General features: G+C 43.2%; 2 protein-coding genes and 1 gene segment (V, D, J or C); 1 reads left to right on the forward strand and 2 right to left on the reverse strand.

The window, feature by feature from the left end:
• The first annotated feature begins 11,621 nt into the window (after positions 1–11,621).
• Positions 11,622–12,597, forward strand: LOC148120354 (immunoglobulin heavy variable 3-72-like). The segment is given in 2 exon segments: positions 11,622–11,731; positions 11,849–12,597. Coding segments are annotated over 2 exon segments (480 nt in total).
• A 31,460-nt stretch (positions 12,598–44,057) lies between these two features.
• On the reverse strand, positions 44,058–52,711 carry LOC148120355 (uncharacterized). Of its 2 annotated transcripts, XR_015739174.1 has the most exons (5): positions 52,602–52,711; positions 48,598–49,748; positions 48,019–48,211; positions 45,610–45,998; positions 44,058–44,263 (listed from the first exon to the last, which is right to left on the reverse strand). XR_015739174.1 is itself a non-coding variant. In XM_087911469.1 (3 exons), the coding sequence occupies exons 2-3, from the start codon at positions 49,704–49,706 to the stop codon at positions 48,178–48,180; spliced, it is 1,143 nt and encodes a 380-aa protein (XP_087767595.1). In that variant the 5' UTR covers positions 49,707–49,748; positions 52,602–52,711; the 3' UTR covers positions 44,280–48,177. The 2 variants fall into 2 exon arrangements, 1 of the variants encoding a protein (XP_087767595.1); XM_087911469.1 differs by lacking the exon at positions 44,058–44,263 and having other exon boundaries at positions 44,280–48,211.
• A 15,730-nt stretch (positions 52,712–68,441) lies between these two features.
• The window catches only part of LOC148120356 (GRB2-associated-binding protein 1-like), a 25,406-nt gene continuing 21,758 nt past the window's right edge, over positions 68,442–72,089 (reverse strand). The window contains 1 exon segment of the mRNA XM_087911840.1: positions 68,442–70,107. Coding sequence (XP_087767966.1) covers positions 69,949–70,107 — 159 coding nt within the window. The 3' untranslated portion in view covers positions 68,442–69,948.

Here is a 72,089-nt window from a genome sequence, read left to right on the forward strand (position 1 = left end):
GCTTTCTTTCCTAGAAATCTGTGTTGACCCCCTGGTTTTATGTACCCCTGAATAAGGACAAGTGAGCATGGAAAAACTTTCATAGCGGGATTTGAGGCAGGGTATAAGTTTGTCAGAGTCATGGAAGTATGTATGAGTGTAGAAACATTCATAGATAAAAGAGGTGTGTGGATCATAGATTATCATGTATATGTAAAGGAGGAAAGTAGTTCATAAATTAGCATGCATAGTAAAGGAGGTGCTTGTACCAGTAGCTCAGCCAGCATAGGTAAATGGTCAGAAAGGTGTATAGGAAGAGCATGTCTTTGAAACTGTCATATTAAATTTTGTTTAGGTGCAAATGAGACACAAACTATCTAAAGCTAATTTCTGTTCAATTATTTTGGATGCTTGAGTTCATCAAAAACTTATTTTAAGTGAGGAGCCAGGTTAGTTTTTCCCCTTGTGCCCTCTCAATCTTCCTTTATAATCTATCTGCATTCCTTTGGATAGGTATATAATACCCAGAAACACGTTCTACCATGGACTCTTGGTGCTACCTTGGCCAGGGAGTGAGGTGGGTAATTTTGATTCTCCTTCCCACTCACCTTTAGGATCTCTCCAGTCTCATCCTGAATCTCATAGCATCCTGCTTGTAGAAGCCTCTTCTCTCATCACCTGAGGCATCTGCTTTTTGGTTCTGTCCAAGTTCTTCATCATATTCACTGGGTTGTTTGAAGAGAGGCTACTTGTATTGAAGTTAGGATCAGCTATGATAATCAAAAATATGAAGAACATAGTTTACTGCTTTTGACAATAATTTAAATGGATTCAAATTGTAGATATGTATGTGAGCGCGCTTAAAGTTTGATTTGCTAGATTTTATGTGAACATGTTCTCCAGTCTGGCTCATAAATAAAATAGGAATCTAAAACTTGTAGTTAAAGTGTGTATAGGTTTTCATTAATTTTCTATAGCTGCCCTAGAGAAGGAAAAGTCACTTTAGATGATCACATTTTCATGTGTAGGACAGTCTACAGGAAAAGTAAAGATACACGAGGAAATTCCACTTAAATTTAGAAGTGCTCTAGCCAGAGTCAGATTCTAGAGTGACAGAAGTGTCCCAACATATTACCACTGTTGCAATGGGAGTCCTGACCACCAGGTGGAGCTCACACCTCACCTAGGAAAAGGACTCCAGATATTAAATGCTGAGAGGACAGGAATTCATTCATTTAAAAGAAACCCTCAAGGGGAAAACCCTATAATGTGGTGTAATGTTTTTTGTTTCCTTGTTTTATTTTGTTGTTGCATGACTTATGGAGCCTGCTTTAATGACTCCCAGGACCCCCAACCCATCAATGGCATGACCTGATGAAATGGGCACACCTACACTAACCATCAACAGGAAAACTCTCAAAAGAACTGGAAATGAACAGGCATAGGATCAAACTATTCCCTCTAAATGTGGTTGACAGTTGAAGCAGACTGAAGGCCACTGACAGAGGCACTGAGATTCGTCTTTACTGCATGTATTGGATTTTTGGGATCCTATCCTTTTTGAAGTATACCTTGCTCAGCCCAGATGTAGTGGTGAGGGCCTTGGACGTTCCACAAGGCAAAGGTACTTACTCTCTCTTAAGATCAGAGAGGAGTGGGAGAGCATGGAAGAAGGGGAGGGAGTGGGATTGACATTTTTTAAAGTAATAAAAAATAATAACACACAAACAAGAATTGCCCACAGGTAGTATGGTTAGACTATTTTCTCAGTTGAGTTTTACTCTTTCAAAATGATGCTATCCTGCTTCAAGTTGACAGTAAATTTAGCCAGCACATTGGACAACTTTTCTTCAGTGTTTTGATGTAATTCTTGGTGGACATCTTTGAGTTACATGTCATTTGCCAACAGTAACAACATTGGTAATAATCTATGCTTTTAGAATTAATAATATGTCTTTTTAAAAAAAATATTGCACATTTTGCTGCACATATATTTAAATTATATTTTTCTATTGTTGAATACTTTCTTTAATGTGTATGAAGAAATTTTTATCTCTTCTAACTAGCTTGGTTTAGCATTATTTATATCACATACTAAAATAGCTAGTTTGGTTACTTCTTAGTTCCTTTTTCTTGGAAGTTCTGTTTACAACTTTAACCTAAGGTGATATGGCATTATCTTGCAGCCTGTTTCTCAGAGTCAGCAACAAGAATGGTTCTGCTTTCTAATCCAATCTGTTGTACAAATCAATTTATTGTGACACTGAGACCATGAATACTAAGAGTAATTACTGAAAGGAGTAAATCCCCCCTGTCATTTGTTGTTTGTGGTAATTTTTGGAACTCAGGATTAAGAATTCTGTATTAATTTACTTATTCCCTATACCTGTGAGTGTGTTGAATCTCTTCAAACTAAATATTTCATTAATCTCTGAGGAACTTAATTAGTAATTATAACTTTTTATTAAAACCAATTTATTTTGGAATGTTTTTTGTTTTTCCTTTAATTTTGGTATATTCTTTTATTATAGAGAAATGTGTGGACTGAGAATAGTGCTTTCAAAACATGGTGTACATAGTTTTATGCTACATCCACGGCTGTCTCACCAGTGTAGCAGAAATGCTGACTAGGCAGGCAAATATTGCCAGAGGATCAGGATCCTCGCTCCATGGAGATGTGTCCTAGGCTGCCCTGTGGCAATCAGTTGTGGTGTAATGCCACCTGAATCGCCATTTGTACTGACTCGACCTGACTGTACTTGGTGCTATATGTCTGTCTTTTCCCTTGTCTGTGTGTTCTTTGTGATCCTTGCATATTACTAACAGATCAGACTATTCCAGGCAGTTGCGGATACAAACAAGACTGCTGAGGACATTTTTGAGTTTTGCGCCCCTATTCATTAAAGCCTTTAAAAAAATAGCCAGTTCTGGAAATAGGGAAGTAATCATTAAAATAATTCCTTAATAATGTGGAGCAAAAGGAGTAGCTCTTATCAGGAGAAACCTTAGAAGCCTTCTGTAGGAAAACACCTGCAGCAACACTAGATGTTTGCCTGAGAATTACGTGCAGGAGGCCTATGCAGCCTTCATTATGGCCAGAATAAACCTAGGCTAATTACAACATCTGACCCTGAGAGTCGAGGAGGGAAGAAAGTTGAGATTTATGGTATGAAACCAGATTCAGACAAGTTTGAGATCATGTCTAAAATTTCCTAGCAGAAAGTTTTCCCAGGAAGATAGTGGCCTTCTCCTCTCACATCCCAAGATATTCTGAGCACAAGGTCACTTAGCCCGGCCAGCCACCTGGTACAGACTGGGCGAAAGTCCTTGTGCCCAAGTCAAAGCATTTTCAAAGATTCTTTTTGTAAACTGTTCTATGCCTTTTTTATGAACTGATGATGTATGCCTTTGCCAAGTTCTTTGTTTGTAATAATATAAAAACCTCACACTGAATAAGTAAAACGCAGCAGAATTTTCAAAAATACATTGAGAGTGACTGTCAATTCCTCCACCGTATCCCGATCTTCCGTTCTTCACCCTGATTCCCCCACGGACTGAGTGGCTCCCCTGAGCCGGTCCGTGGCAGTTTTAAGCCTTCATTGTTTGAGTGTTTTATTCAAATATTTAGATATTATTCTGACAAATCTGCCTTTAAAGTGAGTTGACCTCTCCTGTAACTTTCAATACTCTTTCCTTATTTTGTGGTTTTAATATTTTAGCTGTAATATATCATAGGGAGGTCTTTCCTGTTCCAGTTTGGTGTTTTACCTGTAGTCCACTTTAGCCTAGATAGGCATCTTTTCTATATGATTAGGACATTTTCTCTGTTTGTATTAAAATATTGTTTATGCCTTTGCTATCATACTTTTTGCCTTGTCTAACTCCTTTAATCCAACGAATACTTACACCTCTTCATGCTTTCCCAATGAATTCCTATAATCTACTCATATACACCTTAATATTTTCTATTTGGCCTTTACAGAGTGACTCAATAGCATGACATCACACTCCAGTCTTGATCTTAATTGTTTTTTGACATGATCCATTCTACTTTTTGTCCTTCATAGGTTTTTTGAATTATTAATATTTTAATTTTCATAATTATTTTAGTTTTATTCAGTAATTCTTAACCTTATTTTAATCTTCTTATAACTTGGATTTCTTCTTAATTTCATTTAACTCCTTCTCATTTTGTTGTTATTGATGAAAATGGTGAAATGATATTCTAGTCTTGGTGTGTACATAACCTCTTTTTGTTGCTAGAGCATATTCATAATAATATTTTGAATTTTTGCTAGAAAATGGCCCATGTAATCTTCATTGTTTATTACTATGAGATGACTACCTTTAGACTGGGAAGGGCTTCTTGTCTTGGCAATTTATGTTTCTTTTCTTTAAGGTGACGCTTAAGACCATAAGAAACCTAAGTGACAATGGGTCTGGTTACATTGCTTGTTCCTTCAGAGCTTAATTTGATAATAATGTGAATTCAGAAGTTCTATGTGCTCTGTTTGAACCAGTTTTTCAGGGTATACATTTTCAAAGCAGTTGCCAATAATGTCTTGGAATTCAGTGGAATCAGTTGTAATTACATCTTTTGATTTGAGACTTACCAATGTTTGAGCCATTTTTTCCTATTGAAATTATTTTTATTTTTAACTGTAAGTGAGTTTAATGTTCAGGACAGGGATAAGACATGAGAGGTTTGAATCTTGCTTTACTTTGAGGAATTGACATCTAGGACTACTGTTTACATGAAAAGACATTATCCAAGGACCAGAAGACCAACTGATTGTCCTCTTCTCCCTTGCCAACTTGTGGTTTCTTCATGTGTGATTGCCCTACTGCTTGGTGTGTCATGGTGAGTGACAGGAGGCACAGGGCCTGTGAGATGCTGAGGGGAGACAAGTCAGCTTAATGAATGGGAAGTTTCAAATACTAATATAAGCAAGAGGATGAACAATTCTAGAGAAGTCAGCAAGTTTTTTTATCAGTTAGAGGTAAGAACTTGGAGAAGTCAGAAAGGTATTGAGTGAGTAAAAGCAATGTCTACTTAGCAGTTCAGAAAAACAGTGGCGTGAAAAAGACTACTGAAGATATTGGGAAGACCAATGACAACATGATAGGAAAGGGAGGAGTCACAGAAAGACAATGGCTTGTGAGAAAGGAATGAGCTGGACTACCTGGTGGTGCAGAGAATGCAGGTATTTAAGGGCCAGGTGAATAGTTTCTGTGAACAAAAATAAAATTTAGCTGGTGGTGAGACAAAAGTATTTGAGGATCTCCATGGAAGGAGGATATGGCATGGAAAGAAATAGGTCTATTGTTCTCTTAAGGGGGTAACAAAAGAGTTGATGGAGCCTTTACGGGGAGCATACCTGCATTGATTCATAGGGTGACCAGCTCTGAAGAGCTGAACTTTAAGGATGGCTCTTGAAATTTTTTTGTTTAAAGAATAATCTCAGTATTTATGTTCACTTAATGAAGATATTTTATATTTGGAATATTACTTTGAACACTATGCATGGTATATTGTACTGTTCTGCTATGGCCTGAACCACACTTGATTAATTCAATTTAATATATCCATTAATTATTCACTGAAACTTAAAAAAAGCTCTCTTAAAATTAACATATTTTAGTTTTTTAATGTGCAATTTCTTATGAATTTATTTAATAACTTCTGCCAAGACCACAGATGAGATTACATGTACAAAGCATGATTGAGTAAATCTAGCTGGACTGGGACTGAATGAACATGGGATCAAACTGGACCCTCTGAATGTGGCTGACAATTGGGGCAGACTGAGAATCCAATGATAATGGCACTAGTCTTGTCTGTACTGCATGTATTGACTTTTTGGGATCCTCTTCTTTTTGGAGGCATACCTTCCTAAGCCTGAATGGAGCAGGGAGGGCCTTGGACTTCACATAGGGCATGGTATCCTGCCCTCTCTTAGGATTGCAGGGGGAGAGAGGGAGGAGGAGTGGGGAAGTAGGAGGGAAGTGGGAGGATTGGAGGAAGTGGAAATTTTGATTGATATTATTTATAAAGTAGTTAAAAAGTCATCAAAAAAGAATTAAACAAATTTTAATGCTTGCTATATAGAAAAAATACAAATTTCAGATAAAAAATTATAGTCCTTTGCAATGATTTATTTTCTGATTCTGATTTAGATTTTAGTTTAAGGCAATAATTATGCCTGTGGTTAGATGGGTAAATAATAGAACTTGTAACTTATATATAATTATTTGGAAGCCTACAACAAAAATTATTATAAGATATCAAAGTTTGTATTCTGTGACCACACATACCACTTATCAGAATCTTAATGTATAAAATTAAGTTAGAAGAACTTTGATCTCACAGGAACTAAATGCAGAAAAGCACCTATAACTACTGAGATGATACTGCTGAATTCAAATGCTTATGAAGATCCATGATATTTGTTAGGATTTTTCCTCATGACATTCAGCGCAAAGCCTCAGTGCTTTGTGTCACTATTAAGACAGTATTTGGGATTGGAAGAACCATAGAGAGATGATACCTTAATCAGCTAAATAACTTTAATAGATCCCTAATATTTCTGCTTTCACTTAGAAAAAGGAATAGAATTGACCTATTTGTATTTGTGTTTTTACATGACTGCAATTATGTTTATTATCGTATTGGTTATTTTATTTTTTAATGTAGAAAAACTTCTGACCTCTGTTCTAAATATAGACATAAGCCTCTTACCTTAGACCTAGCTGATCCCAGGTTGTAGTTTTTGAGGAAACGGGAGGAATGTGATTTCTATTTATTTTCATATAATTTTAATAAATATGAAAGAATCTGGGTAATTTGGGAGTCTTTCTGCTAAATCAAAATATCCTGTAGATGAAGTTCTCACCATATTCTGTTCTACCACAACATGACACTTTGGTGAGAATGGCAGGGGTGTCTCATGCTGAGCAAGTGGATCTATGGCTCTGTACTCACTTCTCTTTGTGAGCAATGCTGTTTTTTTACTTGATACTTAGTTGCCTGAAACTGAACCACGCTTCAGAAAATAATTGACTCAGATGGCTCTCTATTCAAGAGGTCCCACATTAGCTCTTTCATTACAGCAAATGAGAAAATACTTACTTGTTTCCCTTCTTCACCACATGATCAATATAAAGCTGTCATTTTAATTGAATAATGATTTGTGTGAGAACATCTTTAGCACATAAAATTTTTGATTAAATTGTACATACTTCCATGCATGAATATTGTGAACAAGGAGAAAAACTATTAAGATAATTTTTTCCATCCTTTATTAACTCCATGCTCAATATTAATAGTTAGACGTTTCCTCATTGATAATATTATGACTAGACAAGTGAGAATCTTTTCTCTACTTGATGCGGCCTGGAGAAATTTTTGCTTCAGGCATACAGGAGGTAAAGACATGCTGTGTTTAATGACTTGTGGGGTGTCAGAGAATCCCCCTACAATAGAACAGACACTTAACCCTAGTTTTCTTATTTATAGATATTTCTATTAAAATATCTTCAGATGAAAGTAGAGCTGCTGACTGGTCATGTTGAGTAAGCTTTTTTTATGCAACCCATACCCAACTGCCTAGGAATGGTGCTCAATGTCTCTTGATGTTCATGGTTGTGATGGCCTTGTCACATCAAAAGACAGCATTTCATGGCACTGCTCTCTTTATTCTAGCTTTTAACATCTATCCATCTTATTTTCATGAAGTAACTTAATCCTTGAAATAGGAGTTATCAATATTTCATTTCGTGCTTAGCATTCCACAGTTGTCTATTTCTCAGTCCTAAATGGGGTGTCTTCATCAAATCACTTCATCTGGATGCAAGGATCAGTGCAGAAGTTGTTGAGAAAGACTTTAAGAGTATCTGGGGGAATGAAATCACCACAAAAATTGTACTATTTTCCAGACACAACAGGACTGACATAAATTTGAACTTACAGATAGTGTGACAGAATGAACAAAGCTGGCACAGGAGCAAGCTATGTGAGGACCCAGTCCTAAGAGAAAAAATTAACACAAGACCCCACATTTAATAAGGAAGCTGTGTCCATATGACAACTACTAAAGAAAACGTTAACTTTTCCAATAGAGCCTCTGTGGTACACACATCACACCTAAGGACAGGCCTCATGCCAAGCAATAAAATGTCAACATAAAATACACAGTTTTTCTTCCAATGAATGTTGTTACTATATCAGTTACAATATAGTTACGATATTAACTCATAACTTGTGCACATGATGAGAATACGTCATTCTGAGAACCCAGCAGTGATGCTGGAGAAACCTGAAACAGTAAAATAGTAAAATTGATGCTATGAAAGATTTACTATCAACCTACTTAAAATAAGACATTTAAAGTAGAATTTAGCTAAAGAAAGACTGCCACTAATCTTTTGACTGTAAGGTAAGTAATGTAAAGGCCTGGGTTGTCAGAAAAGATTGTACCATAATTGGTGTTCATAGTTGTTGGGCAACTACTTCTGTAAATGTTTTTCATGAGGACTGACTTCCAATGTGACTCCATTCCCACAACAAATAAAGACAATATTGATTTATTACCGTCCATTGGGTTCTTTCCTAAATTAAAGATTATGCCTCTGTAGGGCATATCTGGGGGCCAGATGATACCTATATTAGGTTCCTTTCTGTATAGTTCCAGGTGGTCAATATGACCTCAGGTAATGATTGTGAGAAAAAGCCTCACAATATTCTTGGGTATACTTAAGAAGTTATTATTGAAATATCTCTGCTGTATACCAGTTTTTGCAGTCTTTTGTCTCTGTTGAAATCAATCAAAGTGTAACCTGGAACCTGAGAGACACTTGATGATGGTAGCATGCGTGGACTGTAAAGCCTAAAGTCTATGTACACTGTTAAATGTTCCTCTCTTAGAGGCTGGTTCTTTTGTGTGCTTTAGCCAGAATGAGTCATGTACTACTATTAAAACATTTATCTTCATCCACCACTAAGTATGGAGAGTTACTGCTCACTATGATGGTATATCATTTCCATAGCATCAGTAAATACATAAGTCAGCTTTATTAACTTTCCATCCAAAGACTGAAGGGATATTATAGAAGAGTGAATGGAGAATTTAAGATCTGTAGGATGGGAAGGAATGCTAACATTCCTGATATTGACATGACCATTTAACTTTTGATTTCAGAGGAACCGTGGTTTTTTGCACATAACTTACAGATAATGCAGGTAGTCAAAATTCCAGCATGGGTTGCAGAAATGACCCTACTCTGAGACCCTAACCCTAGCTGGAACCTACTGGTAGATGATTGCTACTGAAGGAGAGTCACTCTTCTTTGTGGATATGCAATCTGAAAATTTGTTCATTTCTCTCGAGGATAAGCCTACACACAGGTGCACATTGTAGCATTAGTTGGACTGTGTAATGGGTTATTAGTTAATTGAGAAGAGGGAATGAACTAGTGAGGGACAATTATTTATGGTTTGGGGAAATGTCTGATGGCATTGTGGAAGTTGTGTATCATTAAAATTTATTACATATATGTATGTAATTTTCCAAAATAGTTAATAAAAGTATTTAATAAAACTTCAATATATGTGATGGGCACAACTGTTGGTTTTTGATTTATATAGGTATATATAATCATACTAATTTAAACCCATGCATTAGAAAATTTAAAACTAATATCCTCATATGAGTGAAAACATGTCTTTTTTAGCCTGAAATACTTGAGTTAAAATGTATTTCAGTTCTACCAAGTATCCTAAAAATTGATTTCACCTGCAAAAACAATTGAACTGTATATAGTTACAAGATGTCTATTTTTTGTTCATCATTTCAGGAACATTTAGGCTGATTTATTCCATAATTATTGTGAATACATTTCTAATTTCCTATTTAAATTTATGTTCTTTGAGAAGTCCACACTCATTTCCACTGTATCTGCTTAAGTTTTCCACTTCATACATATTGGTGGAAGTTGATGTCATTTATTTTCTAAATCTTATTCATTCTTACTTGGTTGAGAGGAAATATCAAATATTAGTTAATTTGGCATTACTTGATGACTAATGTTATTGGATATTTTAAATGCTTGATAGAAAACACAAAAAATATTTGTCATGTCTATGTTTGATGGATATTAGTGACTAGAATGTATAATAATCCAAAGCATTTACTCATAAAAACAAATAAAAATCAACATATAGAACAATTAACCACAGATGATTCTCTGATTAAGAAATATGAATGGCCAATATATATATAATAAACAATGTTCAATATCTTTAGACATCAGAAGCAAAAAATACCAATTGTGTCTTTAATTTATTTTATTCAAAGTGGAATATTTTCCATCAAGTAAATGTAAAATAATGGTAAAGTTACAAAGAAATTAACATTTACAGTTTCTGATAGAAAGGTACATTGGCTCAGAAATTGTAGAATTCAGTAGAGAAGTTCTTAAATATTGGAAATAAAACAATATATTCAATTATTCCAATACCAGTAATCCTGTTGAAGGGCTATGAAAGTTACGACATTGTATTCACACCTCACTAATTACAGAAATCCAAGGAGCAGGTACAGTAATTGGACAGACAACAAGAACATATTTTTTTCTTTGTTTGTTTTTCTCTCCTTAACATGCTTTGCGTTTAAATGCGGGAAACAAGCCAGGCATACTATGAACTTGTCATGTTTTATTGCGAGAGTTTCCAAAGAAAAAATAGATACAGACATGTAGTTATTTCTTTGGACATTATCTACATTCCTGGGAAAACAACAGAAAAAGTAGTGCCACAATCCAAAGGATCCAAAAGGCACATGAAGTTGGTTTCTTTCAAAGAGAATAAGTTCAACAAGTGAAAAATTATAATTCAAACATGCTCTGCTCATGTAGTATGTCATGATTTCAAGATTCCTCATTTTGTGACGTATTGACGAAACACCATAGAATGTCATATATTCAAGGAGTGAAGATAAATGGAAGGTCATCTGTGTGTGGCTAAGAGTCCAGGTAGGAGACTTGTTGATTGTCCCAGATGTGGAAACAGTCCCTCTTAAAGAATCTTAAAATTAAAGGTGAATTAATTCCTAAGTATGATGAATACATAACACCAAAATGTTAAAATAGTCAAACAAGGGTAAAATGGGATTTCGGTTCGCTTTGTCATGTGTCAAAGGCTAATTCTGGAGAGCAGGCATATTTCTTCAATGTATGTTTGACAGAAAAGATGATCAAGCCTAGGAATTTGTGCATTCTACAGTACTGAGCTAAGATTTTAACAAAGGTTCTAGATTTTAATTATTCTATTCAACATTAATTCAGCTTTATATCAACTTTTTAAACCATTCAAAATAATAATTTATTATATGTGTTAATCAAACAGAGTTTTAGACATGGTTAAATCATAAAATTAAAAGAGTTAACACAACTACAAAAGATAAAATACAACATTGTAACACTGTTCTGATACCTAATTCATCTAGTTATTTTTGTGTTACGAACTAAAACTGCACCCTCTATTATTTCAACCCTAGAGCTGATTATATAGCAGGAAGGAAGAAATGCAAATTGTGCTTCCCTCTCCTCATGAAAACCAGCCCAGTCCTTACTCTGTCATTCTTGCAGGGGAGCCCAGTCCTGAGTTCCCCTTTCATACCATTCAGAGATCAACACTGAAGACATCTCACCATGAAGTTGTGGCTAAACTGTGTATTCCTTGTAAATCTTTTAAAAGGTAATTTATGGGAAGAAGATATGCTGAGTGTGTGTGAACATGAGGAAGTGATGAACATGAGTAAGAAGGATGGTGTGCGTGTAACATTTTCCTCACTTGAATTCTCTATTATTGAAGGTATCCAGTGTGAGGTGCGGCTGGTGGAGTCTGGAGGAGGCTTGGTGAAGGCTGGTGGTTCTCTGAAACTCTCCTGTGCAGCTTCTGGATTCACCTTCAGTAATTATTATATGCACTGGGTTCGCCAGTTTCCAGGGAAGGGACTGGAATGGGTTGCCGTTTCTAGAAATAAAGCTAATGGTTACACAACAGAGTACAGTGCATCTGTGAAGGGCCGGTTCACCATCTCCAGAGATAATTCTAAAATCACCCTCTACCTTCAAATGAACAGTCTGAGAGCTGAGGACACTGCTACTTACTACTGTACAAGTAACACAGTGAGGGGTCTTCAGTGTGAGCCTAGAAACAAACCTTCATGCAAGATTGCTCGGGGCAAAGAGTGGGTGTACAAGGCCAGAGAAACTGACAAGATATATTATTGCTCCATACACTAATTTCTCAGGAAAGTTGTCTAGGATTTATAATGCTGAATCAACCACAGAAGTCATTGAAAAGTGACAACTGTACAGAATGGCTGAGCTATGAGAAACTATAAAGTGGGTATAAATTTCTATTTGCCAACAGCGAATTCAAGGAGACAAGAACAGAAGATATTAAAAATAGACATATTTTCTTTACATGTGTGTATTGCATTTAGATATATTTCTTTACAACTTGTTGAGCAACATTTTAAGTTTATAAACTTCTAGAATAGATGACATTTTTGGGTTTCTTTGAAAAATACATTACAGTTTTAACCTAAACTAAGACTTTGAGACTTAAAAAAATATTATTACAGAAATGTACTTCTCATATTTGGAATTTGTTTGAATAATATAAAGCTATTACTTTAAACAAAATGTAAGAATGTGTTTTTTTGTAAAATTTGGGCCATTTTACAAAAGAATTTCCTAATTTTTGATAAAAGTCCATTTGTGTTATATAAGTGCTACAAAGAAGACTAAAATAATTTTATAGTTACATTCATAATGAATAATTTTACAATTACATTAAAACAGAATTCTTCCACAGTTTTCTCATAATTCAAAAACTTACTGTTCATTATGAAAATTATTTATTTCGCACTACTTTTAAATTGTGTCATTAGCTTATGGTCCTCACCTTAGTAATTAAATAAAATTAATGACTCCTTCCCAATTTGTTTATTCCAAGGAGAATACGTTTAGTGACCAGTGAGAGATATTTTTAGGATTAGGCAAGTAAAACCAAGGATAATTTTATGTTTTCAAATGGCTTGTGCTTAGTTTGGCAGTTTAAGGCAACTGTTGAATTTGTGTTTTGTAAAATTTATTACAATTGGTCTGGAATGGCTCTAAATAAAATAAAGCAAACCATTGTAACTATTTTTTTTTTTAAATGTAGAGTGTTCTGCCTGCAAGCCAAAAGAGAGTATCAGATCTGATTCTAGATGGTTGAGAGCCACCATGTGGTTGCTGGAAATTGAACTAAAGGCCTCTGGAAAAGCAACCAGTGCTCTTAGCTCCTAAGACATCTCTCTATCCGGATGGTATACTTTGTATGTTATCTTCCAACATCCATATCTTTTTATTATTGTTTCTATTGAGCTATACATTTTTCTCCACTCCCTTCTTTCCCCTTCTTATCTACCCTTTCCAATGACACACACACTCCCAACCACTCATTTCCCAGAGTATAATTAATATTTTCAATATTCTTCAGAGATGAGAAGTATTCCCATATTTTATATCAATATACATACACATAATGTATATGTATAAATAAATATCACATAGACATTATTGACTGATTTGTTGATGAACAAATATCCTGTTTGTAATTTCTTGTTGTAGTATAAAAAAGCAGTAATAAACATGGGGACAAATATTTCTAGGCATGGTATGGGAGTCTCTGGATACATACCCATAAAAAAGATATCCAGTTCATATGGTAAATCCAGTTTTAATTTTATGAGAAATTCCCAAAATGATTTCTACAATAGATGAATTAGATCACATCTATACCAACTGTGAATAATGGCTGTGTCCTATCAATGTTGTATTCAAAATTTGTTGTCAGATATGTTTATCATTACCAGTATTAATGGGGCAAGATGGCATTTCAGAATAGTTTTAATTTGAACTACCATGATTCCTATGGCTATTTCCCACTTTGAAAAATATTTATTGGACATTTGTAATTTCTTTCTATCTTGCAAAGGTATTTATCCAAGACATATTTTTATGTGTGGAATGGAACTTCATAGTTAGTTTCTGTAATTTCTTGTAACTTCTGGATCTTAGCTCTACTCTAACATGTAGCTGGTAAAAAAAATGAAGATTTCAACTTCTCCATAGTAAACTTCCATATAACAAAACAGGTATCAAGGAAGAATTACAGCTACAACATTTATATCTAATTTATTTTTTATCATAAATAAGGAAAACTGGTGTAGGAGTTCCTTCTGTTTGTGTGTTGCTTTCATTGGTTAATGAATAAAGAAACTGACTTGGCCTAGTTGATAGGGCAGCACTTAGGTAGGCAGAGAAAACAGAACTGAATGCTGGGTGGAAGAGAGCATAGTCAGAGAGATACCATGGATCTTCTGCCTGAGATGGACTCCGGTTAGAATCTTGCCAGAAAGCCACAGTCACGTGACAATACACAGACTAATAGAAATGGACAAAATTATGATGTAAGAATTAGCCAATAAGTAACTAGAACTAATGGTCCAAGCAGTGTTTTAATGAATATAATCTCAGGTGTAAGCTAGCTGAGTAGCTGGGACAAACAAAGGACCCTCTCTTTACAACAGAAAACTATAACTGTCTGTTCTTCAACTCTATCAAAGACTCATTACCTAAGTAAACAGGAAGTGCATTGTAAGCAACTTCCAAAAATCTGGAATTAACAGAGACATCTCACTGCCTGGACAGTCACCCAAAGTTCTTCTGTAATTTTGCGGGCACCCATCTTACTGGTCCATAGTATCCAGCAGACTTTACCATGAAGCAAGAACACCAAAGATTTTCGACAAGGGAGCTAAAGGTATACAATGGAAGAAGGAAAGCATCTTTAACAAATGGTGCTGGCATAACTGGATTTCATCCTGTAGAAGAATGAAAGTAGATCCATATATATCACCATGCACAAAACTCAAGTCCAAATGGATTAAAGACCTCAATATTCATCTGACCACATTGAACCTGATAGAAGAGAATGTGGGAAGTAGTCTACAAGATATGGGCACAGGAGACCACTTCCTAGGTAGAACCCCAGTAGCACAGACAATAGGAGAAACAATGAATAAATGGGACGTCCTGAAACTGAGAAGCTTCTGTAAAGCAAAGGACACTGTCAGTAAGACAAAAAGGCTACCTTCTGACTTGGAGAAGATCTTCACCAATGCCTCATCAGACAAAGGTCTGACCTCCAAAATATATAAACAACTCAAGAAACTAGGCACTAAAACTCTAATTAACCCAATTAAAAAATGGGGTACTGAACTGAACAGCGAATTCTCAACAGAAGAACTGCGAATGGCCAAAAGACTCTTAAGGCCATGCTCAACCTCCTTAGCGATTAGGGAGATGTAAATCAAAACAACATTGAGATACCATCTTACACCTGTCAGAATAGCTAAACTCAAAAATACCAATGATAGCCTGTGCTGGAGAGGATGTGAAGTGAGCGGAACACTCATCCATTGTTGGTGGGAATGCAAACTTGTGCAGCCACTATGGAAATCAGTGTGGCGTTTTCTCAGGAAACTGGGAGTCAACCTACCTCAGGACCCAGCAATTCCACTCTTGGGAATATACCCAAAAGATGCCCTATCATACCACAAAAGCATTTTTTTCAACTATGTTCATAGCAGCACTATTTGTAATAGCCAGAACCTGTAAACAACCTAGGTGCCCCTCAGTAGAAGAGCCTCCCACAATGGGAAGCAGAACTCAGGCTGAAAGACCCAGGCCTAGTTGACATGCCCCAGCTCCCTCTAATAGGAGCCTCCTGCAGAGCATGACTGTTCTGTCACTACTCCTCAGGCTCATGACTTTTCCAAAATAAGTGTTTCAAGGTTTCAGGAGAGGAACCCAAGCATGTCATCTTTGGGATTAATGACTGATAGAGACCTGGCTTGTCCTCAGGTGCTCCATCTTTGGTGAAATTGAAGGAGTCAAGATCTGGTCTGGTATAGCCATCCTAGACCTTGTCTCTCATCTGCCTTGTCCCAGGGCTCTCATTAACCCTCTTTGGCATAACGTGAGTCTGCCATTCTCCAGGAAACAATCTGAAGTGAATAGGAAAATCATGGTTTTGTAGAGCACAAATTATAATTCATCTCTCAAACCCCAATTCAGCATCAGCAGGGACACTTCCTGTTGCATGAATTTTAATTGTTCTTAATCATAAAAGCCCAGAGTCGTATATAAGAGGCAAAAGCTGAAGAATCAGAGAAACAGAACAGTCAGTCACTAGAGAGTTCTTACCTCTACCAATATTCAGACCAAATTGGGGAGATCTTGTCTCTACAAATCCTTTGTTTCAATTCTGTCTCCCTGAAACCTCATACGGCCTCCCAAACTAAATTCTAAGACAGCATCAGATTTCCTGTCTCCTCCCACTTTATATTCCTTTCTCTGTCTATTCATATCTCCTCTGTCTATACCTCCCCAGTGCTTGGATTAAAGTCATGTGATCCCAAGTGCTATATTCTCTTTAAGACAGATTCAATCTCATGTAGCATAAGGTAGCCTTAAACTCATGGAAAATCACCTGATTCTGTCTTCCAAGAACTGGGATTAAAGGTGTGTGCCATCACTGTCTGGCATCTATGGTTAACTAGTTGGTTAGCTCTACACTCTGATATTCAGGCATGCTGAATTCATTAGATCACAAAAGAAGAATCACTAGAGGACCAAGAGTCAATTTTTATTAAAACATAACAGTCTTCAAACTGAGGACACAATCATGTAGTACTGTGCCAGAGACACGGTGAGGGAACTCCAGTAGGAATCTGCATAAAAAAACTCCTGACTCAGAACAGCAGGGGATACTAAGAACCATGAGGGACTCCCAGGAACTGTAGGAGTCACATTAGAATATGCTGCATTTGCACCTTTTTTGATGTTATAAACTTTGATTTATTCTTCTACACAAGGAAATTCCTTAGAGTACTCTTTACTTGTCCACTAATGTTACTTTTACTTACACACTGAACATCTGTATCCCTCATAAACCTCAAAAATATCTAATACCTTCTTGTTGTCTGACAAAATAGCACATTAATTTTATGTTAAGAGTCTGAAATTATGACACTTTTTGACTGTAGATTCTGTAAGATAGCCTGGAAATTTTGAATGATCTGTAATTCATCATAAATATTTTTAGACTTGTGATAGAGAAACCAAAACTTCCTTAATTAGTTATTATTCAAAGCTAGGTTGGATAATGAATCATCCACATTTTTCTAACTCTAAACTAATCGGTCCCATAGAAGTATACAGTACTATCATTGTTACAAGATCATCTTTTTAAACATTTGCATGGTAAATATCAAAAAAAAAATAGCTTGCACCTCAAAGTCCAAGCTAGTGATTCCTCTATAGGTGTATTGATCACCTTCAGAACACAAATTCCCAGTTACCAGTGTGCAATTCCCAGCTGAACAACAGCTAAGTCCCCATTCCATCTCTCATCAGCCCTTTAAAGGCAAAAGAGTTCTGATTTTCAGTCTGTGCTGCTTTTGTTGATGATTTTGCTGCCTGAAAAGGATCCCAGAATTACTCCTTGGGCACTCTCATTTTCTGCTGCGTGTTAAAGCATAGCGTCTCATATGTGAGCCAGAGAAGTGTCATTCTGAACAGTGCAGGCTGTGGGCTCAATGTTACTGGATCATCAGCTTAAGGCTGCATTATAAATGGAAAAATATTCTTTTACTCTGTGGCTGAGCCTTCTCTAGAAATTAAAGAAATGACACTAAGAGAGGGAGATGAAGCTTTGGAGACCAAATCTACTGAATATTTAGAAACCTGAGAGTAGAACACAAAACAGTGAATAAAATAACTCTACACAATGTGGGACACAAAGAGATCACTGTGATATTTTCCAGCACCAGTGTAAGGATCAATCGACCTGGCAACAACTAAAATCAGATGAACAGGGTAAAACTTTTTAACGTGTTTGATGGACCTAAAATATATCAGACCAACTCCTCTATTTAAATCCTGTGGACTTCACATTTGACTAAGAATATACAGAACATATTATGGAGAGTCAGACAATATGAATTAAGAGACTTTACATATCCACATTAAAGGAAAAAATTATTAAAACAATAAAAACAGGGAATGAATTAGAACTTTAGTACCAATAGTATATGGAGATGTCTTTAAATTTTACTTCTCTTAAATTTATTCTGTGATTTGATCTAGAGAGTTATAAAGAAAATGAGTACCTACATGACATTCATGTTTAATCCTACATCCGAATAAGTATTCTTAAAGCACTAACACCAAAAGGGTAGGACAAACGTGATGTTTATCCCCTAATTCTGTTTAATGATGAGATGTTGTCACCTTAGAGTAAAGTTACAGCTAAAGAAATGTGTATAGGTATTTTACAAATCATACATAGGTTAATCTGTAAATGGATTTATTGTAAAGAAGTGGACAACCCCACCAGTTTTTAGCTAGTTTGAAAGATTGTCCCTGATAAAGTGGCATACTAAATTATTTGATATTTAACAGTATTCCTTAATCATTTTCCTTCTGAATTTATTGTTTTAAATTTCAATAATGCTATTTCTACTATTTTATTTACTCTTGAGGATTTTTATATGTATACAATGAAATATGACACTTATACTTTTCAACTGACTGCTCTCAAAGCTACCATGCCTTGCTTTGTGCTTCTTTTTATCCACTCAGGAACCTCCCCCAATGCAAATTAGCACTCAGGTTCAGGATGAAAACTCAGGTCAGTCTGAGAAACCCCATCTCCCTCTCACTTGAGCCTTTAGCAGAGCATGGCTGTCCTGGTGCTGTTCCTCTGCCTGATGACCTTTCCAAGCTGTAAGTGTTTCAAGATTTTAGAAGAGGGAATCAAGCTTGCCATTTGCCATTTATATTTATGGGATATATGATTGACGGTGATGTTGTTTATCCACAGGCGTCCTGTCACAGGATCAGCTGAAGGAATCAGGACCAGACCTAGTGCAGCCCTCACAAACCCTGTTGCTCACCTGCACTGTCTCTGGGTTCTCATTAACCAGCTATAATATACACTGGGTTCGCCAGCCTCCGGGAAATGGTCTAGAGTGGATGGGAGTAATATTGTATGATGGAAACACAGTCTATAATTCAGCTCTCAGATCCAGAATCACCATCACCAGGGACACGTCCAAGAGCCAAGTTTTCTTAAAACTGAACAGTCTGCAAACTGAGGACACAGCCATGTATTACTGTGCCTCAGAAATATAGTGACACAGTGAGAGAACTCCAGTGTGAGTCTGCACAAAAACCTCTCTGCAGAGAGAATCATTACCAGCAGGAGGCACTGAGAACCAACAGAAACTCTTCAGGACCAGTAATTGTCACTTCAGAATCTAGGAAGTATTGACCTCTGCTGTATGAGAGTGTGTTTTATTGCTAGTTCCCATTTTTCCTTTGTACTCAGGGAAATCCTCTAGAGGACTCTCCTTGTGATTATACTCTATGACATTTCCCATTCCTTCACACACTAGAACATTTGAATTTCTCTTCAAAAGGCATTTTTTTTAGAGTTTCAAACTTTGTTTGGACTGAATAACCAAGATGGCTGATGAACTATCACCTCTGCTTATCCAGAAAATCTCTCCTGTTCACATGTAATCTTACTGAATCTCAGTGGTATACTCTGCTATTCTTTTCCTGTGCAAAGGCCAAATACATTTTCTATTTCAATTCTGAAGTTAATAAATGTTAAAAGAAAACAGCCCGATTTAATTCAGCAGTTTTCTCTACTATAAAATGTCTCTCCACAGCTATTGTTCATTTCTCATTAACATTTAAAACATTAAAGTTAATAAAGCATTCTGCAATCTATTTCTGGGGATCTTTATTACCCCCTTTTGCTTATTAAGCATATCTTTTAAAGCATGATTAAATCTTTCAATATCTGTCTGTCTTATAAGAGTATGTGGTATAATTGTAAAATGCTTTGGGTTGTAATATAAAAAATGTTTCACTTTATAAAGACATAAGCTACAGGATTGTCAGCCTTAATTCGTACAGGTATTTTGATAATAGTCATAACTACTATTCAGTGTGAGATTTCAAAATCAACTTTTTCAGACTTTAGAGCAGTTTCCCATAAAAAGCATATGGATCTATGGAAATATTGGATATAATTCAATTTTTCAATCTTTGAAATCCCTTTGTCAGATTTCCCATATAGAATCTGATTTATGTTATATACAACAGATTATTTCAATTTCTGATTACTTGCTATAATTAATTAAAGAGACTATTTAATACTGAATCAATTGGAATGAGGTCAGGCATTTTAAAATGTAAAACAACTTTCTATATATTGAAAATCAATATTTATATTATGAAATTTAAGAAAATTTACTAATATCATAAGAATGAAATACAGCTCTGATTTTCTTCAATGAAGGCTGACTGAGAAGCCAAGAATAATGGCATTGGGATTTAATTCTACTGCATGTACTAACTCTGTGGGAGCCTGGTATGTTTGGATGCTCACCTTTAAAGACCTGTACAGATGGGGGAGGACCTTGGACTTCCCACAGGACAGGGAACCCTGACTGCTCTTAAGGCTAGAGAGGGAGGGGAAGGTAGGAAGGGAGAGGTGGGGAGGGGGAGGGGGAGGGGGAAGTGGAGAGGGGCAGGGAAAAGGGAAACGGGGAAGAGGTGGAAATTTTTAATAAATCAATCAATCAATAAATAAATAATTATTTATTCATTATGTATAGATGTTCTGCATGCATGTATGCCTGAAGGTCAGGAGATAGCACTATATCTCATGACAGATGGTTTTGAGCCACCTTGTGTTTGATTGGAATTGAACTCAAGACCTTTGGAAAAGTAGACAGTGCTCTTACTGTTGAGATATCTCTCCATCCCCCAGCTCTGATTTTTTTTATCTGAATCATAGGTGTTTTGAGCCACTTTACTTATTATTTGTGACTTATCACCTACCATTCCTGATGTATTTACATTTGTATAGAATGGTGTTGCTTCAATATATATACTGAAGCACTATATAAGAAAGTCACTTTATAAGAAAGACTCCAATTAGTTATTTTATAAACTGTAGGCTCCCTTTTTTTGGAAACATTCACTGTTAATATTTCAAATAAAAATAATTACAAGCTTTGTGTCACTATTGATTTACTTCCCAAAATGAGGCAATTTTTGTGTTAGTAAATGGTGCCACACTTTCTGATGGGTATATTCTTGCTAATCAATGAAGTCTCATCTTTCCTTTTGCAGTCAACTCAGAAACATTTTCTACATAGATTTTTCTAACTCTGTCTTTGTAACAAAAATATCCATTTGAAGATAATATCTTCTCTATGCATAAGAATTTCTGTGGGAAAATGAATAGAAGGAAAAACAACTAAAACAAAATCAAGCTTTGGATAAAAAAGATACATGTGTGTATTCTGTAAATAATTTTCTAACAAAATAAATTTTCTCTTGGCGTCAGCTGATACTTTAATTGAAATATTTAAATCCTCATCACTTTGTAAGTTTGAAAATAAGCTATTTAATTTTTTGAGGGGTTAATTCAATTGTGGGTCATAGTTATTAGATATCTAAAAGCAATTAATGAGAATCATTAATGGTTTGATGTAACACGAGGGCCGGCTTGTTGGGGTTTCTGTCCCACCCGGTACCCCACAACTGGCAATTCCCAAAGAAAATAACACGGAGTCTACATTAGGTTATAAACTGATTGGCCCATTAGGTCAGTCTTCTTGTTAATTCTTATAACTTATATTAACCCATTATTCTCATCTATGTTAGCCATAATGGCTCCGTACCTTTCTCAGCTGGGCAAGTTACACGCTGCCTCTTCCGTGGTCTGCACAGGAGTGGCAGAGAAACTTCCCTGCTTCCCAGAATTCTCCTGTTCTCATTGCATCACCTCTACTTCCTGTCTGGTTTTCCTGACTATACTGCCTGCCTGGCCAATCAGCGTTTTAATAAAATATGATTGACAGAATACAGACAATTCTCCCGCATCAGATGTTTCTCACAATTTCCCCTCTTTGTTACATACCTCCCCCAAACTTAGCCAGATATGTGGCCCATTAGAAGTTTCTAGTAACAGTAAACTATTGTTAGTATAGGTGATGGCTTAAGCATAGTTCACAGTGAGCCCACCTTCCTACAGAAAGGTCCCTTCACCACTTGGTTGGCCTGGCCTAGCTGTAACGTGAGCTTTTCACCCTACATGGGAAGTGTTCTCTTGACCAGGAGTTTTGTCTCAACAGACGTTTACTAGTTTGTCTTAGTCAGGGTTTCTATTGCTGCGAAAAAGCACCATGACTGAAAGCAAGTTGGGGAGGAAAGGGTTTATTTGGCTTTCACTTCCACATCATAGTCCATTATTGAAGGAAGTCAGGGCAGAAACCTCGAGGCAGGAGCTGATGCAGAGGCCATGTCAAGCGAACATAAAACTATCCAGCACGCTGCTGTTTTATTATGCTCTCTGCTGAAATGGTGACCCTAGAATTATTTAGCAAATTGATCAAATATCAGGGCCCTCGAAACACTTTAGCATATGTCTTAGGGTTTGTATTGCTGAGACAAAATATCATGATCAAATAGCAAGTTGGGGAGAAAAAGGATTATTCAGCTTTTATTTCCATATCAGTGTTCATCACTGAAGGAATTCAGGACAGGAACTCAAGGCAGGAACCTCGAGGCAGGAGCTGATGCAGAGGCCATGGAGGGGTGCTGCTTACTGGCTTGCTTCCCATGGCTTGCTCAGCCTACTTTCTTACAGAATCCAGAAACCAGCCCAAGGATGGCACCACCCACAATGGGCTGGGCCTTCCCCCATCAGTCACTAATTAAGAAAATACCTTACAACCAGATCTTATGGAGGTATTTTCACAATGGAGGTTCCCTCCTTACAGATAGCCAGAATGTGTGTCAGACTGGCGTAAAATCAACCAGCACAGCATATCTGGTCTCTGATAAGGATGGGGCTGCTAAGAAGCACAAGGATATTTTGGCTTTAAACCAAGAAAGAGTCTGTTTATTCTGAGCAGTGGTGGTGCACACCTTTAATCCCTGCACTTGGGAGGCAGAAGCAGACAGATCTCTGTGAGTTCAATGATAACCTGGTCTACAGAGTGAGTTCCAGAACAGCCAAGGCTACACAGAGAAACCCTGCCTCAACAAGCAAACAAACTGGAGACTGAGAGTTGGCTCAGTAGTTAAGAGCACTGGCTGTTCTTCCAGAGGACCTGGGTTCAGTGCCCTGTGCTCACAACTGTCTGTTACTCTCACACAGAAATGTGAAGTACCAATGCACACAAAAATAATAGAGCATTTTAAACAAACAAAAAATTGAAACAGCGTTTGTTTGTTTTTTGTGTTTTGTTGTGTTATTTTTTGAAACAGGGTCTCACTACATAGGTCTGGTTGTCCTGGAATTCACTATGTAGAGCAGGCTGGCCTTGAACTCACAGAGATCTATCTGCTTCTGCCTTCTAAATTCTGGGATTACAGTTGTGCACCATCATGCCCTGCACAGAGTCTGGGGAGGCCAACTCCTTGTACTTTGAAGGAGATGCCAACCATTAGTCTTCTGTTTCACTTCTGACTGGGCAGTTAAGACCATGCAATTGACTAAAATCAGTCATTTTCTTTGCTTTTGTTTTTCTCCTGTCAAACCCATTTGCGGGTCTGGTTCTCAGGGTTCACTACTTGGGCTTGAGAGGAACCTTTGTCTCCTTTAATAGTTGTTCCATCTAAGGCTTACCAGTGAGTTCTCTGGATGCCCCGAGACTCTGTCCTCTGTCCTGTGTTGACTTCTCTCTGTGGGCTGGACACTAGTTACTGTTCACCTGGTGGGTACTCCATGCTGACTCCCCATAGGTACAGAACATGTTAGAGAAGTCCCACAGTGCCCTGGAATCTAGTTGACCTTGGAGGGAAAGGAAGAAAGTCCTATCTTCTTAATCCCTCTGCCCACACCAGTACAGGCCTCCAAGCATGGCCATTGAACACTCAGAAGGTCAGTTACAGCAGTCAGGTATTTTAACTACTGCATTTTCCTGGACAAAACCAAAACACTTTTACAAGAAAGATGGATTAGAGATATATGTTTGTCCTTTAAGCCAGTCCTTGCGATCGTCAAGAGCAGATCAATAGCACCATTGGTTTAAACAGACATTTAGCATCAATGTATTGAACCTTGACTTTAGAAATGTTAATGTCATGTGTGTACTCTCTAAGTCTCATCTTTTACAAACTTTGAATGACTTAGGCAGACCTTCATAATGTGCGTAGACTTCCTGGTTTCCTCTTTCATTCTGGAAACATCCAACCATCTTAATCTTTACGCATAACTCTTGTTTCACTAATGCTTGCATCCTCCAACATTTTCCTTCACTTACCAGTCTTCTTTCTTACACCAGGAGACACAATAATGTTAATAGATTTACCCACTGTTGTGAGAATTTTTTCTCTGCAAGTCCTAAGGTCCTAATAACAAACCAAAGTTCACCCTGGGGGACTGAAGGGTTAATAGGGCTTACTTGCAGGGCATGGCTGAGGGGTTCTGCAGGAGTGTGGGTGACTTGAAGCCACACTGGAAAGTCTTCTCTCAGTGTAGACAGTGGTGTCCCCACAGCTGTGCAGGTGCCGCCTTCTGTCCCCAGTCTTCCCAGCCTTTAAACTCTAGCTTCCCTCCGACCTCAAAGTCAGGTACCCTTAGGGCCCAACTGCAAGCAGCTGGCTTGGAGGAGGGGCTGGATGCTCAGCTGCTCAGCGAAGGTCCAGTGACCCCGCCCACACCCTCCTCCTATGAAGGACCATCAGTAGTTAACAAGTCCAGCTGTGACGATGTTTTTAAAGATGTATTTAATTTTGTATGTGTAAACATGCACCTCTGCATTTGTATGTGCACCACATCTACACAAGAGCCCTCCAGAGGTGAGACGGTGTTAGGACCCTCAGAACGGAAGTTACTGTAAGCTGCCCTGTGGGTCCTGGGAGCACTAGTGTCCTACAAGAACAGCAGTCCCTTATTGCTTTGTACTCTCTTTTAAACATATGGCCTCTTTTTTCTTTAATTGTTGTTATACATATAACTACATTCCTAAGTCCGTAAATACAACCTGCTCAATCTGTACAATGTTATAGTGTGTTTTCAGGGTTGACCTTTTGAAAGTGGGGAACTAACTGCTGTGCTCTTCCCCTTCCCCTGCTCTCAGCATTCCTTAATTGCCTGTAGTTCTTGTGCAGGGTAGAAGCCTTGTGGGCTCCCTCCCACCTGGTCTACGCCTTCCACAGTAGCCTGTCTGTTGTGGTTGTCCATCTCTGCAGCCCCTGTGATGCTCTTCTGTGAGCAGACACAGCTGGTCTTAGCAAGATCCAAGTTTGCCTTAGAGGAGAATGCTGTTCAACACCACAATGAAGAAGAAAGTCCAGTCTAAACTATACACACAGGATAATGTTAAAAAATAATAATACTATTATGGGCCGGGTGGTCCAGACCTTTAATCCCAACACTCGGGAGGCAGAGGTGGATCTCTGTGAGCGTGAAGCCAGACTGGTCTACAGAGTGAGTTCCAGGATAGTCAGGGCTACACAGAGAAACCTTATCTCAAAACACACACATACACACACACACACACACACACACACACACACACACACACACGTTGAGAGAGCGTGGGAAGCAGGGTGTGCCGGTGTTCCTCAGCAGTGCCAGGACACAGGAAGAGGCGGGAGGACTGGGAGTGTGAGGCCAGCCTAGGCTTTATAGTGAGACCTGTGGGAGACAGAGACCCTGGGAAGGAAGGACAGCTAGGCAGAAAATATAGCCAGTGTGAATGCCCTGAGGCAGGGGCATGGCTGATTGCTCGAAGACAGGGAAGAGCCTGGCATGCCTGGCAAGCAACCTGGAGACAAAGCACTAAGAGATGGGAATGTGGAGAGAAGAAAGTTTTGAGTCACACAGACGTCCCCAGACGGCCCCACCATCAGGCCCCACCGCAGCCTCTGCAATTCAGGCTTCTCATGCACTTTGCTTTCTGTTCTTTTTCCGTTTATAAAATCGTACTGTGCGGGGGCGTGGCGCACCTGTCACACAGGTGGCGATCAGGGGAAAGTTGGAGTCAGTTCTCCCCTTTTATCATGTGGGTCCCAGGGACCCTGGTGGTCAGGCCTTGTGGCAAGAACCTGTGCTCGCTGAGCCACCTCACTGACCCCTTCCTGTGGAGTTTTAAGGCACAGCGTAGCCCTCTGACACTTAAGGAAAGAGGATGGTCCCCTGGGACTTGGGCCCATGACTGGCTAGCCCAAAGCCTCAGCCCAGTACCCTTCTTGGGAAGCAGTAGTGTCCATTTGGGGCTGAAGCCCAGGTCATGGGTCACCAATGCTGCCTATCCTTAGGAGCAAACCGGGGAAGCTTGGCACAACATCACACTCTCGTGCCTCAGTGGGAAGCCGTGTCCGGGATCCAAATGGCTGGCTGTGGCAACAAATTTGCATACTTTTACTTTGTCTCTTTCATCTTCCTTTGCTCATTCCTGGTGAGTTTGCAGACATGGAGGGCCATGTCCTTACCCTGCTGAGTCTGTGCACACATGGAGGGCCATGTCCTTACCCTGTCGAGTCTGTGCACACATGGAGGGCCATGTTCTTACCCTGCTGAGTGTGTGCACACATGGAGGGCCATGTCCTTACCCTGCCGAGTCTGTACTCATGGAGGGCCATGTCCTTACCCCTGGCATTGATCTGGGCAAATGAATCTCTGTAGACTGTGTCTGGGGCAGAGGACTTGCTCCCTCCCTGCTATTGACAAATTGTCTCCCACATAGTGACATCTGGACGGGTGATTGTGGGTCTGTGCACTGTAGGATGTTAAAGAACACCCTGACTCCCCTACTTTGAGTCAGTAGCAGACACTCCCTCCTGCAGAGGCCCAGTGCCTCCCCTGTTGGAACTGGACCCCAATGAAAACCTGAATTTAGCTCTGGTGGGTGGATATGGACTGCAACAGGCCCTAGCTTTGACCCAGGCTCACACAGCACCCCCTTCCTCCAACTGTACGTCTCTCTCAGACTTCACTTCTGTGTGTGTCTATCCGTTGGTTTCCACTCTCATTGGCCTTCCGAGTCGGTATCTTTTGTGTCTGTGCCATTTGTATTTGCACCCCTTCCCCATCTGGTCTGTTCCTCTTTCCCTTGGATCTCTGTGTCCCTTTCCCCTACCCCTATTGTCTCCTCTCTACTCCTATTGGCCCCCTTGGCCCCCAGATGCTGAATCTCTTTGTTGTTGTCATAATGGACAACTTCGAGTACCTCACGTGAGATTCCTCCATCCTGGGCCCCCACCACCTGGATGAGTATGTGCATGTCTGGGCCGAGTATGACTCTGCTGCCTGGTAAGGAGGCATCAAATCTTCTGGCTGTATTGTCCAGCTCCTCCTTCTCAGCTCTCAGGTGTGGGACACTGGGTCCTAGGGTTTTAGCAGGAGCCTCACGAGTAAGTCCAGAGTGGGAATTATGACTTTCACACCACCTCAGGTTGAGCGCATGCCACCCCTGTCCAAGCTCCAGCCTTTCTAGATGAAGATGGTCAACTATGGTGATTTCCAAGGTTCCCTGGCCCCCACAACTCTGATGGTATCTTATGGTGACCTACATTAAGAACCTCTGGCTTCCATTCACCTGGGAGTGTAGAGACAGCCTTGGCACATGAGCCAGAGTCAGCATGGCAGAATTCAGCTCAGAAGTTTAGAGCAAGCCAGATATTGTAGCACATGTAAGTGACCCCAACTCTCAAAAGGCTGAAGCAGGAGTGCAGGGCCAGCCTGGGATACAAGTGACCTTGTTTCAAAAACAATCAAAATAGGGCTGGAGAGATGTCCCAGAAGTTAAAGGCGCTGCCTGTTCTTCCAGAGGTCCTGAGTTCAATTCCCAGAAACGACATGGTGACTCACAACCATCTATAATGAGATTTAGTGTCCTCCTCTGTCATACAAGCAGAACACTGTATACATAATAAGTAAACAAATCTTTCAAAAATATCAAAATAAACTAGGCATGGTGGCACACACCTGTAATTCCAGCAAACAGGAGGCAGAGGCAGGTAGGTCTCAAAGCCTACAGAGAGAGTTTAAGGACAGCCAGAGCTGTTACTCAGAAACACCCTGTTTAAAAAGCCAAAAACAAACAAGCAAAACCCAAACAATAATACTAAAGCCTCCAAAAGAGCCAGACATGGTGGTGCACACCTATAATTCTATCTTTTAGGAGACTGAGGCAGGAGAATCAGGAGTTCAAGGTCCATTACCCCACTCCAAGTCAAATTTTAGGGCTAGAAACATGACTTCTTGTGTAAAGGTGCCTCCTGTCTAGATTGACTGAGTTCAATCCCCAAGACCCACCCACATGGTGAGAAGCAACTCCCACAAGTTGTTCACACACACACACACACACACACACACACACACACACACACACACACACGGCTGAAGACATGGCTCAGTGGTGAAGGTCATGCGCTGCTTTTGCAGAGGACCCTAGTTCAGTTCTCAGCCTAATCTATATAATGAGCTTCATTAAGGACAGCAAAGGCCACATACATGGTGAGAGCCTGCCCCCCCAAAAAAACAAATTAAACAAAAACAATCCGCAAAGAAGATAACAAAAAGCCAGAAGATGAATGAATAGGCCTTTTTCTTTGCTTGGTTGGTTGGTTGGTTTGGTTTTTTGTTTTTTTCAAGACAAAGTTTCTCTGTGTAGCTTTAGAGTCTGTCCTGGAACTCTGAACTCACTCTGTAGACCAGGCTGGCCTCGAACTCACAGACCTACCTGCCTCTGCCTCCCGAGTGCTGCATTTAAAGGTGTGCAAAACCACCACTCGACTAAATGAAAGACTTTTTAAATATAAAAATTTGAAAATAGGGCTGAAGAGATGACTCAGTGGTCAAGAGCACTAGCTGCCCTTGCAGGGGACTCGGGTTCAGTTCCTGGATCCCACATGGTGGCTCACAACTGTCTGTACCTCCAGCTTTAGGAGATTTTATGTCCTCTTCTGGCCTCTGTGAGCCCCCACAAACACGTATATAAGTAAATATAAATATATTTTATTAAAATTAAAACTGTCAAGGTCTAAGAATGTGGCTGAATGGTAGACTTTTGCCCTTAGTTTCATCTCCCACACCTTGAAAAATAAATAAAAAACTTAAAAGTAGATCACACAGGAAAGGTGAGGGTGCGTCCTATTGATGATAACAAGGTTGAGTTTCCCTCCCTCACAGAGACCACCACACACACACACCACACACCCTCTTCTGTTGAATGAGAGGTCACAGAGTATCTTTGATTACTTGGAGTGTACTGAGGCGCCTCAGAGGCAGCAGAACACAGATTCTAGTTCCTTCTGGACCCAGGGCTGAAGGAGCAGCACTGAGGGACCCTTAGTGCTGTGTGCTCTGTTTCGTCTGGCCTCGGCCCTAGATGATAGGCCCCTAAGAAAATAACTGCAGAGATCTGTCTGTCTCTCCCATGGTTGCAGCCTCAGACAAGCCCTCCTTGAGTCTGCGAAGCTAGGGCAAGACATGTGGCTGGGGCTGGTGTGGGGTTCCTTTTTGACTCTTCCTTTTTGATTTTAGGTCACTGCACTGGGATGCTGTCCCCTCCACTAGGCCACACACCCACCCACACCAGGGTAGCCCGTGTAGATGGCAAAGGAAACAGATGCAGAGGACTCCCGAGTGGAGAGGCCCCAGCCTAGCACTCCAGCACATGCCATCAGAGTCTCTCCCTGAGGGCGGGGTGCACACATGTCTTTAAATGCATCAGATTGTTTGTTTACTTGTTCCAGGTCCCCACTCCTTCAAGTCAGGAGGCCTGAGCCTCATCACCCTGGTCCTATTGTATGCTTGGGGAGCCCTTTTCATGGTGACCAAGCCTGGACCCCACTAACCCTCTCTTCTCCTTTCAGGGGCCGCATTCACTATAAGGACATGTACAGTTTATAGCGAGTAATATCGCCCCCTCTCGGCTTAGGCAAGAAATGTCCTCATAGGGTTGCTTGCAAGATTTGATTTCCACTAAAACCTGCTAGCATCGGTTGATGGCTTGGGGTCTTCCATATATATATATGGAAATATATTTTATTATATATTATTTTATATATAATATATATAATATTATATATTATATATAATATAATATATATAAAATATATTTTATATATATATTATATATATTATATATATATATAATATATATATATTTCTCAAAAACAGAGCCATCTCTCTCTCTTGCATTACACTAGCAAACTCTTAGCCTCCAGAATGCGGCCATGCAGACTCCACGAAGCATGGGACATTACCTCTGTTCCCTCCGAACATCTGTGCTTGCTCTTAGCTGAAGCTGCCCATCCCGTGGTCTCAATGACACCCCCAAATCAGATGCCTCCCTTGGGGGAGTTGTAATTTTGCATTTCCCTACCCCCACTCTCTCCTCCACCACTCCGTGCCTCCTGAAGCCTCCAGCCAACTTCCCACCCCCATGCCCTGCCCTAGCTCCTCTTCCTCACCCAGGCCCCTCAGAGACCAGCCTCAGCCAAGCCAGAATACTTGGCCCCTCAGCTCCGCACCACCTGAGCCACAGCCTGGAGCCCAAGTGGAATCTGACTGTTTCTCTTTTCTCTCTCTCTCTCTCTGCCTGCTTGCAAGCAGTGGAATAATCATTTTTAATTACCTTTTCTTCCATTTTTTTCTCCTCTTTTCCATCTATTTGAAACATCTGTTTTATCGTTCTCTGCCTCTTTCTCTATTTTTTCGGCTCGTGTGTTTTTTTTGTTTTTTGGTTTTTTTCTTTTTTTCTTTTTCTGTTTCTTCTCCAGCTCTCCCCCCACCCTTTTGGTTCTCTGCCCCTCCCACCCCCTCCTGTTTTTTGTTTTTGGTGCTGCCAGGGGTCGCATGCCTTACCTGGACATGTATCAGATGCTGAGACACATGTTCCCACCCCTGGGTCTGGGAAGAAGTGCCCGACCAGAGTGGCTTATAAGGTAGTCTATCTTTGCCAACACCGATGTCCCAGAGCTGGGGACTTTTCAGTGCTGACCACAACACTCAGCGAGTCTTCTGCCGACACCCTCTTCTTTTTTCTTTTTTTCTTTTCTCCAGTAACTGAGTCGTGAGCATCCTTTGACTCTCGGCAGCGTACTGTGTCCTTTCTGATGAGTGTCTAAGTGTTCTGAGACTCCATTATGGCCAACAAGCCACGGGGAGGGGGAGGGAGTGCTCCAATCCCCTAGCACCCACGTGACACCCCCACCCCCACCCCGGGGAGCCAAATTGTACATCTCTGCCCTTTCAAAATCGCATGCCTCAGGCCCAAGCCAGACAGTTCTGTGCCTTGAGCCCTTAAACCCTGGCCTCCCCATACACATCTGAAGCTGATCTCTGACTTAGGGCCCAGGAGATCTGACACCTCCCACACCTGAGTCCCCCCATCCTCCCCTTGCCCTGGAGATGTCTCCCCATGCCACCCTCTACCCAAGATGCCCCAACATGCCTCTCAACTCCATTGTTTCAGAGCAAGCAGGAGGGCTGCCACTGCCCCCACCCTGAACGTGGTGCACCAATCAGGCCTTGCATGCTGCCTTGGAGGGTTCTGAGGGTGGGTGGGAGTGTATGCCAGGCGAGGGAGCGAGGAGACCCCCGCTCCTCTAAACTTCTGTCCTGGAATCTCCCCGGGAAGATTCTCTCTCTGAAGGACATCTGCTCCCTCAGTTCATCCTCAAGGTGGCCAGGGAAGACCTTCAAACCCCATGCCCCAGAAGTGACTCTGTAGCCCAACCTTCCCATCCACCTTGCCCCCTCTCCTTCCAGTGCTCCTCCAAGCCTGGTGTGACTGCTTCCCTATCCTTCTCAGATCTAAGCCTCTTCCCACAAGCGTCCCTTTTGTAACTCCCCAACCTGATGTCTGGATAAAGTCACCATGACTCCCTAAGGCAACTTTGTGCACATTTAAAATAGCACATTTAACACAGAACACTGTCTGCTGGAAAATTTTATTACAGAGGAGACCCTTACCCACTGTGCAAGCAAAAGCTGGGTCATGTTTAACACAGTACAGTGCACACCTGCCCAGCGGAACACAGTGCCCTCAGCTACATTTATCTACTGCCTCCTCCCTGCCCCACCCCAGCACCCCACTTCCTACCCTATTCTTGGTTTACTGCCTCCGTACTATCTCTGTGTATCCCCTGGGCCTCAGGAATGTCCTAGCCCCTTCTCCCTGCTACTGCACAGGCAGCCATGATCTGGCAAGCCCCAACAGTCACTTCCCATGGAGCTATGAATGAGTCTCGAGATTCCGTCTGCATGTGCCCGTTTGTACCGCTCTGTGTAGGCCTCGCTGCATGTCCACAAGGTGCCTGCCGCTTCTGAGGATGTAATGCTGGGGCTGGGTGCCCATCATCTGCCCATTGTGGGCTGAGCAGGGGGTGGGGGCGGGGAGCGGCGGCTGTGGCCCTGGACCCCACTGCGAGGCTGCTGCAGGCACACGCTGTTGACATCTGCCTTCTGCTCTTTCTCTTTGGGTGGACATAAAAGGGAGCCTTTGAGAAAAACTCTGGGGCAGGGCAAGAATCTGAACCCCTAGGCCTCAGGTCCCAAAGGTGGGATTTAAAACAGAAAAAAACCAGCTTGGGCTAGAAGTGGTGGCATGCTCTGGCATCCCAGCTGCTCAGGAAGACAAGGCAGGAGGATTGCCATAAGTTCCAAGGACAGCCTGTGCTATTAGCAAAATCCTGTCTTCAAAAACAGAAAAGGGGTAAAAGAGAGGGATGGGGTGGAGTCAGCAGTGTGGAAAGCCCTGGAGAGGAGTGGGGTCAGAGAAATTCTGCACTGGCTTAGGTGACCACAGGGAGAGTGTCCCCAGCTTCAGAGTTCTTCCTGGATCTCCCTGGGTTGGAATTTGCTTGCAAGATGCCGGTAGGGCCCAAGAATGACTGCCCTCACCTGGGGTTTTCTGTAGAGACTCCTGCGGATGGATCTTCCTGTGATGGACAACAACACAGTGCACTTCAACTCCACCCTCATGGCTCTGAACCGAACAGCCCTGGATATCAAGATTGCCAAGGGTAAGGCAAGCTTTGGACTTGGGGGAGGGGTGGGGTGGGCTTGGACTGAGAGCAGAGTTGTCTGAGGGACCCCTGTCCTTGTCCTCATTCTTGCATCTGTGTAAGCATTTACCCTCCAGCCAAAGGGATGCAGCACCTTACAGAGGAGGGCCCTGCACTCCTGCCCCGTCTTTGAAGTCGGCAGCACAATGAGTTGTGTGCTCTCATAGGGAAAAGGAGCCCTGGGCTAAGACCAGCCTGCACCCAAAAGCCCCAAGAGGTAGAAAGGAGTGAAGCAGGGAGTAGGAACCACATGGGGTCCCACTGAGCTGACTTGGCCTTTGAGTAGGGAGACACCCCCAGGATCCAGAGAGAAGAGGTAGGATCTGACCCACATCAGAAGGGTGTCGAATCTGTGGAGACAGTCCAGTGGGAAGAGGTTGGTTGAGGGCCTGCATTAATCTGACCTTAGTTACTGTCCTGAACTAGCTAGGGCCCTGGTCTTTATAAAAAGGCAGGCTGGCCACAGGGCCAGCACTTGCCGCCAAGTCTGACTGACCTGAATTCAGTTGCTAAGAGTTGTTTCCTCCCTCATATATGTGCATGTGCGGTATGGCAGCCTGCTCCCCACCTCCTCTGCCCTCCAACACACACACACACATACACACACTTACACACATACACACTTACACTTGAATAAAAGTAATTTTAAGAAATCTCTGAGCTGGGTGGTGGTGGCACACACCTTTAATCCTAGCACTTGGGAGGCAGAGGCAGGCAGATCTCTGTGAGTTCAAGACCAGCCTGGTCTACAGAGCAAGTTCCAGAACAGGCTCCAAAGCTACAGAGAAACCCTGTCTCAAAATATATATATATAAAAAATAAAAAATCTCCAAGAGTTCTGATGGCTCTCAAGAGAGAGAGACCCCATCATCAGAGAGCCCGGGTAGCATCAGAGCCTCCTCCTTTGAAACAGAATTGTGTTCCTTTGCATAGAGAAGAGGAAGAGACAGTGTGAGCAACTGAGAGAGTTAGAGTCCTCGGGCTTCGTCCTTGTCCTCCCACAACCTCCATCCTTCTTTCTTTCTTATTTGCTGGCATCTCTCCCTTTATTCTTTAATTTTTTATTTTTTTAATTAATTAACTTATTTATTTTGATTTTTTTGAGACAATTTCTGTATGTAGTCGGAGCCATACTGGAACTCACTCTGTAGTCCAGGCTGGCCCAGAACTTAAAGCGATCCCCCTGCCTCTGCCTCCCGAGCACTGTGAGTGGTGTTGGGCTCCTTATCTTTCTAAATATTGGCAGGATGTCCAGTGCTCCCTTTGTCCCTAAAGTAGCAGTGTCGCCGTTTATTCCATGTGAGGCTCTGATCTGCAGCAGAGCAGGCTGCCAGCTCTCATCTCAGTTCTGTTGCTGCTTCTTTTATTTTAGTGCTGACAATTCTAGGGACGCAAACCGGGTGGTCACAGCACACACCTTTAGTCCCTGTAGGTGCATCTCTGAGTCCAAGGCCAGCCTGGTCTACAGAGTGAGTTCCAGGACAGCCAGGACTACACAGAGAAACCGTGTAGGCCTGTGCACCACATGTGTGCCTGGTGTCCAAGGAGGAAGTCATATGCCCAGGAACTGGAGTTATAGGCAGTTGTGAACTGCCCAGTATAGATGCTGAGACCCAAAAGCGGGTCCTTCACAGGAGCAGGAAGTGCTGTGTGATATTTTGATTGCATTCTGACACTTCCAAGACTGTTAAAACTTTGCTTTGAAACAGAGGGTGGAGCTAAACTACTGACTGACTAAAATTAACCATAGAGGTTTTGGAGGATTGGAGGACTGAGAACAGATAGAGAGTCAGGAAGTAGTAGAGTGGGTCTTAGAGAAGGATGGAGAGAAAAGAGGTGACTGGTAACTTCTCTAATCATTCAGGTGCTTACCACATATCTGATTCCTGAATTTTTACTGGTAAAGAATAATTAGATAAATGCATCTGGCAGCCAACATGGGCGCCATTTGTAGGCAGACTTTTCTGTTCCTCCTGCCAGCTCCCAAATCACAACACAGAGACTTATCACTAATTATTGTAGCTTAGGCATGTTTCTAACTAGCTCATAACTTAAATTAATTCATTTTTATTAATTTACGTGTGACCACGTGACTCGCATGTCTCGAGTAAGTGTACATAGCCACTGAGCCATCTTTCCAGCTCTCTCCCGTTTCATTTCTTCTTGAAATTTTCAATCTTTTATACTAACTGGTAAATTCTTCTTGTTTTCATTGGTTTTTGTTTGTTTTGTTTTGTTTTTCAAGACAGGGTTTCTCTATGTAGCCTTGGCTGTCCTATGTCGACCACACTATGTAGACCAGGCTAGTCTTGAGCTCACAAAGATCTGCCTGCCTCTGCCTGCTGAGTGCTGGGATTTCTTTTCTTTTTTTCTCTTTCTTTTTTTTTCTTTTCTGGCTTTTGCACTGAAGCCCTAGCTGGCCTGGAGCTTGCTATTACAGACCAGACTAGCTTAAACTCACAGAAATATGAGTACCTCTGCTTCCTGCGTGCTAGCATTAGAAACCTGGCCACCATGCCAAGCTGGACACGCACACACACACACACACACACACACACACACACACACACACGGATTAAAGGCTAACAACCTGATTTTGATCCCTGGGACCTAAATGGTGGAAAAAGAGAATGACTCCCACAAGTTTCCTCTGACCTTCACAAGAACCCACACAGGCACATACACACAAATAAATGAATAGAATTAATCTGATTGAGGTTCAGCCTATATTAAATAAAACATATCATTTTAAAAAAATAGTGGGGCTGGAGAGATGACTCAGTGAGTAAGAGAATTGCTCTTTCAGAGGTCCCGAGTTCAATTCCCGGCAATCACATGATGGCTCACAACCACCTGTAATGAGACCTGGTGCCCTCTTCTGGCCTGCAGGGACACATGCAGGCAGAACATTGTATGCATAGTAAAATAAATCTGAAAAAAATAGCACTTTAACACAGGCAGTCTACATGGCTCTATGCTCAGTGTACCATGAGGCCAAAGTTGAGCCAACCAAGCTGAGTTCTTTTCTGAAGACTTTAGGGAGAATCCATTTCCATTTCTGTCCACACATGAACATTATTTACTTGATCTAACCACAGTGGAGCTGAGGGGTAAGATGGGAAGTCGGCTAGGGTGTGGTCGCCTACCTGTGACTTCTAGGCCATCTACGACTCCATAATAACTCTATTAAATTGCAAACACACACAACCTTCATAGGCCTGGAGAGATGGCTCAGCAGTTCAGAGCACCCAGGTTTGGTTCAAATCTCCTTACTCCAATTCCAGGAAATCGGACACCTTCTTCTGGCCTGCACAGTCACCAGAAATGCACATGGTACACACATACAAAGAAGCAAATCATACACCCAAAAATAAAATCTTTCTTAAAAGTAACCCCCCCCCCCCGAAAAAAAAAAGCCAGGCGTGGTGAAGTATATCGTTAGTCCCAGCACTGGGAAGCAGAGGCAGGTGAACTGTCAGTCTGAGGGCCTTCCGTTCTACATATCAAATTCCGGGTGAACCAGGGCCACACAGTGAGACCCACTTAAAAATAAAATGTAAAAGAGATGGTAGGTCCCTCATTGCGCCCCTTTTTTCCTCACCCCCTTTGGTTTTTCAACACTGGGTTTCTCTGGCTTTCCTGGAATTTACCCTGAAGACCAGGCTGGCCTTGAACTCACAGAGATTCACTGCCTCTGCCTCCTAAGAGTGCTGGGATTTAAAGGTGTGTACCACCACCATACCTTCAGTATGCCTCTTTAATAAAACATTGGACACAGACCTGAAAGAGCTGTGTGAAGCAGCCATATGTAAAAACAGTCACTGCAGAGAAAACGACTTGTTCAGAGGTCCTGAAGCAGGGCCATGTTTAGTATACCTAAGACAATAGTCAGCATATCTGAACCATCGTAAGAGGGGAGGGAGAGCAGAAGAAACCAGGGGCTGGGGAGACAGCTCAGTCACTAAAGTGCCTGTCACCCAAGCATGGGGACTGGAGCTTGGATCCTCAGTACCTGAATAAAAGCTGGACATGTGAAACACACAGCTCTGGAGAACAGGCAGACAGATTCCTAGAACTCACTTTACAGCCAGTCTAGACAAAGGAATGAGCGCCAGGAACAGTGAGACCTTGTCCCAGAGATGCAGGAGACCCCACGAGAGATGGCTCCATGAACAAAGGGCTTGTCACCAGGTCTGCGAATCCGTGTCCAGCCTCCCAGATCCATAGAGTGGGAAGAGAGAACCAACCCTAAGCATCAGGCATGTACCACCTGCCACTTGTGTGGGCCAGGCTGGCCTCTGCCTCTCAAGCACTGGGACTAAAGGCATACACCACTACATCTGGCAACTGTTCTGTCTGGGTGGTGTCTATGCATCATGTGTGTGCTTGGTGCCTGCAGAGACTGGAAGGGGTTGTCGGATTCCTTGGGTTCCTGGAGCTTGAGTTACAGGTAGTTGTGGTCCTGGGAGCAAAACCTGGCCCTTTTGCAAAAGTAGTATATGTTCTTAACCACAAACAATCTCTCCAGACTTTAGCTAGATTGCTTTTGTTTGTTTGGTTGGTTCTATTGTTGCTTTTTGTTGTTGTTTTGGATTTTTAGAGACAGGACTTCTCTGTATAACATCTCTGGCTGTCCTGGAACTTGCTCTATACACCAGGCTGGCCTGGAACTCACAGAGATTCACCTGCCTCTGCCTCCCAAGGTTTAAAGGTGTGCCCCACCACACCTGGCTTTATTTTATTTTTCAAAAGAGTTTGTTTCTTTTTTTATTTGGCTTATTTTGTTTATTTTATGCAAATGAGTCTTGCCTGGATGTACTGGTACCACCTACAAGCAGAGATCAAAAGAGGACATCAAATCCCCTGGGGCTGGAATTGCAGGTGGGTGGTGAAACTGAACCTGGGTCCCTGAAATCAACAAATGCTGCTAAGCACTGAGCAAACTCCCCAGATGGTAATGAGCTTCCCTGTACAGCCCAGGACCACTTGCCCAGATGGTAACGAGCTTCCCTGTACAGCCCAGGACTGCTTACTTCCCTATACAACCCAGGACCGCCTGCCCACAGTAGGTGGAGCTTTCTTTTTTTTAAAAAAAAATATATTTATTTATTTATTTATTATGTACACAATATTCTGTCTGAATGTATGTCTGCAGGTCAGAAGAGGGCACCAGACCTCATTACAGATGATTGTGAGCCACCATGTGGTTGCTGGGAATTGAACTCAGGACCTTTGGAAGAGCAGGCAATGCTCTTAACCACTGAGCCCTCTCTCCAGCGCCCTAGGTGGAGCCTTCTTACATCAGCCATCCAAACAGCCCCACAGAAATGCTCCAGACCCTTCTGATCTGGGTGTCCCTCAGCTGATACTCTATTTTCAGGCGACTCTAGCGAGGCTGTATCAAATTAACAGTTAAAGCTAAGCAGGACACTACAGAAAAGGTAGACCACTGAGTCATATCTCCAACCAAGCCTCCAGTGTCTGGGACTTTAATCCTGCTCCAGGGGGCCACACAGGTGGAGGTGGGGGGCCAGGCAGATGTGTCCCTCACAATGAAGGCTGTCACCGTAAAAGCCCCAAGGTCTCTGTGGCTCAAACCAAATGGGCCATTTCTCTGCTGTCTACCTCCTGTTTGTGAACAGGAACTCTGCTGGTCAGAGTCCCTTAAAGCTAGAGCAGAGGAAGCTACTGCCACAGCACACAGTGACCCCAGCACTGCAGAGGCTGGAGCAGATGGACTTCGAGTTCTGGACCAGCCTGGCTATTGAGTAAGATTCTGCCTCAAAACAACAAAGAAAAGATTGCCTTGAAAAAGACTCTCCGACCCTACTGTCACCTGCCTTGGGTCACAAAGTATAGGGATACATGAAGGACCCCCATACTGCTAATGAATCCTCCAAGTGGCAGGTCACTGTGCTCATACCCATCTAGACGGGCCACAATCCTGCTCTCCCCACCTGGGACTCCAGGGACCCCCATGGCTGGGATAAGGGGTTAGAAACACACAACAATAAAGCCACATGTGCAGTGGACTAGGGGGAAAAGGGCAGGTAGCCTCTGTCAGGTGTCAGGGTAGCCCAGGCTCCTGTCACAGATCACTGGGTTGCTTGTCTGTGTTCCTTTACTAATGACATTCCCCAAACTGGATATGGTTTACTCAGGAGGCAGAGGCAGGTGGATCTCTGAGTTCAAGGCCAACTTGGTTTAAAGGACAGCCAAGACTGCACATAGAAACCCTGTCTAGAGAAAAAGAAAACAAAAAACCACCACCAAAAAAAAAAAAAAAAAAAAAACAAGAACAACAAAAATAAAAGATTAGACTTAGTCATGCCACTGACTCTCACTAGCACATTAAACATTCCCCTCTTATCTTGGTATTAGGACCCAAGGCCTTGTACATGCTGGGCAAGTATCTGGTTTTTAGTTTGTATTTATTTATCCTGGGTCCTGGGGATGGAACCCAGCTATCTGTATGCAAACACTTTACCACCTAAGCCATATCCCTAGCCCTCCTCATGAGATAGAGTCTCACTAAATTATCCAGGCCAACTTTGAACTCATTTTGTGATTCATTCATTTTCCCTCCCTCTTCTTCTTCTCCCTCTCTTCCCTCCTCCCGTGTGTGTGTGTGTGTGTGTGTGTGTGTGTGTGTGTGTGTGTGGTATATCTGGTGTATGTGGTATGTGGGTGTGGTATATATATGTGCAGTATCTACACATGAACCTCCAAGAGTACTCACCCATTGGTGGGTGTGCCAGAGGAAGGATGTCAGGCCCCCTCCTTTGTTGCCTGCCCCCTTGTTCACGTTTTGGCCGTGGCTCTGGAAGTCCAAGTCCACAAGGCCACATCTGCTCACCAAATGGTCCTGGGCAGCATGGCCAGTCAGCAAACTCTCAGGATCTCCACCTTCCAGGGCTGGTGTACAGCCATGCACAGCTCTTTCCATGGCTTCTGGGAATCCAAACTGAGGTCCTTGTGTACACACAGCATATTCTCCTGCCTGCTAAGCCATCTCCCTAGCCCCAGGCCTGAACGTTCAATCTGCTTGCCTCAGCCTCCCTCGTACCAGGATAGCGGGCTTAGAGCATCAGTTTTTATATTTTTGTGTAGTGGAAGCTGGCCTAGAATTCCAATCCTCCTGCCTCTAGTTCTGGGCGCTGGGTCTGCAGGCATGCACCACCCACTCAGTTCTGTGTACTCAGATAAGAGCACAGTAGGGCTGGAGTGTGGCTCAGCAGCAGAGCACACTCTTAGCATGTCTAAGTGTTGAGTTCAGTCCCCAGCCCCACATACCCCCAAATCAGTAAGAAGACAAAAATTTTAAATCAAGCTGGGTAGTGTTAGCACACACCTTTAATCCCAGCACTTGGGAGGCAGAAGCAGGCAGAAGTATGTCTGAAGTGAGAAAAGGCAGATATATGTAGTCGGTTTTCCCTTTTATTCCATTTACACACACACACACACACACACACACACACACACACACACACACACACGCACACCCTCCAAGACAGAGTTTCACCATGCTGCCCTGCCCTAGAACTCACTATGTAAATCACAGATCTGAGTGAATCTGTGCATTTCAGGCCAGCCAGGGTCACCTGGTGAGATCCTCACCTCCCAAAAGGAGGAATTTGGATTCCAAGCTTACCCGGTGATATGTAGTTTTTCAACTCTATTCTGGTGTTGTCGTGTAAGTAGTGACAAGTATGGTGTCTGTTGCCCTTGTGCTGTCTGCCCCTTCTCTGCATTGTTCTGTGCATCCCCACCCCTTCCAGTGAAGGCGGTGCATCACGTGTTACCCACACTGCTATGTGGTGGGATGGGAAAGAGGTGATGTAGGAGCTCTGCAGACATTCCCTCACCGATAGGAAAGAGATGGGCTTAGATGGGGTGCATTCAAGGTGCTGTCAAAGAGCGGTGTGAGAAGAGCTAAGGGAGGGCAGCACACGGGTTGGGAGCTTTCCTGGGAATCTGTCCTGGAAGGGCAGTTCTTGTCCGCATGATCACAGGCTCAGGAACCCCGAAGTGCTAGGGTGGAAAAGCAAGTCGGCCAGTAGGCACAGGAAAAGCCTTCAGGCCTCTACCGCCACAGCTTTCTCCTCACACCCAAGGGATTCGAATCCAGGAAAAGGCATGCTGAAAAAGGTTCCCCTTGGTTTCTATTGCTCTGGGTCTCAAAGAGCATAGTTGTGTGTCCTGGTGGGAAGCCTCACTATCTGCTTTTATTGACAGCACATAGCACCATTGACAGTTGTGCCCTTTAGAAGTGAACTGAAATGTTTATTAACAAAGACCTTAGCCAAGTGTGGTGGCTCCAACCTGTAATCCCAGCATTTTCGAGGTCGAAGCAGGAGGATTAGGGATTCGAAGTCATGCTCAGTTACATAGTGAATTCTATTTCTGTGTATTTCTTGGATGTGAAAGATTTTTTTATTTTAACCAAATGTCGTGCTTTGCAACAAATGCTGTCCTTGAAAACTAGAATGGCACTTGAATGTCTTCTAGGGTTAGCGTTGTGTGACCGGTATAGAAGCCAGTCAAGGAAGCAGCCCAAGGCTGATCTTCTGTGTGGTCTTTTTCAGTGTTGTTTTGCCTGCCTGCCTGCCTGGCAGCCTTAGAACTGTTTCCTCTGAGTCAGCAGACTAAGCTCAAACTCTGATCCTCTGCTGCTGCCTCATGTGCCAGGGTCTAGGCCTGCCCTGTGTGGGGCTCCTTTTCATTTTAGTCTAAGAGCACATAGGCATTCATGAGGGGCTCAGCAGAAGCAGGTTTTCAAGGTGGTGCTAACTTGTAGGTCACTGCTCTCCGGGGATCTCTGTGTGGGATGCTTTCCCATGCACTTTCTGCAGTCGTTTCTTTTGAGTGTCCAGTGCTGCTGTGAACTTGTGTCCTGCTCGGAACTGCTGTGGGGGGTAGGGTGAGGGCCCACAGCTACTGTTTACCATCTCTGCACGGGAAAGCCTGCTCGCTTTATTGTCTGCCACTGAGAAGTAGAGGTTATTTCTATGCTAAGAATTCCCAGGTGACCTTGTTAACCACAGCCTCCTTCATGCTAACCTAGTGGCAGACCTTTTTTTTTTTTTTTTGAAAACAAAAGTGAGCTGTATTTTTATGGATCTCGTGGCAGGTTTTTGTATGGGGTTGGTCTAGGTCCCTAAAATGAGAACATAGACACTGTCCCATCTTTCAAGGCTGCTAGTTGGCCATTTGTAGCCTGAGCCTTTGAGATCATCAGTTTGAACTTGGTGGTGCACTGCAGTGGGTTGATTTTCACCCAGGGATCTTCTTCAGTGGAGACCGACACACTTGGAGAGTCCTGGCCTTGTTATCATTTCTCTGGGAGCCTTTGGGTTTTATCACACTGCTAAGGCCTTGACCAGGCCAAGGACATGGCAGCCTGCTGTATGCTTTCCCAGTCCAACCCCTTAACCCCACCTCTTCTATGGGAAATCCTCATGGCGTTTTAGGCCTCAAGGCCTGTGTTTGAGGCTGTGTGTGGGCCCCATGCTGAGCTGAGGCCCAGGTCAAACTAGAGGTGACTTTGCTGCCTGGTCCTCCTTCAGTAGCCTGGTGACAGGATCAGCCCTGCTGGTCCTTTCCCTCTCACCTAGTGTCATCTTCAAAGTGCCTGGTGGCCACCAGCTGTCACTCCTTCATGAGGGGATGCCGCTAATGTTAATGGAGCTTTTGCAGGCTGTCAAGCTTCTGAAGTTGATGGCACTGTTAGCCCCAGTTCTCAGCTACAGCTGAAATTGGTGGGAGTTTTTAGACAACACCATGTCCACATGCATTCAGAGCACACTTGCCCCACTCAGACCTCACTGGAGACAGGGATTCCAGGAGCCTCTTGGAGTTGCCCCTGCCCAGAGGGTTTCCTCTCCCCAGTCTGCCTACACTGCCTAGAATAAAACCCTCCAGATGAGCAGGGACCTTGCAGAAGCAACAACCGTGGCCCACCCTCAGACAGCAGACTTGGGCGGGGCTGTCCATCCCAGAGGTGTTTGTTCCCTCATTGGTCTGGAAATGGTGCCGGGTGCCCTATGAGCCACTCTGTGGGGCTGATTTCACATCCCCTTGGCTCTCTGGCCTTCAGAAAACATGGAACTAGCTAGCATCTAGATCCTCTGTGTTACATACGTGCTTTCCAGGGTTTCTCACTGCCGCTCTCACCATGGTCACTTTATCCGCAGAGACATGCAGCCCCTACTCAATGCCCTGCCAAATGTGGGCACATTTGATCCTGGCTTCCGGAGCCCCAACACCCAAGTAGCCAACACCAGCCACCAGCCTCCATCCTGGAACCAGTGAGCCTCTTCAGGCCCTTGGCTTCCTCAGCAGCCCCACTTCACACCCCTGTCCACCGTTCCCAGTATACAGCAGAACCTTCTCGTACCAGCACAGAGATTTTCCGCAGAGACCAGCGAGCTGAGGGAGGCCCTGCTGAAGATCTTCCCTGACTCTGAGCAAAAACTGAAGATCTACCAGATCCTGGTAGCTCATCCATACATGAAAGACCTGAATACCCTTTCTGCCCTGGTATTGGACTGAAGACTGGGCAGAGAGCCCACTGCTGATAGGGACCAGAGGGAACTGCCAACTGTGGAGTTCCGTAGTGGGGAGAAACTTTCCAGAGTGCACAGTGCTGTTCTCAGTAGGAAAAGGAAGGGCTGTGTTTTATGTATACAAAAATCTGGATTTTCAAAGTCAACTTTTTTCTATATATAAATTATGCTGCTATTACAATATCATGGCCTGTATAATATTGCCCCATGGGTCAGGATAAAAATCAAATCAACATTTAATAAAGTAAATAATAAACAGGAATTTATTTATTGAATAATGAAATAGTAAATGGAAAAATTCTGTGTCAGGCCTGTAAAATGTGGAACATAGTCCTGATGGGCCAACATCAATCAAAAAGTAGCAGTGGGAAAGGCTTCCAAAAACACTAAGGATGCCATTCTGTTGCCGTCCCGCAGAGGCAGCTTACAACAGGTTACCACGCTGGTCTTCATAGGTTCAAGTGCTCCGTGATATTCAGCAGACTTATCTGAGGAGACAAAAAATGAAGCTGAAACCACAGTTATGCAGGAGACTTTCGCTAGAATGCTGTGGACAAAATCACAGTTATCGCAGGTTGAGAAATCGATCCCACACATAAGAATAATCATTTATGAAAGATGAAGCCTTAACTCATGTTTCTTTCTATTCCCTTTTCTTCATGCCTTCCAACTTTTGTGTGTGTCTGGGTTCATATGTGTCTTCTGTAACACTGCCTGTGTCCACTCCTGTGTGAGTAGGAGGGTCTCAAGTGTCATACTTACCTTGCTTCCTGAGACACTCTCCTTGAACCTGTGACTTGTCATTAACTCTAGATCACCTGTACAAGGATGAAAAGGGGACTTCTCCCTTCCACCTCCATAGAGGTAGGATGATGCGCTCTCACTGGCCTTTAAGGCTTTTATGTGGCAGCTGGTTCTGAGCCCACGCCCTCACGTTTGAAGAGCAAGCACTTGGGGGAGTGAGTTATTCCTGTCACTAGGAGGGCAATTTGCTGGCTACATTCTCATCTCATGATATCTCTCAGAAGCCTAATTTTGTCAACAGAACAAATGAATAATTGACCCTGTGTGGTGGTCAATCCCCTGTTGGAGCTCTGTATGGAAAGCAAGAAAAGCTTGTGGTTGGATGTGTTCACAAGTGTCTGCAAGCTAAGGAAGACCAAAGGCTATTATCCATTTCCTGCCATGGTGAGTAGCCTGGGGATCAGGAAGTTTGGCTAAAAAGCAAAAACAAAAACAACAACAACAAAAAAAGATTTCTTGACTTGTGTGAAAATGAGCGGTGTGGATTTGCTGTCTGAATGGGGCAGAGAAGCCACCACATGCTTTCCTGAGGTAAGACCGAAGGGCAGATGAGGCTGGTGCCTTCAAGTCTTTGAAAGGAAGTGCCCTGGCTTTATTGGATGGTGTCCCTAATGGATTCTGTAACCTTGTCTGTCAGGGACAGATTTCTTTCACATTGTCCCTGGCTAGACAGCCGTTGCTTGAGGAGAGCTGACCAGACATGTGTGTCCCATTCTAACCTTCCATGGTGCTCAGCCTGAATTCTCTGGCCACCTGCCCACCTGCCCCCCATTCAGCTTCACCATGACAGGAGACAGATCATGATGTCAGAGTCACACAGAGTTTGCTATTCGCCCTGCTTTCCAAAGGCTCATGAGAAAGCTGTGAAGATCATCCTTTGCTTGATTAGATGGCTTCCCAACACAAGGAGCTGTTTGGCAAGGCACTCCCTAAACTCCATGGTGCCCTGCACTGTTCCAGGACTTATGTTCACACTGACTACTATGTCTGATAGTCAGGGGAAGGAAGACACTAACGCTGAATGCCCCACCTTTTTCAGCAAGTTGGCAGAGAGGCTGTGGCATGGGTTAGTTGACGGGCTGCTACTGTGGTCAGACTTCCGTTGTCACATAAGGCAGACCACTGATGGTTTTGTATGTTGTGTCTCCCAATGAGGATTGAGGGGTGTGCCTGTTGTTTGTTCTTTTTCTGAGACTATCTAGCCCATTCTGACCATGTGAGGTGGTTCCAAAATCCAACTGGGTGCAAAGAGCCAAACAAGGCTCCTCTAGGTGAGGGGCTCCACAAAAGAATCTTTGTTGCGGATAAAACTGGAGTGCAAGGGTCTCTTCTGTCTTCCAGACATCTGTACGGAAGTGCAGGTTTGCAACTTTCAAGAGAGACAGCGGTGTCTTCTGCTCTCTGAGAGAGCAAGGAGAGCTGAAAAGTGGGGACAGCGACAGTCAGAACTCAGGGCGATGCCACCCAAGAGTGTTTCTTCTCCCCATCCTGGTTAATATGTGGCTTAGGTTGAATGAGAATGGCCCCCATGGATGAGCATGTTTGGATATGGAACAGGAGGTATGGCCTGGAAGGAGGAAGTGTCAGTAGGGGTCACAGAGCTTTAGGGATTCTACAGCCAAACCCATCTATTCTCTCCTCTCTCTCTCCTCTCTCCTCTCTCTCTCTCTCTCTCTCTCTCTCTCTCTCTCTCTCTGTGTGTGTGTGTGTGTGTGTGTGTGTCGCTTGAGAATCAGTGTCAGCTATCACCTCCAGCTCCAATGCCATGACTGTCTTCCTATTGCTAAATTCCCATCAGGATGGTCATGTCCTGTCCCCCTCTGCAACTGTGGACCCCTAAATAACATGCTTTCTCGCTTAAGTGGCCTTGGCCACAGTGCTTTGACAGCAGAATGGGCAAATTCAGTAAGTGAATGCTAGAATAGGTATCTGTCTGCACCAAGGTCCTATTTCAAAGGGCCTAGGGTATCTGGCAAATGATTCATGACACAGGGAGACAAGTGTCAAGCCCTCCTCAGGATGACCTGCTGACCCACTGCCCCATCAACACTAGAGTTCGGCACTGTAGGCTGCCACAGAGACTGTGTGTGCAAGCTGTGCTATGTGGTGGCTAAGGAAGTAGACTGCTGTTTGCTAAGCTGATGCAACACCCACATTCAGAAAAACCAATGCCAGCATTCTCAGCAGACATAAGAAAGCCCGATTCATTGGTGGATTCCATTAAGATCAGGCTTCAGAAACTCATCTTCCACACAGAGACACTCATAGAACTCAAACTAATTCATCACTTCAGCGCTTCTCAATCTGTGGGTCTCAACCTCTTTAGGGATTGAATGAGCCTTTCACAGGCTCACCTAAGATCAGAAACAGGAGCAAAGGTAACTGTTTTTGGGGGGTCTCCACAACATAAGGAACTGTATTAAAAGGTTGCAGCATTAGGAATATTGAGAACCACTGATCCAAATAATCCCCTCAGACAAGAACCCTGGATTCCCTGTCAGCTGGGAAGCTTTCGCTGACACAGAGCTGTTCACAACCTGCATGGTGACCATGAGGATTCTGCAGACACCTCACTCAGCAAGAATGTACACAATAACACTGGCTGATACCTTGTAGCTCCATGACAGTGACTGTTTTCCCCAGTCTAGACCCTGGATGTCATCACTGGACACAAAGCCGACCAAGGACGCAGGCCTTGTCCAGCAGTGATGTTCCACAGTCCTCTCAAGTCCTAGTTACCTTTTCACAGTACCCAAAAAAGTCCTGTAATTTTAGTCAATCAGAGTGAAAGAATCATTCACTGGGATAAAAATACTACCACAGTTTCTAAACTTCTGGAACATGGGAAGGGCAGCATGGACCCTGGAGGCAGGAGGCTGTGAAGAAAAGGACGTAGACGCTACCAGATCAGCCTGTGGTTGGATAGAGCAGGAAAAGGAGGCTCCTGGGAAGGGGTTGGCTTGAATCCCCTAGGGAGGCATGGTCTTCTGCTCCTGGGCACCCATGCCCTGCACCCCATATATCTCTTCTCCAGGGAGTTTCTCCCGATCAGCCCGCCCAAGGTCCCTGTTCCTGCCCTACCTGCTCATCACTTTTTTCTCTGCTGCCAGACTGGAACTGGAATTTCCTATGGGCAGACCCCTCCCCTTCCCCAGAGTTATGCCCTGTCCCCCTCACTGTCTTACTGATTTTCTTCTCTCTTGCCTTGTCCCACAGACCCCTCTCCTCCTCTCTGCCCTGTACATGGAGTTCTTTACAGCTGTTTGTCAATAAGGATCTTCAAAAATTATGGGATGATTTGATGAAGACCCCATATCGTGTGGAACATGAAGTTGCATAACGTGGATTGCAGAAGTCGTACGGCTGGCTTTTTAAAACAGGGTGGCCATGTGTCTGACTTCTGTGTCCAGCCATAATGCTGGGACAAGTATGAGCTTACCTTGCGGGAGCTAACAGCTCCCACTGCAGGGAAAGGAGGGATAGAGAGCTAGCCTTGTGTCACAAGGCATGATGATTTCAGGTATAAAGCTCTCAAATGTTCTGGCCTGGCCCCATCTTGTGGCTGGTAGGCCACACCAGGCCGAACAGCACTCATGGTTTACGAACCATGGCCCCAGGCCTGTTCTTCAGACCTTGAAAGGAGACACAAGCAAAGGACTCTGTTAGTGACTCTGACATAGGCAGGACTCACCACTGGGCTAACCTGTTGTCCCACAGCTCTCTACATGATTCCTCTTGCCTAACCTGATCTCCCTTCCCAAAGCCCAAACCCCTCTCCTTCCCTCCGCTGCCCCTGGTTGCATCCTCTGCTTCTCTGCTTCAGGCTCAACTTCCCCCAAATCCATATAAAGGGGTAGAGTGGGAAAGCTCCTTCTAGGGTCACAGACATTAGGGTTCGTGTCCTATAACTGGTGCAGCATATCCTTGGAAAAAGCCAAGATCAAATACACAAGAAATCACTGGGCTTGTTTACCCGGTCTCACTGGGACTTCATTTCCCACCTCTCCCTGTCCCTCACCTGGGGGTTGGGGCTCCTTCCGTTGGGGTGAGGAAGCAACAGAAGAAACAGCAGCACAGATGACGGATTTGTCTCCTCACCCCTTTAAGGCGCCATCTCTTCTTCTTCTTGTCAGGGTTCTGGTTTTCAGCATGCAAGTTGTCTTCACGGTCCACATTTGGGCTAGGCGGGGTGCCCACGGATTCTTCATATTCCTCCCTCTGGCTCAGGAGAGGGTGCAGGGACTCCTCACTCTCCCAGGGGGGGCCAGGGATAAGGATGACTTTGGGATATAGACATGGGGGCACAGGACCACCAAATGTTACATCATTCTCTGTGCCCTGGCTTGGGCCATCACCTATGGTGCCCTCATTCTCCCTGCTGAGGCCAGTGCCCCTGGTGACGTCGGGGTCTTCACTATGGCTCAGGGGATCATGATAGGTTATATCAGTTTCTATGTCTTTGCTTGGGCCATGGCCTATGGTGTTCTCAATATCCCTGCTGGGGCCAGTGCCCTCAGTCACCTCAGGGTATTCACTGTGGCTCAGGGTATCACAATAGGTTACATTAATATCTATGGCCCGGCTTGGGCCATGGCCAGTGGTGTTCTCAATATCCCTGCTGGGGCCATTGCCCTCAGTCACCTCAGGGTATTCACTGTGGCTCAGGAGATCACAATAGGTTACATTAATATCTATGGCCTGGCTTGGGCCATGGCCTATGGTGTTCTCAGTATCCCTGCTAGGGCCAGAGTCCTCGGTCACCTCAGGGACTTCACTCTGGCTCAAGGGATCACAATAGGTTGCATCAATTTCTATGCCCTCTCTTGGGCCATCACCTATGGTGCCCTCAGTCTCCCTGCTGAGGCCAGTGCCCTTCGTGACCTCAGGGTCTTCACTGTGGCTTGGGGGATCACGATGGATGGTGATGCTGCCCTTCTCCTGCACCTCAGCCTCTCCGCTGTCGTCCTCCATGTCTAAATCCTCCATGCAGGAGAAGTAGTCCTCCTCTGACTCACTGTCAAGACCAGTTTCATTCGAGTTAGTACTCTCCATCTCCTCAGAATAAATCTTTGAGGCCGACAAAACTGGCCAGCTCTTATGCCACAGTATTCCACTTTCCTCCTCCATGACCCCCACCCTTAAGGTGGGGGATGGGACCACCACAAGATCCTAGAAGGAAAAAGACAAAAGCGGTCTAGTAGAGAAGTTATTGCTCCAAATGTCTAAATCATGAAAGTCATCAAAAAATTATCTACCTCAAGCCTCCTAATGATACATCTTAGGGTCAGAGGTTAAAAAGAAAATAAATGTCAATCCAAACCCCAAAGCAATTATGAGAAAGCATAAGAAAGAGCAGAGACGAAATAAGTGGTCTCTTAGAGTTTGAATCAAAGACCAAAGAAACAAGGATCTGGTGATTTGAAAGGATGAAGTCTGACAAACCCTTGACCTGCATCACCCAGGGAGAAGATTCAAACTCTTGAAATGTGAGACAAGACATAAAGTATGAAGGAAGGACAAGTAGGACCTAGGGAGCCCTGTGTGTTTGTGATGTGAACTGACTCTAGAGAGTTGATACTCCAGTAAGCAAGAGATTTCTTGAATTATATAAGAGACACTAACATTGATAAGATGTTATTAAACCTACATAGCACTTGTTGCCTTCCAGCTAATCCAGCCCGGGCATGAGGATCAATTCCAGATGTTATAAAACAATGTGATCAATTTAGGGATGAGATGGAAAGAGAAACAGAACTTCTGTTAGCAAGGACATCCCAGGACCAACAGAGTGCATGATGGGTCTTTCCTTATAATGGAGACCAGTGCTCCCCGGGAAGCATCAAAAAGAGACGAAGAAAGGTCATTGCAAATATAGTCTTGAAAGCCAGAATAACCCTGAGGCTGAACCCATAGCAACAATAACCACAACACACACACACACACACACACATACACACACACACACACACACAGAGGATTAAGTGTACTCCATTGTCCTTGACCAATATCCACTTGTACATCTGTTATCAGATTCCTTGCTTCTTCACAAAATTCAAACAATCCATGACAGCTAGGATGTTTCCTATTCACAGAGAGTTCAACAGCAAATCCTAGGACAATTCTATGGGGAAACTAACAAGCATGTAAGGAGATCAAGTGAAGAGGTCCATACTTAGCCACAAAAACATCAACTATTGTCATTCTCTGAAGAAGAAATAGACATGAGGTTCGTACTGCAAAACCCTCCTCCCAGTTCCAGAGAAATGGTGAATAGAGCTGTGGATAAGTAACTCAAACCTTAGTTGAAATGGGGGACTTTGCGGCACACACCAGGGGCAGCTGTAATGTCACAGAGCAGATGAAAAGGATCCCAGGTCATTCTATACATCTATAGAAGTATTCCTTATTTCATACAGATAAGGTTTAAAATAAGAAAAAATGAAACCAAAGTAAAATGTGGCAAAAAATATTTAAATGGAACAATTAAGCAAAATGAACACATAAGCAGAAATCTGTGCCTCAACAAAAAGCACTGCGTGTATGTACCAAAAAGAACAACTGAACACAGAATCCAGCCAACAAAGAGGAAATCTCCCAATGTCAAGGTTCAAGAGATTAGGAGATTCCAGTTTATGAGGTCAAGTATAGAAGTCTGGCTGCTCTCTATCCAACAAGAGTTTCTCTGCAGCATAAAAGACAAACCGCAGTCTGCTGCAGGGCTTTATTTTTTTTTTTTTTTTTTTTTAGTCATTGGTAATTTATTATAGACTAAGGAAGATGAAGGCTTTGTGGGTTTAGAGCTCATAGAATAAATCCCTCATTTATACAATGAAAAAGAATTTGTAAATACAAAATTGGGTCCATTTCAGTAAAAATAATTTTGTTAATTAGATGTCTAGAAGCTTAAGATTCATTAACTCTATGGAAAATCGATTACTGAATTTATAATATGAATATTAACTATTTTCAAGTGTATAACAGTTTACTTTAATTTATTCACAAAAATCATCAATTAATATCCATTTTTACAACTATTGAAGATAAAAGATTATTGTATTAAAATACCATAAAATTAATTTTTTTTCCAGTTAGTATCTGTAACATTTCTTTTCTTTTATCTAAAGGATTTTATTTTATTTTATTTTATTTTTAATTTTTTTTTTAGTAAATTTTATTAAATTATAAAAGTTTCCATTTCCGCCCCCCCTCCCAACACCCTCCCACTCCCCCCACTCCCCCCCTCCTTCCCCTCCGTCCCCCAGGGCAGTCAGGGTTTCCTGCCCTGCTGCAGGGCTTTATAAGAAGAGATTTTGATAACTTCTCACAAAGGCCTTTTGTGATGTCACAGTAAGGAATGGACCAGTAACAGCAAAAAGACCAAAAGATGGTTCTCTACCCTGATCCAGGGACTACATAACTCTTGTCAAGGCTGTGAGCAAATCCCCAGGTGGCTTTAGGCTAGCCTGGGTTAGAGATAGGCTATGGACTAGATAGTGAACACAGGCTTCTTCAAGGTCCTTTTCACTCAGACCCTCAAATTCTCTGATGACTCCAACTACTGCAGCCCTCTTCCTCCCCACCCTCAGGACACTCAGTTCCTTTCCCTTAAACTCGCAGTTGTGGGCACTGAAAGGATGATGGCCTGTCTGAGCCACTGCAAGGCCACCAGGAAACTGTCGTCCCTCAAACTATCCAGAGCGTGTTCTGTTTAATGAGTGGCATGGTGGGCAGGAGAAGAGTCTTAACGTGGTAAGGGGATTTATAACCACAGGGAAATGGCGTGGAAAGTAACAAGGCAGGTGGGTATGCTCCGAGTGCACGACCAAATCCCTTATCTTTTACAGCTAACTTACAAAAGTTAGGTAAAGAAATAAACCAATGTATGAAATGTCAAAGATGAATGTATAGAGAATAACAGAAAATGGTTGATGAGGAAATAAACTGAAGCAGGCATGAACTAAATCTAAACTAAGTCAGTCAAAATTCAGGCACAAACCCGCCCCCACTGGGAGGCACACTCACGATGTTCAGGTCAGTGGTGATCACAGATGTTCACTTCCAAAGACGCACAATAAAAATCAAAATCTATAAAAATCACAGTTTTCAGTCAAGTCCTCTGCAGCCAACCAATGGTTTCACTGCAGCCTAAGAACAAGGTCTAGGCCCAGGTGGTGCCTAATATAGGTGGTCCTCTCTCATTCATCACAATGGTTTCTTGTGAGGTCACGGAGCCATGCACCAATCACAGTTGACCAGAAGCCAGCATAGCTTTGGAGTTCTTTGCTCATGGCTCCTCCCACTTCAATGCCAAGTAAAAGAGGTAGAGGTTATTTGACTCAGGCTTGCAGAGGATGAGACCAGCAGGGTGGTTGGACTCAGCTCTTGGCACTGGCAGCAGGGCCTCAGGCGACTGCTTTCACTGCATAGACATCTCCTCACCCTCGAGCCTATTGAAATATCCTTGCCATCTAGGCCACTCCTGAAATTCTTTTCAGTGTCAAAACCACAAATCCCAGTTTGTCCTGAGTCAAGAACCCTAAAATCTTAGACTGCCAAGGATGACAATTCGAAGTTAGGTCTCTGACACGTCAATGACTTACATATCTGGGAACTTATGTCAAATCAGCAGGGGCAGAGAGCGTTGGAGAGGACATTGAGAGAGTGTTGGGGAGGACATCAAGAGAGCATTGGGAGGACATTGGAAGAAGAAATGTGACATGGTGAGAAGACTTGTATGAGCCGATTCATTCCATTCACCCTCAGATCCCATTTATCCAGGTTTTGCCTGGTATAGCATTCCTTCTGGGTCCTGAGAGGTTCAGGGGTCTGGCACCCCAATAAACCTCAATATTTTGATGCCTGAATTGGATTGTCATATATATAATTCTTGGAAATTGTCCCAAGAGAGACAGCTTTTTCTGGGAGAACATATTTGAGGTCTCCATAATCAGTCAGCTATGGCAAGATCTCGCCAAGAAGGTTGTTGCCAAACCGAGGTGTAGGAATCTCATATGTAGTGAAAAAAGAAAACTTCCCCAACCCACTCCCAAGGGCACCACAAAAGGTCCCTTCTGGAAGCATCCCAGAGACACTTCCAAATCAACAGCTCTTTAAAGAATCCTCACTGGTAGAACACTTCTGGTTCAAAGGAAATAAATGCTTTGTTAAGGATGAGTGACTTTTTTCCCTTCATCCTTCTTTAAATGCTCTCTTTCTCAGTGTTTTGGTTTGGATGGGGCCATTCTTTCCTAAACAGCACAATATGGCCTATTATAGAAGATTTGGGGGTATTTTGTTGTTGTTGTTTTGTTTTTGTTTTCTTTTTCTTTTTGGTTTTTTGAGACAGAGTTTCTCTATGTAGTTCTGGCTGTCCTGGAACTAATCTGTAGATCAGACTGGCCTTGAACTCACAGTGATCTGCCTGCCTCTGCCTCCCAAGTGCTGGGATTAAGTACGTCACCACCACCCAGCTAAAAGTTTTATTTTTATTTAAATGTTTTCAATTTTATGTCTTAATTATATACATTGGACAAAGAATCAAACTAGGTGGTAGTAAATCAACACAGTTGGGGAAAGGGCTCCCGAGGCTCCACCCTCATGGTTGATGGCTGTCTGGGCAGGCAAGTGTGGCCACAGGTAGCTTGTCCATCCCCAATGTTGCACTGATAAGTTTGAAGGAGTTATTTTGTAAAAGTGGAGGAGGAGAAATGCATCTACCTCTAGGTAGAGATAAGCCCAAGTGTGAATCCCACAAGGCTAATCATGCCCCTGACTAAAGAACCACCCTTAGGAAACAAGGTTCCCCTTAAAATAATGTACTTTTCCTTCCCAGAATTCCTGTGCCCAATTTCAGTTCCTATGTATAGGGTGAAAAATGTTATGGTTTAGATAAAATGCTGCAGTTCCCTGAGTGACCAGCAGACCATGAGGGGTGGTGGGTCCCCAACAGGGAGTCACACAACAGGTGAGAGACAAAGATGGATAGGCACACCATGCAGAGTGAGGTTGAACATTTATTTAGTGGGTTACAGAAGGGATGAGGAAAGGGGAGAATGAAGAAGAAAGGGGAAGAGGAGAGGCAGAAAGAGAGAGAAAGAAAAGCAGAGGGAGAAATAGGGGAGAAGAGAGGAGCCACCGCAGCAGCTACCTCTTCAAGAGAGGGATGGGAAAAAAAGGAACTCAGGCTTGAAGTGGAAGGAAGATCCACTGGCCTCTGAGGGAGTGGATGGGGCTTGTCTCTTAAAGGGACAGGACAGACTATTACAAAAAGGACCAAGGAAAAATAACCCTGTCCCTGACTTTATTTCAGGACCAGGGCTTAACATCCCACCAATCTCTGAGCTTGCCCCAGAGTCAGGCTGCACAATCCCACCAATCCCACTAAGCACAGAATTCCACCAATCCCCAAGCTTATCCCAGAATCAGACCACAAAAATCCATCAATCCCAATGTAATGGTCTTCTCTGTCCCTTTAAGAGACAAGCCACACCAACTCCCTCCCCTGTTTGCCAAGGCATGCTAATCTTCAGCTTCTATCCTGAGTCCCTCCTTCCCCTACTCTCAGAGGAAGTTTCTGTCTCTCCCTTCTCCCCACTTCTCTCCTTTCCTCTTCTGTTTCTCTCTCTCTCTCTCTCTCTCTCTCTCTCTCTCTCTCTCTCTCTCTTTCTCTCTCTCTACCTCTCTGCTCTTCCCTCTTCTTCCCTTCCCTTCTATAACCCACTAAATAAATATCCAACTTTACTCTGCATGGCGTGCCTATCCATGTTTCTGTCTCTCACCCACCATGTGGCTCTCTGTCCGGGACCACTGCCTTCTGAGACTTGCAGTGTGGTCTTGTGGTGTGTCTATCCATCTCAATTTCTCACCTACCATGCGGCTCTCTGCCTGGGACTCGCTGCCCCTCATGGCCCACTGCAGCCACTTGTGAACTGTGCTATCCTTGCCTTTGATTGGCTGCTCTCTGGACCCGCTGCCCACTGCCTGCCACCAGTCCGGGGACCTGCAGCATGGTCTCATGGCCCACTGCCCACTGGAGTCACTCAGGGGTCTGCAGCATTTTACTTTTTCCATTACACCCAAGCCACCCAGAAAAGTTCTCCTCCTCCAATAAATTCTATATAAGATCTACACCCTGATGTTTCTCACCCAAGGGAGCCACCCTCCTGGACTCTTCCTTCTCAATAAATCTCTGGAGTGAGGTTTATTGTGTGGTGTGACATTTTCACTAGAGCAGAGCCCAGCTATAACACTTTTGCTAGAGCATAGTTGCAACACTTCTCTTGTGCAGGGCAGAGCAGAGCAGAGCTGTAACAACTTCGCTGGGGAAAACTTCCCCTACCAGAGCAGAGTTGTTACATTGGGGGCACCTCTCCCAGGAGCAGAGATGTAAGTTGCTATGCTTACAGTGGCTTTATCGTATTCATTGACTCCCAACTGCCAGGATACCTTTCAATCTGAGCTGCCAGGCTTTACACTAAGAGCAGAATTGCCCTGAGATACTGCTGGGTCTGTACCTAAAGCTTCAGAAGGGCAGAATTGGGCTTTTTCTCTTTCCATTATGCTTTTAAACGACTAGACTAATGGCCTGGACTCCCTCCCTGCACTGTGGCTGCTGTCAGTGGCTGACCTTTATGCTTATCTTCCGCGTTGTCCTCCAGACAGCTTCAAGACTTAGGGCTTGCCTGTTCTGGATTTCCTGTGTCAAATGAAAGCATCACCCTTGAACTTCCATTTGAGGCCCTCCTTAATTATGCTAATCAAGCTAAGAACTCCACAAGGAGGCCTGAGTTCCCTGGTGTCATCTGATGGCTCTCTTGGGATTCCCCACTGTTTCTAGTAAGACTTCACCCCTGCATTTTCTTTAATTGGCAGAGCAAATGAATCCATCCCTGTACCCTAGACATCAGGAAAGGTGTGAGGGGCACTTGTTGGGGAACCTGAAATGATTTGAGAGGAGACATGATCAAGATACATTGTTAATATGTATGACATTGTCAGACAAAAAATTAAAATATTACATAAAAAAGAAAGAATAATGAGGGGGTATGGGTGTGGGGGAGTGGTGCATGCAAAAATGGCTAGATTCCATGGGACAGAGAGTGAAAGCTAGGCAGTGGCTGTCTACAGTAGGTGGAGCAAAAGGTCTCAGGAATGGCTAGAGGACAGTGTGCTGTGTGTCACCCTGAGGGCTAGCTGAAAGGAGTGAAAGGGAGAGACACTGGCTATTAGGGCAGAGAGTGAGTGTTCCGAATGGGGATGCAGGCCTGAACAGAAGTCTACAGAGAAAACATATGAGAAGGGAGGATGGGTCTTAGCGCTGGAGAGTGGGAGGAGCCCACGTGTGATTCAGTTTCCATCTGGAGTCCATTCTGACTTTGAGTTCAAGGTTGCCTGCTCTGCAACCTTTTCCATTAACCTTGAGGGCTATGAGAGACTTCTGGTTTAGCCCCTGGGAAAAGAGCGCTCTATCTAGTAGAGCGTCTACTGCTGAGGGCAAACCTCAGGAGCATCAAGATAGAAAGTGAGGCTGCTTCGGAGCAGTAAGAACACGTTGGAGAGGAGACCGCTCACTCAAGGACAGGAATGGTCTTTTGGTTAGATACTGACTGACCATCTGTGCTGTGCTTTGTTCTGCTTTTGCATATAATCAAGTTCTAAAATAAATTCTGAGCTGTTTGTCTTTTTGGCATGATCAAACAGACCTCCCAATTCTATCCTGTGTTTTCTGTCGCTGTTGCTTTCATCTGGCATTTCCTTAGCTTTGATGACCTCCCCCCCAATCCAGGAACCCTTGCTGACTTTGCAGGAGTGGATTCCTATTAAGTACCTCTCTAGCTGACTTTGGACTCTACACAAATCCCAGCACTCAGAAGGTAGAGGTGAAGCTGGCCCGACATAGCTTTCATGGCCACCTAGTCTTCATTTGAAGACTCAGTCTCAAAAAGAAAAGAAGAGGATGAGGAGTGTAATGGTCTGTTCTGTCCCTTTAAGAGACAAGCCACACACACTCCCTCCTCCCCTTCCACTGCTGAGGCTAGAGGATCTTCCTTCTGCTTCCAGTCTGAGTCTCTTTCTTTTCCATCTCTTTGTCTGAAGAGGTAACTTCTGCTTTGCTCCCTTCTCCCCCCTTGTCCCCTTCCCCCTCCTCTCTCTCTGTTTCTCTTTCTCTCTCTCTGCCTCTCTCTGTTCTTCCCCAGCTCCCCTTCTCCCTCTCCCTTTCTCCTCCATAACACACTAAATAAGTATCCAACCTTACTCTGCATGGTGTGCCTATCTGTCTGTCTCTCACCCGCTGTGGCTATGGTTCCTCATGGGACTGGCTGACCTGCCGAGTTCTCTCACCTGCTGTGTGGCTCCCTGCTCAGGATCAGTTGCCTTCGGGGACCTGCGGTGTGGTCTGGTGGCCCACTGCCCACTACCACAACTCGGGGAACAGTGCCATTTTACTTAAACCATAACATTGGTGCTTGTGACTCAGCCAGGCTCTCCATGTTCCCTTCTGCCCGTGGGTGGCCCAGCTGAGGACATGTGGAACCCTGGGCTCAGGAATCAGGTTTCTTTACAACAGCTCTTCATTCTATCTGCCTGAACGCCAACCTCTATGCACACCAGTGGCTTTAGTGGTGAGTTTTCTCCTTCCAGCCCCCAACTACAGCTTTCACAGCTATGGTTGAGTCCTTTGCTGACATTCATCTCTGGTTGCTTTCCATAGCTAAAAATGTGACCAGGCAACCCAGGGTTTCATGAAATCACAACTTGGATTACACAAGACTGAGTGATCAGCAATCAGTATTGGAAGGGAAAGCTTTAGCCAGCACACTTCAGTGCTAAACTATTGGACTCAAACAGATTCTTGGAGGGGAAGTCATTTTCTTCAGTTGTGTATCCACTACTGACTCTCCCAAACCTCACTGCACAGTTCCACACCCTTGGAAGGACAGATAGCCCTGGTTACATTCAGTGGCTCTCAAAACAAAACAAACAGACATGAATATGAGAAAGAGGTGGGGGAGGGAGAGAGATGGAGGTAGGAGGAAAATGGGAGGAAGCAAGGAGAGAACGGTCAGCAAAGCATTATGTGCACAGGTGGAATCACCAGGGAGCAAATTCAGTTAGTAAAACATGTTAAAGAGAAGCTTTTAGTTGGTTAGTTTGGTTTGTTTCTTGAGACAGGATTTCTCTGTGTAGCTGTGGCCATCCTGGGACTCACTCTGTAGACCAGGCTGGCCTCAAATGCAGAGTTCCACCTGTCTCTGCCTCCAGAGTGAGTGCTGGGATTAAAGGGGTGTGCCGCCTCTCCACAAAAGAAAACTGTTTACAATTGTACCTCTATGAGAGCGCAGTAATATAAATGTATTCCATTTGTCAGAAGTCCTGAAGATTCAGTTTCATCCACAAGAGGGCTCAGTCAACCAAATGACAAAGCCACAGGGCCTGACATCAGCAGATGGAACCCCAGGAGAGAAGAGCGAGCCCTCTCGGTAGCCCTAACTGGAGTCTCATCAGTACACATGAACTTGTCTTCAATAGCACAAAATATCTTGGAAGGATACATAACTTGGATATCAGAAGAAGAAAATGTGTTCACTTTTTGACCATGTGACTGTAATATTTATTCAAAAACCCTATGTAGGGAAAACATTTTATAAGAAACAATATTCTGTGAACTTCTTCAGACTTATGTATGAAATTTAAGGAACTGTGAAGAACACGATATGAAGAAATTACTCAAATGTTTTCACAAAGCCTGCCACTTCATATTAGTAACTTATTAAAATAGCTTTGTCTTACATTGTTATGTTTTGGATTGGCAGAGGCTATTTTTTAAAACTATTATTAGCATGCAATATTATGTTTTTGCTTTGTTTTACTTTTCAAAACCGGGTTTCTCTGTGTAGTCTTGGCTGTCCTGGAACTTGTTCTACAGATCAGATTGGCTTGAACTCACAAAGATCCATCTACCTCTGCCTCCTGAGTGCTGGGATTAAAAGTGTGCCCCATCCTGAGGAGCTCCAATTCATCATTCACATAAGCACAAATGGCAAAGCCCCATTGAAAGCACAGTGTGGAAGAAGTCTTTACAGGACCTCTAATGTGTAGGGAGAGACTTCAACTTAGTTAATGCAATGTTGTCATAAGTGAAGAAATAAATACCCAACAAGCACAAAAACAGAACCAATAGCTATGTGGGGACTTAACTCAGGCAGTACGGCTTTTTTCAGTAAATGCTGGTGGGCATGAATGAAAGATGAGCTAGTGTCAGTGCTCAGTGAACTCTAGGTACAATTGTGAAAGGCAAAGCCATAACAAGAAGTGTGAAAGTGCACACTTTTAATCTCAGCACTTACAAGGCAGAGTCAGGCAGATCTCTGTCAGTTCACAGCTAACCTGGTCTACATAGTGAGTTGAAGTCTAGCCAGGGCTACATAGTGAGACCATATTTCAAGACAACAACAACAGAATCCACTATCACCACCAGCAAACAAAACAAAAAATCAACAACAATGCTTATCTAGGGTAACTCAGGGGCTTGGAATAAGAGGACCAAAATGATTACCCCAAAATGAAACCTCAGTCAATTGGAGTCTCTCAAAAATTAAGAATATCCATACATGCCATTAAAAGAATAAAAGGGAAACATGCTATGGTGCATATTTGTTTTTTATTGTTTGTTTTGTTGGTTTTTCAAGACAAAGTTTCTTAGTATAGCCGTGGCTGTCCTGGAACTCGCTCTGTAGACCAGGCTAGCCTCAAACTCACAGAGATCTGCCAGCCTCTGTCTCCCGAGTGATGGGATTAAAAGTGTACACCATCACTGCCTGACTGGGGCGTATTTGGAAGGCATTTAGTTGACAAAGCAGTTATAAGCTGAATGCCAGGTATGGGGATAACTAGGTATCTAGATTGAGGAACCATTGTAAGATTGGTCTCTTATCAGTAAAAGGGAGGTGTCCAGCCACCCCCGCCAGCCCCTGAACAGGTACAAAACACCTAGCCACAAAATTCTTAATGTAAAGGAGATGTATTATCCCAGAGGAGCAAGTGGGCAGGAGGGTGGGGGTGGGGCTACAAAGGTGGAAGCCACAGCAGCAGCAGCAACAGCAGCAGCAGCAACAGCAGCAGCAGCAACAGCAGCAGCAGCAACAGCAGCAGCAGCAAGCAAACAAGCAAACAAGAGAAGGTAATTCTGCAGGAGTGGCTTTTTTAAGGAGAGATGGAGAGGTAGGTAGGGGAAGGGAATCTGTGCTGGGATGAGTTGGTAAATCCTGATTGGATATTTTAGCCAAACGAATATTGATTGTTGGGCCTTGGCGTTTTGTCTCAGTAATGAGTCAGTGGTCAAATAAGGGAATAGACTTTGGTGGCTGGCTAGCTTTAGGATCGTAATGCTTTTCAGCAAGGGGAAAGAAAAGCGGTGAAAAGGCAAAGCCTGTTCTCAACGTTTGCCATGCTTGGGCCCATTAGAGCCCCTTCAGTCAGGATGCAGGAAGTCACCAATGCAGCTGTAGCTGCAGCTGTGCACTGTCTCTCCCGTGGGCTGGCAGTGACTGCTTGATCTGTGGAACACACTGTTGGAAGAGAATCCGACTGGGGTGGGAAGACGGTGACCTGACAAATGCTTGCTGCTGGAAATGTGATTTGTCTAATCTTTTCACATGTAGTGCATGTGCGCGTGTGCATTGATTGCATATGTGCTTCAGCACACTGGTCAAGGTCAGAGGACAACTTGAGGGAGTTAGGTCCTGGAGATCAAACTCAAGTAGTTAAGGTTTGTATCTTTGCAGCTTCTGAAGTCTTCAAGAAAGCGTTCTGGAAAGAGGCTAAATCAGCAGTCAAGCAAGAAAATAGTAAGACTCCTTATTCCTTTAATGATGGTTAATAAAAGTCTATAATTTATAGGTGTGCCATAGTGATAAAGAAGGTGACTGCTGAGGCTTTTGTTTTCCCTGCCTGGTCTATCCTCCTCTGCCTCTGCATGTGCCCCAGAGGGAATCTTGCTGCTGAACCCTCTTAAGAAGGCTGACCTTTGTATCTCTAGAGTATCTGGGCTAAGGGTAGATTTTAGCCAATGACAACTCATGAGCAAGGTGCCCTGATTTGGAGTCCCTCAAAAACTGAGACCCTTGCTGGTCTCTTGCAGGGCTGAGTGACAGTACTTATGTGCTCTTACCTAAGACCAACATGCCTGCTGGTACCCTTTGCCTTTGCCTTCTCTGGCTGGGTTTCAAGGTCAGCTCGTTTCATAGGGCCCTTCATTAAAAACGTGACAACGGTTTCTTATCATTGTGAGTTGATTACTGTTGTTAAAGGCTGTTAACTATTCTACCTATGCAGTCAGCAGGTGACTTAACTCCTGTCTTTCATTACTGCCCCAAGTGTACCCAAGCATAGGAATGACACCTCTTCCCGACAACAGAGACAGTTCTTATTCCTTAAGGTTCATCCAGTCATAGAGATGGCCATTGTCTTAGTTAGGATTTCTGTTGTTGTGAAGAGACACTATGACCACAGCAACTCTCATCAAGGAAAGCATTGAACTGGGGCTGGCTTACAGTTCAGAGGATAATCCTTGTCATCATGGAGGAACATGGTGATGTGCAGGCAGACACAGTAGCAGGAGACTGTGTGCCCTACTGGCCAGACTTGAGCTTATAAGACTTCAAAGTCCACTTCCACAGTGACTCACTTTCTCCAACAAGACCACACCTACTCCAATAAGACCACACCTACTCCAACAAGGCCACACCTCCTTCAAGAAGGCCACACCTCCAACAAAACCACACCTACTCCAACAAGACCACACCTCCCAGTAGTGCCACTCTCTATGGGCCAAGCATTCACAGTCTATGGAGGTCATACTCATTCAAATCACCACAGCCATCTATGTGTTAGGGACTGGGACTGAGTCCCCCACCACAGCCATTTATGTGTTAGGGACTGGGACTGTGTCCCCCACCACAGCCATCTATGTGTTAGGGACTGGGATTGTGTCCCCCACCACAGCTAACTATGTGTTAGGGACTGGGACTGTGTCCCCCACCACATCCATCTATGTGTTAGGGACTGGGACTGAGTCCCCCACCCCGACTCCGTTCACACTGGAGAACAAACTGCCAGAGTGACTGCACTTAGAGACAGCTTTGCCATGGGGCAAATGTGAAGGGTCCCCAAGGCTTCTGTGTCTGGACACTGGCGTCCAGTTGTAATGTTTTGGAAAGCCGTGGAGATTTTCGATGGCAGGAAAACCTGAGGACTGAGTTTGATCTCTGGATCCGACAAGGTGGTAGGAAAGAACTCCTGAGGATTGCCCTCGGACCTCCATGAGAGTGCTGTGCATATGTGCACATGTGCATCGTAATTAAATACATACATATTAAAAATTTAGCAAAGAATTCTGTACTCAGTAGGAAACTGCACCCTGCTCAGTAACAAACCTGTATTCTTAGAATACCGTTTTAGCTCACTGGAGACATCAAGTCAGGGATTGCTGGAAGACAAAAGTTATGGCCAGCAGAAGTGGAAACACAGTTCACTGTCAGTGAAAAGTGACTAAGTCTAGGAGAGAAGAAGACAAAACATAGACACTAGTACTAATCCATTTCCAATAATTTTGAAATTACTGCTTGTCACACATGTAAGGGTTCTGAACTTCATGACACAGTATGTGTCCAGGACTCCACGAGTTCTCAGTATGGGGGGGGCATTACCAGAAATTTAGAATTCTTAACTTAGAATGTTTAAAGCGAGTCATGAGTGACAGCTGCAAATACAGGCCTGTGTGTGTGTGTGTGTGTGTATGTGTGTGCATGTGTTGTGTGTGTGGCCCACAGATTGTGATACTGAAGGAAATAAATTAGACTTGTGATCTTGGGATTGTAATTCAGGAAGACTACCAGCCATCAGTTTAGGTCACCGGATCTCAAAACTGTCCTTTCCAGGTGAAGGAAGTGAGCTGATCCCTTGACTAAGGAGTCTGCTGAATTCCGTAACTGATGATATTGACTCTGAAGAAAGTCTGGAGATGGTAAATTTATGTTTGAAGCTGCAGTAATTCTAAGCCAGTGTGGAAGAATCATGAACAGTGGCTGCAGTCAGGTGACAATGGGTTCCATCATGTCAAGTCACTGTGTCTAGAGCGTCCGTCCACACCGCGGTTTGGCACTTCATTGCTAAGTTTTGTTTTGTTAGTTGGTTGCGTCGTACTGGGAGCTGAACTCAGGATGAGGAACCTATTAGTTGCCGTCGTTACTGTTCTGTTGCTGTGAAGGACACCACGGCCACAGTTGACAAGGCCACTGTTATAAAAAGAAGCCATTTAACTAGGGGCTTGCTTCCAGTTTCCGAGTGTCAGGACATCATGGTGGCCGGGAGCAGTCATGGCACTGGAGCAGTACCTGAGGACTTTACATCCTGCCCACATGCAGCAGGCAGAAAAGGGAGGCACTGGGCCCAGGCACAGGGATACACTTCCTCCCACAAGGCCACACAGCCTACTCCTTCCCAAACAGATCTACTCACTAGTAGCTAAGCATCAAACATGTGGGCATACAGGGAGCGTATTCTCAGTCAAGCCACCACATTACATAACCGTTCAGCCACTAGCCTATGTCATTAGCCTTTAAAGTATTATAAAATCTTATATAAAATTTATATGTCATCCTAGGATATGTCTCTTTCTTGCTCTATGTACTCTGTTGACTTGGCTGATGCACTGCTTCTATTTGGGACCTGATTATTATACTAGTGAGGGAAGGACAAATCCAGTCAGACTGACTCTAAGACAGTGGTTCCAATCTTCCCAATGCTGCGACCTCTAACACAGTTCTCATCTTCCCAAAGCTGCGATGTCTAACGTGGTTCTCATCTTCCCAAGTGCTGCGACCTCTAACGCGGTTCCCATCTTCCCAATGCTGCGACCTCTAACACGGTTCATCTTCCCAATCCTGCGACCTCTAACACGGTTCCTCATGTTGTGGTGATCTTCAACCACACAATTATTTTTATTGCTAGTTCATAAGTCTATTTTTGCTACTCTTTTGAATTATCATGTAAATATATTTTCCAATAGTCTTAGGCAACCTCTCTGAAAGGATTGTTTGACCCCCAAGGGGTCATGACACATCATTTGAGAACCTGAGAACCACTGCTCTAAGAGTCAGGGAAGGTGCAGCCAGTTTCTACAGTGCTAAAGATTCCATAGTTATTCAAACTATTCATGTGTTTGATCAGAATGGATTAGATAAACAGAATGACAACCACCGTTTATAACATAGTAGACATGCATAAAGTAGTATTTCTGCAAAATACTTTTAAAAAACTAAAAATAACTAAATATTAAATAAAAAGGAAAAGCAGAGAACTTCCCACTAGTTGAGGACAATGGTGCACATTTGGCTTCACAGTACTCCGGAGGCGAGGGCAAAAGAAACTTGTGGTAGAGGCGAGCCTGGCTGACACAGTGGGTCCTGTTTCAAGAAGTCCCCCAAACAAAACAAAAAAGAAAAGCAAACACTAGTGTTCAGCTTAAACATGGATAGCTGGCAAGGTGGCACACATCTTTAATCCTAGCACAAGAGAGGTAGAGACAGGTGGATCTCTGAGAATTTGAGGCCAGCCTGGTCTATGTAGCAAGTTCTAGGATAGCCAAGGCTACATACATAGAGAAAGCCTGTCTTGAAAAACAAAAATAAAAGCAAAAATACTCCAACATAAATAATTCAGAAAATTTGTCACTTAAATGTACAAATATAGCAGTATTTCTATATCAAATTTTTTCATGGTTAAACAAATGCTATATACGCACATATATTTATAGTATATACATGTATATATATGCATATACATGTATGTGCACAGAGACACAGTTTTAACTTTATAGAATTCTTTAAAATTTTCACAGTAGAAATGTATAGAATGTAGATGAAAAACATTTTTTTGCAGCTTAGTGAACAATTACTTCTGTGGGTTAAAAGTTTCATTTCTGTTTGAATTTCAGTTTATGGAAGCAGAACTATGCTTTGACAACCAAATCTTTGTAAGACCTTACAGCTTTGTCAAATAAGGGATAAAAGCAAGGCAGTATCAAATATAAGAGAAAAATAATTCTCTTATTATCTCTCATCTTTGAGTTGACTGTATTGTGACTTTAACTACCTCTAGAGTCTTATGAAATTTGTGGGGAATTATTGTTGTTGTTTGTTTTTAATATTTATTTATTTTGCCTACATGTACGTCTGCTTGTTACATGTATGCCTGATCGCCGCACGGAGGTCAGAAGTGGGCACAGATCACCTGGCACTGGAATTAAAGGAGGCTGTGAGCCACCATGTGGGTGCTGGGATCTGAACCTGGATCCTCTGCAAGAACAGGTGCTCTTAACCACTGAGCTGAGTCTCCAACCCTGTACTGGTTTTTGAAGATAGGGTTTCACTGTGTAGCCCTGATTGTCCTGGAACTCACTCTGTAGACCAAGCTGGCCTTGAACTCACAGAGATCCACCTGCCTCTGTCTCCTGAGTGCTGGGACTGCAGACAAATGTTACCTTGTCTATGTGAAGACGCTTGTGTTTTAACTTATGTTTGCATTTATATTTGCAGAATCAAATGTTTTCCTAATGGCACACACACAAAACCCTAAGCTTAGACATAAACTAGTTCCTCATGTCTTTATAAACAATTTCAACACATTCGGGTTCTCCAGAAATAATTTAAACACAACAGTGAAATAATTTTTTTTTCTGGCTCTATGTATTTGAGTAACAAATATTTTAGGTGTCTGATGCTGAAAAGGCTTGGAAAAGTCTGCTCTACAGTAACTGTCTCATAAGTCAAACTACTACTACAAAGTTTAATACGTCTCATCTATCTCCAGCAAGGGGCCTCCCTACACAATAACTTCTGGTGTTTTAAAGCTGTGAGTTGGACCACCTTATGAAGCTCATGGTCTGCCACTAAGCTCTATCCCAGCATAAAAACATTCCAGCAAATCAGAGTGCTGTAGATCTACAAAAGCTATGGAGAGCTTCATAACTGTTTTGAAACCGACTGGTCAGATGATCTAAACTATTTTCATATGTATGGGTGTTCTACCTGCACATATGTCTGTGCACTACATGTGTGCAGTACCCAGGACTGGAGTTACACACAGCTGTGGGTTGACATGTAGGTACTGGGAATTGAACCCTGATCCACTGGGAAAATAACCAGTGTTCTTAACTGCTGAGTCATCTCTCCAGCTAGAGGAAAAAATGGTTTTGAGACAAGATCTCAATGTATCCCAGGCTGGCTTTAAACTTTGGAGGTTCCACCTCCACCTCCTGAGTGCTGAGATTATGTGTGTGCTGCTGTGCCCAGCTGCCCCATTTATGCAGAGCTGGGGACTGAAGCCAAGGGTTTGCATATTCCAGATGAGCGCTCTACCAGATTCCTGACCTGCGGCCTTAAAGGTTTTACTTCTGGATTAATCACATATCATTGTATTTGAAATCTAAAAACACATTCATCTTCCACACAACACCCTCCCCTATCTTTCACACATGTGTTTCATGGTGTGTGAGTTTAGGTGCATCTCAGTCATTTGGTAGTTTTGTTTCAGAACATGCAAAAATTCAAGGTTGTGAGCCTCTCTGGGCTCCCAGTAATGTGGTTAATTATATTCAAATACCTAGGAGTAGGATGAGCCACGTGTTTCCTTTCTTTTCTGGCATCACTTTGCATGCCTGGTGCCAAAGGAAGTCAGAAGACGGCACTGGGTTCTCTAGAACTAAAATTATGGAAGGCTGTGAACTACCATGTAGGTACTTGGGATCCAACCCTGATTCTCTGCAAGAGCAACAAGTGTTCTAACCTCTAAGCCATCTCTCTTGTCCTCTACCTGCTTTGTATATATTCATCTGTGTACATATTCATCCATTTACATATTCATCCGTGTAATATTCATCCATGTAATATTCATCCGTGTACATATTCATCCGTGTACATATTCATCCGTGTACATATTCATCCATGTAATACTCATCTGTGTAATAGTCATCTGTGTACATAGTCATCTGTGTACATATTCATTCATGTAATATTCATCTGTGTACATAGTCATCCATGTACCTATTCATCCAAGTACATATTCATCCATGCACATATTCAAAGAGAATATGTACTTAACAACAACAATGACAAGTTTTAAATTTACTTTAAAAACATGTGTATGGGTGCTTTGCCTACATGGAAGTCTGTGCACATGTGTGCAGTGCCTGCAGGCTGGAAGAGGGTGTCAGATTCTCTGGAACTAGAATGACAGGCGGCTGTGAGTTGTACATAGATGCTCAGCTCGCATTCCAATCCTCTGTAAGAGCAGCCGGTGCTCGTAACCACTGAGTCATCCCTCCAGCCCTTGTACGCATTTTCTTGACACACTTTACTTATTCACAGAAAATTACAAAAGAGCTCACACACCAAACTCAATCTTTTTTTTTTTTTATTTAAAAATCCACCTCAAAATTCAGTTCTGGGTTTTAGTTTTTGTTTAAAAAGAAGCGAACATTTAAAAGCATCCAATGTTACTAGTCTACAATTCACCTAGTTATGAACACTTGGCTTGTGGCCTGGAAAACAAGCACAGCACACAGATTAGGCACAGTACTGTGGCCAGTGGGCCAGAAATCAGGGCACATTGTGTATGCAGGCAACAGTTAAGAGGTCTGAATGGAGGGAGACAAGCCTCGGCTGTGGACCTTCCATTCTGTGTCCCCTCCCAAGCCATTAGTGAGTCTCAGATCAATGCATAGAGATTGTATGTAACTTGGGCAGACAAGGGACAATGCTAGCTGCTTTTCAAGTCACACGACAAAGCCAAGACAGACAAGTGCAATTACAGTGACAGTAATTCATGGTCTGAACATCCACACCACACGACGCCATGTTACGGGTGACAGAATTGCACCACTCCCTTGCTGGGTTCAGAGATCCAGCTGGGTGGTATGTAGGACAACAGGGTTTCACACAACAGCAAGGCGTCGATGGTTTGAGAACTGGGGCAGTGAATACAAATCACAGTACAAAATCCTTAATTCATTTACTCACCAGGGTGATAGGTGCTACTTACAAGGATCACTTAAAATGACATTTTCTATTTTTAAATGGAGATATAAAACATTAATTGCATAGAGATTTAAATATAAGGCCAAGAAGAATATTAAGTAAAAAAAATTATAGAAAGGGCACTATGGTGTCAAAAGAGAGGATTTCATTCTCAAGAGTAATAATCTTGAATTACTGTCTACTTAATTCAAAATCACAGTATGGTGCTGTAACTGACAGTGAATGTCAACGTTTCATTAATTCTAAACCAATATTAGGATTAACCCAAAGCTCACTGGAGCTCTCTGTCTAAACCTGATCAGGGTATTGGCATGGCAGTGCCCTGTACGTACCTGATTATTCACAGAATCCACCTTTTGCAAATAATGTTTAATACATGTGAACAAGGGTTAAGAGCAGACCATCAGTTCATCTGCAGGTGATTTGTGGGCCTAATAGTGTAACCGGAGCCAGTCTGGCAAAGGTGCAAGGTCCTACCCAGCAGAACCTTTCACACAATAAAACCAAAACACCAATTAACAAAAAACAACCAAGTTATACTATTAAAACCTAAGTATACATGAGCCAAAGAACTATGTCTTGACACCAGTATATACATCATCCCCGGTATTTTGGAAACCAACAAAGGAGAAGTTCAACTATATTCTACAGTTTAAGTTCATGGTTACCACCTTTACAGGAAAGCAAATTTGTGAAGTACTTCTCATTTTAATGGTGTTAGCCTGTAGCTTCAACTGAAATTTCCAGAACTAAAAGTAGCTCATTTAATTTAGTATTGTTACATAGAGTAGTGTGAGGAGACAAAAGGAACTCCCAAGGGAATCTGTTAGGGTACATCAGGAAGACCCAAGGGAATCTGTTAGGATACATCGGGAAGACCCAAGGGAATCTGTTAGGGTCCGTCGGGAGACACAAGGGAATCTGTTAGGGTACATCGGGAAGACCCAAGGGAATCTGTTAGGGTACATTGGGAAGACCCAAACCAACATGGTCAATGAAAAAGTGCATCGCTATAGTAATACTACAGGCATGTTAGCTAGGGACAGATGTTTCTGTGAGAACTACAGCGCTATTTCCCCCACATTATTTACACGTTACAAACCCAATACCACACAGCACCATTTACAAGCTAATTTGCTTGACCACATCTGAGAGGTCCTTTTCTCCATCCTTGCTCGCTTGAGCTTCTACTGAGAGTAGAAATATCATTGCCCATGCTTGGCATCTGTCTTTTCCTCCGTTCCCACTTGTTCGGCAGTGGCAATGGTCAATCTTCACTTCACACTTTTGGTGGGAGTTTCCGATTCTGTCGACTGCTGGCCATCCGTCCAGGCTTCCCGGGTGCTCTTCAGAGCCAGAGTCTTCTCCTGGTCCCCCACAACGTAATCCACCCTCTCGTCGGCCGTGCTGCTGCCTGATCCCCTGCTCTTTTGCTAAAAAATAAAGAAATTGCCCCCAAAGTGCAATTTGTGAGAATGGTTCTGGGTGAAACTCAAAATTTAAAAGAGATACATATGATGTCATGGTAGTGCACATCTTTCCTCCCAGGACTCCGGAGGCAGAACTAGGCAGGTGTATCTGAGTTCAAAGTCAGCCTGGTCTATGTAGAGAGCTCCAGATCAGCCAGGGCTACATAGTGAAACCCTGCTTCAAAAACAAACAAATATAGACAGATATATGCAGTCCTGAAATTGCATACAAAAAAAGACATTGCCCCAGTTTAACTGTATTGTCTGTCTGTACCTAACTTGACACTAATTTCTCTTAATTTAAAAATTATATAAAAACCATTCAAACAGAAGAAATTCATCACAGATGAAAAACAGGTCCATCTAAAACGCAGAGGCCAGAGTCTTCCCTTAGCTTATGTTTGACCTTTCCAGGCCTGCATCAGCACCAGAACCACCTGCTGCTTACTGTTAGCCCTAAGAAAGGTAATATTCAAAGGAAAACAAACTACAAAGGGGGATCCCCCTCAGCCCCTAATGTGCAACTAGATACAGGGTAACTGAAAACAAACACGGCTGGCAGTGCTATGTAGGGCTCACTATAAGGCAGGAGATAGCTAGGATTTGAGGGAATGATGAGGAGGGACAAGTCTATGCATGGCAAATGCCTTTGCCATGTACACGGATTGGTACAGTGCACAGGGGGGGCGTAGGAGTGGGGGGTAGGAAAAAGAGTGATGCTGAGGTGGGGGGCTAGGGGAGGAGGGATGCTGAGGTGGGAGGCTAGGGGAGGAGGGGTGTTGGGGTAGGGGGCTAGGTGAGGAGGGATGCTGGGGTGGGGGGCTAGGGAAGGAGGGATGCTGGGCTGGGGGGCTAGGGGAGGAGGGGTGCTGGGTGGGGGGCTAGGGAAGGAAGAATGCTGGGGTGGGGTCTAGGGAAGGAGGGATGCTGGGGGTTAGGGAAGGAGGGGTGCTGGGGGGCTAGGGAAGGAGGGATGCTGAAACTGAGACTCCGGATAAGCTGGAGATCCTCTAAGGAAGCTGGTGTGGTCCTAGAGTAGTCATCTCAACTGGCTTCTAGAAGCAAAGGAACTAGAGTTGCTTTGTGCAGGAAATTCAGGTCCTCAAAGTTCAACCCTGAATTTGCAATAAAAATTCATAAACACACAAGGAGGCAAGCCATAAAGAATGTAGTCTAGCAGAAAGAATAAACACAAATTCTGGCGTCTGAGGACTTCAGATACTGAAATTACTATATCAGACTATAAAGTATGTGCAAAGAGTATTAAAGGGTTAATCAGAAAAGGTATCAAACACACAATGGAAAGAGATTAACATCAGTTAAAGCAAATCAAGCAGAATTTCATTTCGGAGATAAATACACAATAATCGAAAACAACAAAGAAACCAAAACCAAAATTCTCAACAAAAGAGAACTGAGAATTAGTGAATTTGGTGATAGAGCTATAAAAACCATCTAAAATTAGACAGAGAAACCAAGGACAGAAAAATACAAGGATGTGGAAATAGAAGGTGTACTGGGTCTTAACTGGCAGGCGATACAGGAAATAAGCAGAGACGCCATATGTAAAGCCGCAGCGACAGACTTTTTGAGACTTGAGAAAAAGTTATAAATGGGGGTGGGGTGGGTGGGGTAGCACTGTTAGCATCCAGGCACACATTGGGAGCCTGGCACAGTGCATCACCTACCCTTCTGCGCATGGCTGACAGTATCCTGTCCCCTTAGGAGACAGTTCTATCTACTCCTGCTCTTGTCTTCCTGCCTCTCCTCTGAGGAAGCAGCTCACTCTCTGTCTTTCTGTCACCTCCCCATTACCCTGCCCTCAATAAACTCCACACTCAAGCTTTGTCTGTGGTGTGGCCTCTCTGTCTTTCACTCGCCACAGGAATCACTGAAGGTTCCACCTTGCAGGGTAATCATAACAAGCACAACTTCTGTAGAGCGGA

The sequence above is a fragment of the Myodes glareolus genome, chromosome 11 (assembly GCF_982192425.1).
Source record: "Myodes glareolus chromosome 11, mMyoGla1.1, whole genome shotgun sequence".
NCBI lineage: Eukaryota > Metazoa > Chordata > Mammalia > Rodentia > Cricetidae > Myodes > Myodes glareolus.

Coding starts and splice junctions, on each gene's coding strand:
- LOC148120355 (XM_087911469.1), bottom strand. CDS start 49,706: ATGGAGGAGGAAAGTGGAATACTGTGGCATAAGAGCTGGCCAGTTTTG. Junction 48,212..48,597: donor GAAGGAGCCCCAACCCCCAG/GTGAGGGACAGG, acceptor TCTCCTTTCAAG/GTCTGAAGAACAGGCCTGGG.